Source organism: Clarias gariepinus, chromosome 21 (genome assembly GCF_024256425.1).
Source record: "Clarias gariepinus isolate MV-2021 ecotype Netherlands chromosome 21, CGAR_prim_01v2, whole genome shotgun sequence".
NCBI classification, from domain to species: Eukaryota; Metazoa; Chordata; class Actinopteri; order Siluriformes; family Clariidae; genus Clarias; species Clarias gariepinus.
In genome coordinates this window covers 11,926,100-11,990,787 of record NC_071120.1, presented here as the reverse complement: position 1 = coordinate 11,990,787, position 64,688 = coordinate 11,926,100, and the positions used below count along the sequence as shown (strand labels likewise).

General features: G+C 36.6%; 3 protein-coding genes and 1 pseudogene across 5 annotated transcripts in view; 2 read left to right on the top strand and 2 right to left on the bottom strand.

Moving 5' to 3' along the window:
- arl6ip4 (ADP-ribosylation factor-like 6 interacting protein 4) overlaps nt 1-6,896 on the bottom strand; it is a 10,260-nt gene extending 3,364 nt beyond the window's left edge. The window contains exons 1-3 of one of the 2 annotated variants that reach the window (XM_053481645.1): nt 6,787-6,896; nt 4,308-4,502; nt 1-320 (exon numbers count right to left, since the gene is read on the bottom strand). The exon at nt 1-320 is cut by the window's left edge and continues 16 nt beyond it. In XM_053481645.1, coding sequence (XP_053337620.1) covers nt 1-320; nt 4,308-4,485 — 498 coding nt within the window. In that variant the 5' untranslated portion in view covers nt 4,486-4,502; nt 6,787-6,896. The remainder of the gene's footprint in view (nt 321-4,307; nt 4,503-6,786) is intronic. The other variant, XM_053481643.1, reaches the window with a different exon arrangement.
- A 6,226-nt stretch (nt 6,897-13,122) lies between these two features.
- LOC128509761 (MAD2L1-binding protein-like) lies at nt 13,123-15,750 on the top strand (annotated as a pseudogene).
- A 15,563-nt stretch (nt 15,751-31,313) lies between these two features.
- Nucleotides 31,314-41,513, bottom strand: mthfd2 (methylenetetrahydrofolate dehydrogenase (NADP+ dependent) 2, methenyltetrahydrofolate cyclohydrolase). 2 transcript variants are annotated; one of them, XM_053481007.1, is made up of 9 exons: nt 41,277-41,512; nt 40,386-40,442; nt 39,155-39,339; nt 37,566-37,688; nt 35,951-36,103; nt 35,693-35,800; nt 34,899-34,991; nt 33,467-33,592; nt 31,314-31,940 (listed from the first exon to the last, which is right to left on the bottom strand). In XM_053481007.1, the coding sequence occupies exons 4-9, from the start codon at nt 37,669-37,671 to the stop codon at nt 31,792-31,794; spliced, it is 735 nt and encodes a 244-aa protein (XP_053336982.1). In that variant the 5' UTR covers nt 37,672-37,688; nt 39,155-39,339; nt 40,386-40,442; nt 41,277-41,512; the 3' UTR covers nt 31,314-31,791. The 2 variants fall into 2 exon arrangements, with proteins under 2 accessions (XP_053336982.1, XP_053336981.1); XM_053481006.1 differs by lacking the exon at nt 40,386-40,442 and having other exon boundaries at nt 41,277-41,513.
- Nucleotides 41,514-46,948: 5,435 nt separating this feature from the next.
- mob1a (MOB kinase activator 1A) lies at nt 46,949-63,591 on the top strand. The gene is made up of 6 exons (XM_053481011.1): nt 46,949-47,182; nt 50,822-50,988; nt 60,139-60,232; nt 60,313-60,446; nt 61,194-61,357; nt 61,563-63,591. The coding sequence occupies exons 1-6, from the start codon at nt 47,169-47,171 to the stop codon at nt 61,638-61,640; spliced, it is 651 nt and encodes a 216-aa protein (XP_053336986.1). The 5' UTR covers nt 46,949-47,168; the 3' UTR covers nt 61,641-63,591.
- The last annotated feature ends 1,097 nt before the right edge of the window (nt 63,592-64,688 follow it).

Here is a 64,688-nt window from a genome sequence, read left to right as displayed (position 1 = left end):
GGCATCATCACTTTGCCAGGTCTCTAAGTATGACTGGGGTTTTTCTATTTGAACGGGTACTGGAACAGAGATCATCAGTGGAGCTTTATTTGCTGATGTGTCAGCCTTAGCTTCTAACTTCTTTATCTTTTTAAGCCTTTTCTTCTCCTTTTTTAGCTTCTTTTTTTCTTTTGCTTTCATTTTCTTCAATTTCTTTTTGGCCTTTTTATGCTTCCTCTTCTTGGCCTCTTCATCACTGGATGAAGATGAGGATGAAGAGCTGCTTGATGAAGAGGAAGAATGGTGTTTTCTTTTCTGCTTTTTCTTCTCCGATATTCGCTCTAAATACAAGTGCATTTGTGTCTTAAGTTAAAACCATACAATTCATAGGCACAAATTAATGACAAATATGTATAAGTAATATAGATTTCTCATTCCTCATGTCATAAAATGTTTAGTCCATGAGAATGTAAAGCAGGTTAGTGAGAAGAAAATAGTCTTGCAGGTCCAGACATAATGTCTGGAACTGAAACCAACATGTCTATGGATTCATATGACAAAATTTGGATTAAAATCTTGTGAAGGTAGTAGTCATTGTCTGCTGGCCAAATAGAATACCATATCAAAGTCATGTTTGGTTTCATAGAAGAATTTTCATTTAATACAAAATTACACAAAAACCTACCTTTACACTGAGCAGCACGTATCTCAGTCATCCACTATAATGATTATTTCTAAACAAACACAGCAAATAATTCACTCCTACCACATGTCATGCCAATGTGTGAATCCCATGTCTACCAGCTGTAGGATTATAAAGAAACTGATGTTTTACCACCTAAAAAACCTTTAAAGTCTTGAATGAGTGTTGAACAATTGTGAGCACTTGGGCAGGCACAGCTTCTAGCACGGGAACATGCACCTTCTAACGTGTTTCTGAGAATAGTGCAAGCGTGTGTAATGAGTGGGTTTCAAGACCAATTTGCAGAAGATTGGAGACAAAGGCTTTTTAACTAACTTTTGATAATGTAACTCCATTAAAAAAGCAATTTCTGTAGCAACACTCAGGAGTTTGAACATACGGCACAGAATACTGTAGGTAACCAATGATAATGGCTAATCAAGTTGCAAAACATTTAATAAAAATAGATTTGAGTGGCAATACATGTCCAGTTACCCAATCTTAACCCCCTTGTGCAAGCCGTTTGTAGCTCAGAGACACATTTATGAATAAAATCAACATAGATCTAGATTATACTGTAAACCTGTGTCAAAGTGCTTGTCAACAACGATGGAGTCCAGACAAATGAATGTGCATGCATAACAGACAATCATAATCAAAGTAAATGTTTCAGCTTCTTGCATTGTTGATCTAAATAAATAGGTCCATAAAAACAATTAAAAGCATACTTATAAGTTTACACAATCATACTTAAAAATGCTTTTTGACATGTATTTACCAGAATACAAAACATTAACAAATATGTAAAGATTAAACTAACATTTTACAAGTAAACGGTTAAATGGTAACCGTTGATTTGGTGATAAGGTGCAAAATCAAGTATAAAGGCGGCATTTGTAAAAATCCTTCAAAAGCACAGAGGGAGAGAACAACTGCGTACTACAATAGGCAATTAGTTAAAAAATAACCTTGCTCAATCTGCAGTTGCAAGAAATTTTAGGCTAACAGCATCATAACATTATCAAAAGATTTAAAGAAATTATTTTGTAACGGACGAGGGCCAACAACATGGACATCAGAATAGGTAAAGAAACCTTTGCTGGTAAATACAGTACGTATATATTTTTTTACGTTTCTGGGCCCCAGCTCATCAGAGATGGACTGATGGAAAGTGGAAAAGTGTGCGGTGGTCATTTCAGGTCTGTTAAGAAATTTTTGCCTGTCCTGTTCTCAGGGCAAAAGACCCAAAATCACACTGTGCATTTTCATTTTCTGATATGTCATGTAGAACTAAAGTTATCATTACTATCATAACTAATTTTACTGTTACCGGAATATGGAAATCACATTGCAAACATGCAAAACTCACAAAATGTGCATATTATTATTAATAGTAGACCTATTATTATTATTAAGCATTTCATTGAGGGAAATAAGTATTTGATCCCCAAGCAAAACATGGCTTAGTACTTGGTAGAGAAACCCTTGCTGGAAAGCACAGTGGGAAGATGTTTCTTGCAGTTGTTTTCCAGACTTGCACACATCTTGGGATGCATTTTAATCCACTATTCTTTACAAATTTTCTTTAAATGTTTAAGGTTTCTTGCTTGTTGCTTGGCAACTCGAAGTAACAGCTCTCTCCATGAATTTTTTATTGGATTAAGGTCTGAAGACTGGCTAGACCCCAGGGGGTTCTCTTCCAAAATTTTACAACACATGGCCTCATCCATTGGCCCCTCAGTGCAGCAAAGTCAATCTGTACCTTTAGCAGAGAAACAGCCCCAAAGCATAATGTTTCCACCTCCTTGCTTGACTGTAGGGACAGTGGTGTTCTTAGTGTCATAGTCAGCATTTTTCTTCGCCCGAAAACAGCAAGTCAAATTGATGACAAAGAGCTCAATTTTGGTCTCATCTGACCACAGCAGTTTATCCCAATCTTTCTTTGTTCATTTGCAAACCTCAGAAAACCTATTTCCCCCACTGCATGCATGTCCAAGGATACCATTTTGCACAATCCTCACCTATATCTGTTTACTAAAACATAGTAAGGCAAAAAATGCTCTGTGCATACTCTTCACATATGGGTAGATGGAGGGAAAGATCTGTAGGTTGGATCTCTGAAAAGTGAAATTAATAGAAATATTAAATAATAAATAAAAAATTGGTATGTGTATTTACATGTGTATTTATTGTTTGCTGTATATAAGTGGGCAGCTTTTGTGCTGACAGATAGGACTGAAACGATTCCTTAAGTAACGCAAGTAATTTGATTACAAAAAATGATCGAGGCAAAATCTTCTGCCTCGAAGCTTCTTTTAATTACTTTTGCATTATGTTTTTGCGGAATTATTTGTTGACAGCGTGCTTTTAACAAAGTGCGCTTCCGGATGCAAACCGCCAGTAAACACCAACAAAGAAGTAATGCTTACGTCACCCAAAAAGCGTAAGGAGACACAAACAGTTAGCTGTGTATTAATTTGAGGGAGCGTTCTGGTGCGGGCTACAAAATGGAAAGGAGCGATAAAAATATCAGCGAGCCAAGAGATGAAGAAACCAGGAAGAGATAACAACAGAAATTGTCAGTAAAGGCTTATATGTTGTGGCTGAGCTGTAGATTTTGAAACTTTTAGTTAAAAGTTTAGTTGCACACCTTAGTGTTTTTGTATAATTAATTATTTTAATGTGTGCCTTAGTTTTTTTGATATTTAAAATCATATGAAATACCTTTTTTAGTTTTTGCATCTGAGAAAAGGCTTTAAAATAAGAACGTATGGCACTGTAATGCACTTAATTCATCTCAGTCAACTTTAATACCCCATCTCACCTACGCGGTTTCGCATGGTGGCCGGAAGTACGGTTCATCATGATTCACTGCAAGTTTTGTCGCTGCAATTACGTTTCCATCTTTCTGCACAAAAAATTTCAACGTGTTTAATTTTTGGCTGTCCTCAAGGAAGCTTGCGAACCTTGCAGAACTTCACGAGCAATCATGGCGGCTCACAGTGCTAAACATCGCATCTCACAGCGAGTCAACCTGCATAGGTAAGCTAGGGGTATTAAGCTATTCCTTGTATTGTGAATAATGACAATGTTTATTTTTTCGATAAAATGCTTTCGTATGCATTTAAAAATCACTGCAAGTATATTTTAGATCTGTGGGAACACTGGCCCCATTAAAATGTGAGGTGTTATAAAAGACAACATACAACAGCAGAGACCTAGAACTGTTAAACAGCTTAAGACATACATCAAGCAAGTATGGCAAAAGTTTAAACTTTCAAAACTGGTACCTTCTGTAATTAAAGGGTTAGTAAAAGAAGAGGTTGTTAAAAGAAGAGGGGATATTATATCACAGTATAAGTAAACTTGTGTAAAAGTAAACTTGCCCATGTTTTAACCTTTTTGAAAAGTGTTGCAGCAATCAAAATCATAAAAAGTATTTGCAAAAATCAACGTCTTTGTGTTGAAATCTATTAAATATATGTCAAAAAGCATTTGTAAATCATTTTTATTATTTACATTTTACAAAAAGTCTTAACCTTTCAGAAAAGGGGCTGTAAATCAATGTACTGAAAACAAAAATATAACCAACTGATTTTAGTGACTCAAAAATATTAGACAGAAAGACAGAAACACTTCAAAATACCTGAACTTTGGTTCTTGCTAGAACCATGTGCATGTTTCTTGCGAGGACTTGGACTTGCAGTTCTGGAGCTGGAGGATGAAGTGCTAGATCTTTGACGTTTCTTTGATGATCTTTGCTCTTTTCTACGCCTACTTACAGAGATCTCATGAGATCTGCTTCTGGACCGACATCTCCCCATTGCAATCTGCAATATTTCTGCAAATAAATCCAAAGTTCTTGTGTGGTAATTATTTATTATTAATAATAATAATTTATTAAATAAATAAAACAAATCAACTGCTTCTACTGTTTATTGCCAGATATTTTTGTTATTCATTTAATCCTTTGTTCTGCAAATGTAGTTTCTGGCAGTTACATTCCATATCATAAAAAAAAAAAGAAAAATATTTAAAAGTGAAAAAATACTGATAAAAGTTAGGCAGAACTAAAGCATATTAATATAAAAATAAATTCAGATGTGCATTAATATGAAGTTAGCTGTAAAAATTTTTTCACTATTTTAGACTAGTATGAATAAATATATAAATAAAAGTTTCTAGAAATTGATAAAGGTTAAAGCTAAAAATAAACTAAAGACCTTTAATGTAATCAGTAGTATTATTTTAGGTTGAAGCCCACGTACATGTCTGCCTGTCTTTCTGTATGTCAAGGCTCCCTGCCTAACATATAAATACAAGGGGCATTGACGGATAAGACTTTTTAATAGGCCAATTTTAAAATACCAAAAATATGGATATGTTTGGCCATTTTCTAAACATTTGGAATGTAGTGTACACATGCCTTTATAAAGAAAAGTAAAAAAAAAATTGTCATTTTAGTGTTTTTACACTTAAGTTAATAAAACATAGCCTTAAAAAAAGTCATCTGGGGCGACCGTAATATATCTCAGAATTCACATTTTTATGTATCATTAAGACTAGTTGAACTCATATCAGTAAGTAGATAAACTGATGAAGAAAGATAAACTTTAGTGCCCTTTCATTTTATGAAAACCATTATTTCACAAGTTTATTCTATAATATCAGAGTCTCCTTCATTATCCAGTTAAAATAAATGTTTATCCCTATAAAAGGAATGGAAAATGGCTGAATTTAGAAAATAAAAGATAAAATATACAAATAATTATACTTAAACAATTAACTCTATGTATATAATTGATGTATAGAATATAAAAACTACAAATATAGGACATATATCTATCATTTAAAACATTTAGCAGTGGTCGCCCCACATGATACTCGGTCGCCCCATATGATGTTTTCAGGTTTACTCAAGTATAACAGGCTAACGGTTAGCCTCAGAAACCAAACTAGCTTCTTCTAGTGACAAAGCACTATCAAATTTATCATCAAAATATAGATTTGTGGAAAAAAATTATAATTCACAGTTTTGGGGTGGTTGCCCCACATGATGACCAAAAGTGAGTACGACATCACAGCCGTTAAAAAACAGCTTTTTCTTACTATATGAGAGAGACTGATTTACTATACAGTTGTTTCCAGGGGGTCTTCACTTGTGTCTGGCTGATGCAGTATCCCATCCTTGAGAAGTTTTTTAAAATAAAGGTCCCAAAATTGTGGTTTGGTAATGGTCGCCCCGGATGAAATGGATAGAATCAACATAATTTGGACAACATTCGTTTGTATATCATGATAGAAATATATGAGCAAATGCTTTATAGTTTTGTCAATGGATGTAAAACATGTTTAAAATTATGCCAACTAGGAAAAGGGATATATTTAAGTTGATTTAAAGTGTTTTTAAACCAGTTTTCCTAACTAAAGTCAAGGCCGGACGGTCGCCCCATATGGTGTTTTGGCACTTCGGATAGCAAAATAAAATTAACCCGGACAGAAAAAGGGGGCGTCACGTCATTGACCCACAAAGAAATACAATTCTGTGAATTTTCTGTAAAATTTTGAGTGCCTTAAAGGCGTAAGGTACTCAAAATTTGACAGAAAATTCACAGAATTTTATTTCTTTAAAAAAATTATACTTTTTTTTCGTCATCAGCCAAATACACTCCCTGTTTGGTAATGAAAGAATGAATCATAAAAAAACGATAAAGTGGATCAGATTAAGATTTTGTCTTAGCGCATTTTTGACTGCAGGGCATTAAAATTCACTTATACTTCTTCAGCCCTATTATTTTAGCAGTGAATTAACTATAGTAAATATTAACTAATCCCAGTTAAAATATTCATTTAGCTTTTGATATTATTTTTTTTATTATTATTATTAAATCAGGCACATAATTGTTCATAACACCGCTTTTACTAACCATTTGATTTCAGTTATTGTGCAAGTTAAACTTTAGGCAGATATCTAAGTACTGCAAAAGTTTCAGTCTATTTCTGTCCAGCTAGATGCGTGATGCTGTGACAAAATCTGCTGGACAGACAAACAGACAGATTTTTTTTTCTGAGACTGAACACAGTGTTTCAGCAAACATCAGTATTCACACAGCACAGTCACTTACCGTATTTGAGCAGGAAACTCCTCTGGATGTTACAGAAACACACCAGATTAAAGTATTTTTATTCTTTGTGCGTCGACACAGCGAAGCTCTTCAAACAACTTCCGGTGCGTAAGGTTAATCACCACATTTCAAAATATAAGTTCAAATTAACGTACATTCTCCAATGAAATGCTTACGTATTTAAATTGCTATTTTCTAGTTATTTAAGTAGTTATGTATAGTATGTCATTTTTTTAATATTATATTAATATTTGACATGCTTATCCAACATGACCAACACAAGCCACTTTCAGTTTTTTTTTCTTTTCAAGCATGAGAAACATTTTGAAAAAAAAAAAAAAGCATAATTATTAAAAAAAATAATTATGCAAACCGACATCTTTTAGAATGATGATTTAAGTGTATATATGTTTGAACTTATAAAAAAAAAAAAGTTTTAGGTTTTTTGGTCATAAAAAAAAGTATCTGTCCCCATTTCTTGCTTTACCGCTTGTGAGAGTGTAGAATTATTATTGTTTTTTTTTAGGAAAGTAATAATTTCCCCAATTGTGCACACGTAAAATGACTTACAAATAAGTTAATATCAAAACATACATTATTACGTATAAATGTAGATATAAAAAATCTGTTGGCGTTATTGATGTAACAAACCTTTATTCTGAAGACATTTTTTTAAAGGCGTGGACGCACTGCCGAGTTCAAAGTTCATTTACCCCCCCCCCCCCATGCCATTTATATAGTGGAGCATGAGTGGTCTGGCAACTGTCAGCATCAACTCTAAATTAGAAAAGGCTTTATCATATGAAGAGCTCATGTACGACTTTGCCTCAAGAAAGAAGGCAAGAAGTGTGCCTTTGTAAATTTTAAACATTGGAAAGCTCCAGCAGATGACAGTGTTGATTTTACCTCAGTTTATTATTGTTTTTATTTTATTTATTATAAATGTTTTATTTAAAGTATAATTTTATTTTGTATTTTTTTTGCTGTAGAGCTACAATTGTAATTTTTAAATGATACAATTTATTTATGTATTTACTTTTATTTGAAGTAGTAAGTTATATTTTATACTGTCTTAAGTCTTACCTTAGGTTAAACGTTTTTGAGAATTAGACCATCCAGCTAAGATAAATGTTATGTTGTTGACTGATAAAATCTGGATTAAGGATATTTAATTTTATTTTGTTTCATTTATTTAATTTTTAGTTTTTAGTTTCCCTCTGAGGGATTGCCACCTTATTGTGGTCAGGGGGTTTGCGTGCCTCAGTGACCTTAAGAGCTATACCAGCAGGAGCTTAGTCTTCAAGTGGGACACCCAAGTTGGACAGGTCTGAAGGTAGAGGCCTGACAAAGTGCAGTCCACTTCTTCAGGCTTTGGACGCAGCTAACAACACAATTCAGCAAAGACAATACTGTTACTATAAGCACAGGAGGAAAAAAGTGTGCTCGATCATGACGTGTACACATGATGCCCCCTTCACATTTCTGACTGCTCCCGCAAATGGTCTGGTCTAGAACCGGCCCTGGTATGCTGAGCAAAATTGAAATAAAACTTGAACGTGCAATCAATGATTCAAAAAGGCTGCATAAAGACGTAAAAGGCTGGCACTAAAGAATAAATCCATACATCCATACATGTTCATATGACAAGAAAAATACAACACAGTAGGCTAATTAATTAAGCCTTGTGAGGCTTGGGGAATTGGGTTTATGAACGGGGTACAAAGGTTTGCTACACACACACACACACAAAAGTTGGGAGAAGTAGCAATAAGAAGCTGGAAAACGTAAATTTGAGCATAACGAGGAGCTGGAAGACCAACTAACACTAATTAGGTCAATTGGCAACATGATTGGGTATAAAAAGAGCTTCTCAGAGTGGCAGTGTCTCTCAGAAGCCAAGATGGGTACAAGATCACCAATTTCACTGACATTCAAGAATGTATGTAAAAATTGTTAAGTAATTATTTATTTTCATGTGTATGCATAAATTAAGTAAATGCCATTTATTTTTTATCATAGAAATGTAAATAGGGAACATTGTAGAGGTCTTATTAAAGGAAGTGATTGGTGTGATTATATATATATATATATATAGTGTTTCTTTTCACTTTATTTCTGTCACTTTAGGTTGCTGTTACTATATATTAAAAGCAATATAGTATTACAGTTTAGATTGAAACATATTGCTTAATTTTGCCTTGACAGTAGTCTTAATATTAATGACAATTTGAATTTTCTTGATCTCCTTTGGTTGTTTAATAGTAATTTGACAGAATGCTGTGACAGGTGCATACAGAGAATACCAGATCAAGTGACTAGTGTACAAATGAACGGTGTAGGAAATGGGGTCGCTATAGGCCTCTGAATTTGTAAAATTTTATCAAACACTGGTGCTTAAGGTATGAACAGACAAATCGGTGAGGGATAATTAAAAATAAAGGGGTATTCAGAAACAATTTAAACGTTATGCAGATTTGCAAATAGTTGGTGTAACTACATAAAACTATGTATTGAAATGTGACCAAAAACAAACAATACTCAAGGACATAAACAAATGTCAAAGATAACATGCGTGTGAATTCCCATCTCGACAAAAATACATAGAAAAACGGATGTTTTTATATAATCTCCGACAATATTGGGTAATTTACAAGTGCTCTGAAAGCGCATCCCTGCTAATTCTTTGCTAACCTCTAAAGTTAGTCATTTTCGCCGCGCGCACCTCTGCGAGTATAAACCAAGCTTTAAGTAGTGACAGTCGCACGTAGCGGTGACAGGTCGAATGACAGCCAATATGTGAAGACACCATGTCGAGTGACAGGTTCCTATGGCCGTGTCGGGTCGTGAGAAATGCGTGCATGGCTGTGCCGGGTTGGTTGCCATGCGCATATAACAATAAAAGATCGAGTGCCATGCTCATGTGGAGTGGCAGCTGCCAGTGCCATGCGCACACAGTGGTAACATGTGGAGTGGCATGCGCACGTAGCGCTGACATGTGGAGTGGCATGCGCACGTAGCGGTGACATGTCGAGTGCCATGCGCACACAGTGGTAACATGTCGAGTGGCATGCGCACGTAGCGGTGACATGTGGAGTGGCAGCTGCCAGTGGCATGCGCACGTAGAGGTGACATGTGGAGTGCCATGCGCACGGAACGGTGACATGTGGAGTGGCAGCTGCCAGTGCCATGCGCACGTAGCAGTGACATGTGGAGTGGCATATGCCCGTGGCACGGAAAGATTTTACTCTTACTGCATTCCCAGATATGGGCGAAAGAATTTTTTTCAAAAATCAGACCTCCAGGGGGCGCGTTCGAGAGTGGGTTGCCCAGTGTGGCCGAGAGCGGGTGCCTGGGGTTGGGCAGAATCCAGTTCCTCCAGGGGGATTCGGCCTGCGCACGAGCTGAGAGCCAGAAAAATGTTCATCCTTCAGGGGGGGCCGGAGGGGGGCATCCGCCCCGGGCATGTGGCATCGGGTCCGGGCCCTTCCCACAGACACCCCCGCGAAATCTAGCCCTTTTAAGAGCTAAAGAAGGTTCAAGTTTAGCCATTAGCAGTTAGCATAGCCTCTACATGCTAGTCTAACCTGACGTACTGTAGCTCTGCTGAACTGATGATGAGAAATGTTAATGACATCATCATGAATAAAGGATCGAACACATTTATTTTGTTTGTGAGAGGGCCAAGATGGCGGCGATGTAGGCGGTTGTGTGTTTGCTCTTCAGGGAAATATAGGTGAAATGGTGATATAACCAACTGTTTAGATTGGTGATAATACACACACAATAACTCTAAAAGTGATATAATTCCTTTTGACATACTTACGCATGGGAAAAAGAGAAAAGAAGAAAGTTAAACAAGCGCTTGACAGCATGGCTTCTAGTGCATCTGATGTGGTTGAACTCTTTGAAGAGTCAGCTTCGGCCTCTAATATCATTGGACTTATGTCACAGAGAGATATAGAATCACAATAGTTTGATACTTGTCTTTGACAGACACTCCTCAGAAACCAGCTGCGAAAAAATCGAAGCGTGCGGAATCTATCGTCGGTAAGGAAGATGTCTTGGCTGCAATACGCGAACTGGCTTTAAAACACGTTAAGAAAATTAAGTTACTACTGAAGCTACCTCGAATCAAATTATGAGTCTAACTGCGACGGTGCAACAGCTTATTGTGGATGGTGGTTTTCATAAAGAGGCAATTGATCATCTGCAATCAGAAGTCCAAGTGCTAAAAAAGGAAAACAAGTCAATGAAAGCAGGTGTACAGGAATGTAGCCGTTACAGTTGGAGATGGTGCCTAAAGTTGCACGGTGTTGCGGAAAAAGAAAGCGAAGATGTCAGAAAATATTTGGGAATTCATATCACAAGAAATTTAATTTGTAGACATAATTTATAAAATAATTAAAACTAAATATATTTTTAACAACTGGCTTCAAAGGGATCTTTCTTTATTTATCTTTTTCTCGTGTTATTTGGTTATCCAAGGTTGAAGGGCTTTCTCGTTTTGTATATTCTGCTCTTTCTTTATTTGTCAGCGATAAAACTATAAAGAACTATTTTTGGATTTTGTTTGGAAAAATAGACCTTACAAATTAAAAAGAGAAGGGCTTGCTAGCTCTAGCAGTGAAGGTGGATTTTGCTGATACATTGAATACTTTTAAAGTAAATTGGCTGAAGAGATGCCTTAAAAATCCAATGTCTGTATGTTTTTTTTTATTCCAAATAAGATCTTTGACCAACTTGGTGGCTTACCTTTTTTATTAAAATGCAATTTCCTCCCCAGTAAATTACCTATTTTCTTATCCAATTTTCATCAGCAATGCATTCTTTCATGGAAACTGTTTTATTCATGGCTTCTCCCCCCACAAAGTTATAATTTGGAATAATGCAAATATAACTGTCAGAAATAGGTCTCTTTTTTCCCCTAGATGGTTTAATAACAACTTTAATTGTATTCTATCTGTGTTTGATGATTCCGGTAACATCTTAACTTATGAACAATTTATGAATCTTCACAATTTTCCAGTCCCACCAAAAAAATTAAAATACCTTAATGAAAGCTTTACCAACTGGCTTGATTCAGTTGACTAAAAATTACCCTAAGTTTAATAAAGGCAACATTGCTTATCCATCTTTACGCTTGGATGGAATTAATATCTTAGATCGAAATGTAATAATAAACATATTCGTAAGATTTTTCAGTCAAAAAGAAAAATTATTTCAATAGGGAAATTTTACTGGGGTTCATTTATAACAAATGTAAATTGGAGAAAGGCCTGGCTGTTACCAAATAAGTTTTGTATTTCTAACAAAGTTAAGGAGATTCACTTAAAAATTCTTCATAAAATTTATCCAGTTAATTTGACTATTTCGAGATATTCTGATGTTGACGAGTCCTGCTCTTTTTGTGGAATTGTGGAGGAAACTGCTGCTCATCTGTTTATTGATTGTGGTATTACTAAAAAATTATGGATTGACTTAAGTGCTTATGTTTCTAACCTTACAAATGTACATACCTTTGACCTAAAGGATATTATATTTTATTATGAAAACCTAAAGCTACCATCTGCCGAATTTGTTGTTCATTTTATCATATTGAATGCAAGGTTTTTTATTCATAAACAAAAATGGCGTAAATCTCCTGTAACTTTCACCCACTTCCTTGCTGAATTTAACCATCTTGTTTCCTCTCTTAGACTTACAAATAACATAAAAAAAGTGTACAGTTTTTGGTGCATTTTGACAACTTTTCTGAAAGGATGTAACTTTCAGTCCTGACCTACAGCAGCTTGTTTGCCTCCTGACAGGAAAATAAAATAATAATAAAAAAAGTTTTGATTTCCTTGTAATTTACCAGCGAAATGATGGAATATGCTGATATTTTTATTTCTGTGGTGCATTAGTGATGATCAGATAGACATTTTCATTATTTATATAATTAGTCAAAGTGCAAAATGTCTTTTTATTAATAAAAAATATTATTGGTTAATATTAGTCATTAATATCTAATCAAAACTACAGAATACTGGCTCTTTATCGTTTGACACTGTAGGCCTGTAACTGTGGCGGCGGGTCACTAGAGGGCGCTCGGGAGCCTTCTAAGAGATTTTGAGTGTAGATTTTGTCTGCAGTTGTTGGGGCTTTAAACATTAGTTGCTTTCTTTCTTTCTTGAACATACCGGTGTTAAGTCAGTGTAGCACATCCCTACATACAACATTTTCCACCAGCCGCCACTGCTGTACACACAGTACTAAGATAATATTTACTATTTATATATTGTTAAAACATAAATATGCTACATACTGTGAATAAAAATATACAATAAAATATAAAAACCCAAAGGAAACATGTTTTTTTATGTTAATAACTGAATAGAAAATAATATGAAGGAACAGCGCGTGCCGCTTGTCAGGTTGCCATGGTGACGGCGTCAGTTTGCGTCATGTTTATTTTCTAACTGCCGTGACGCGCTATATCAAGCCGAGTTTGACTTTGTGAGCATTTCTGCAGAGACGTTACTACACCGTATACGAGATTTTCTGCGCCGACTACAATTTATCAGTGAAATTAATCTTTAGATTACTGAGATTTAACAGCAACCGAGATGAGCGTGTGGAGGTGGAGAGACTCCCCGCGACTCCGGCAGGAGGAGAAGAAACCTCAGACCTCAGGTGAGTTTATTACCGAGTTCTGTTTGCTCTCTCTCTCTCTCTCTCTGTAGCACAAACAGAGTTAAAACAGGAAACTAATCAGGAAAATGAAAAAGAGGGAAAATGTTGTGTAGAAATAAAGCACTCGGCTAATGGTGGTGATAATGATTATGGCTTGTTATCACTTGATTTTACTTTAGTTAAAACAAAGAGCTATTTTTAAATTATTTTTACTAAAGTCAGTTGGAAAAAAAATCAACAACAACAATAACAGAGTTAAAATCAGGACAAATGCTTACAATCATGTTAAATGTGTCTAACCTGTTATTTATTCATAAATCTATGAAGCTGTGACTGTAAACCTGTGAGTGTTTATGTGATCAGACTTTAAAGCAGGGTTTCTCAAAGTCCCCAAAGCACCCAAGTGCATCGTTTTTCCCCTCGTGTACCCTTTTGTTGTGGTCATTTATTTTTAAATGTTTAAGCTTAATACTATTTAAGCTTAATAAAGGTATTTTCTGTGCTGGAAATCCATTTAAATGATGCAGCTTCCTCGTTGCCATTGAGCGATTCCATGAAATCAGTTTGTTATTCAGGTGTCTTGTTTTGGTCCTTTAAGGCCAGTTGTTTAATCGATTTATTCAGGCATAAAATGAAATAGACTTTGCTAATTTAGTTTGTTTCAGTTGGAAAATTAAGATTTTTATCTTGTAGTTGAAATTTCTTTAAAAACACATGTGAACTTTGTGATGCTAAAAGCTGGAGCTGTTTACAGTAGGTTCACAAACGACAATTTGCAGGCAATGGATATTCCAATACTTGGAATGGATTTTATAATCTCTCTGACACTTTTCTCCACGAGGCTTGAAAGTATTTTGTTTTAGACTTTCTTAAACGTGAGCGTTCCATGATTGTAAGTAAGTTTTAAAAAAGTAATTTGCTCATCACTATCTGTTCATCACTGTTCTTGACCTTTGACTTTGAATAGAAATCAGATTTGGACATTTGAATATTAAGTTTGAGAACCTCTGTCCTAGATCGTGATATCAGTCTCATCTAAATGTGTTCTAGGTACAGTATCTCATTAGGCCTCAGCTATAACACATTAATTCCCCAAATTTTTTATTCTTCCCCATTATTCTTTATTTTCCCAATTTCTTCGATACATAGACATCTAGTCTCTCAGGCTCTGAGGAAAAGCAACACATCGAAATTCAAACAAAAAAAAAAACAACAATCAGAATAAAGAGGTTTAATTTTTTTCCTATTTAAAAAATTAATAGCCATTGAAAGCATAGAAATATCTTTAACTAAATGAAATACATTTTTGAAATGCAGGTTTTGACTTGACGGGACAGCACGAGTCTAACAACAGACAAGTGTCTCCACAGCAGTCTGTATTCGAGAGAGAGGATGAAGAGATCACAGGGCGAGCCAGGGAGGAAGGCCACGTAGATGTGATATTTCCAGGGCCAGTGACACATCATAGCTGTTGTATTTTCATCTGTGAACTCCTTAAGTCTGTCCTGTACCAGAGACAACAGCTGCCCGTGACCTATGACCAGATGGTCTCCTTCCGAATGCAGCAGCTTGCAACAACACAGGTAAGAGAAAAACACATAGATTTAAACACAGAGAATAGGCTGAACAGTGCTGTAAAATGAGTTCAGTTATGATGTACAAATATTAGGCTCATGACTACTATTTTCTGCCCACAGCTGGAGGAAGGAGCTGTTAGGAATACCATCAAGTCATCAGAAGACTTAACTTGGCAGTGGTGTAAGCGTACACTCCAAGTGATCACCTTGATCACCTGGAGGAGCTCTTCTCCCTGAGTTACATCCCCTGTGTGCTCTTCATGCTTGGAGGCTCTTTGATCCTTCCCACCGAAATATACGAGATCAACATGGAGGCTTTGGTGCGGGAAGGCAGTGTGAGGAGTTTGAGGACTTCCCTGTGTTTGCAGCAGATGTTTCACACCCTTTTCTTGGCAGATTTGCTCTCTGACGTTAAGCCGGTGCGTCTCATGGGCACCACAGTCATGGCGCTTGCTCATCGTAACTGTGGTGTGGAATGGTTTAAGCCTAAGGGTAACTTCAGGCTTCCCACTAATGTAAAGAGACAGATGATAGTTTTAGCCAGTGGTGGGTCTGGAAGTGGCCAAATGAAGGCTGACCCTAGAATCAGGGATGATTATATTTGGTTTCAAACACCTGTAGCGATTAAGGGTTTCTGTTAATAGTATAGATAATAGCATAGGTGAGATTCAGTCTGTGTACAGAGTTACGTTTTAAAATAAGAAAACCAAAATCAGTAAAAGAGGTTCTTTCAAAAAAAAAAAAATAATAATAATTTGTAGTATATTGTTATATTGTATATAGTTTTATTTTGTTTAAAATATATATGTATATGTTCTTTTGTACTGGTCTTGAAAATAAATTCAACAATGTAACAATGATATTACATACAGTAAGTGCACTGTACTTTTGTTATAATTTTAAACAACTTGCATTTGTTTTTTTTATAAATATAATTTTTGTAAGCATGCTGCTTCTTTATTTATTAAAAGAGAATAAGTAGTGAGATTTAATGGGTTGAAGTTTACAGGGTTTGTAATGACATCTGTCAGCTATTCTCTGCTACTTCACTATGCAGGTGGAAAAAATTACCGAAGGCACACTGTAAAAGCAACCCAAGAAGTGGACTGTTATACAATGACTAAGTCTATCACTTGACATGGATAAAAGATGCCAGTTTTAGGTACATCTGGCTAAAAGTGTAATCATTCGGTCCTGCAGCAAATTCTCCTATAAGAAAGTGATGTTCAGGATTAGGTAGAACTGTATGATCATTTAGGAGGCTGTAGTTTGTGCTGCTATTGAACTGAACTCTTATTACTCATTAGAAATACAGTTGATTGCAAGAAACCTATGCTTTTTTCTTGGATAAATCATGTCAAATAAAACTTAAACCAGCAGTCACCTCTGACCCGGTCCCACAGTCCATAGGAAAGCACAACAGGCCTGTGAATAAATCACAGATAAACATAACCTTTATAAAACCATTAAACACACAGTATTAGTACTACATCCCTAAAGTGACAACAAAACATTAATTGAGTAAAGTAATTGTAAAATACACCTTCATATCTTGTGGACTTCATAAGCATGACAAAAAAAAAAGCATTAAAAATGTTTGTTTGCCAAATAAATTCTGTAATGATTTCCCGCAAATGTTTTTATAAAGGTATTTTTAAGGGTTTGTATCCCAAGGACCCAACACTGGATTCCACCCTTAAAAGTCTGGCAACCACTAATATAAGTATTTCAAATCAGCACATTCTCATGAACAGTTTGGAAGTAATGTGGGAAAAGCCTCCAAGTGTCACTGCCACACAGCTCCAAAGCCTTTGCTTTGATCCTAAGCTCAGTTTATTGTTTGTGTGCACATTTACAAGTTCTTCCCCTTGCCTGTGATGTTTCCTCTGGGTTCTCTGGTTTCCTTAGACTTGTACACATGTAATGTGACTCTGATCCACCTCTCTGTATGAATTTGTGTGTGTGGTGCCCAGTGATTCACTGATTTCCCATTCAGGGTGTATTCCTACCTGTACCTCCCACCTGCTCTTTCTGGGATGGACATGTAATTCACCCCCACACTAGGATTGCTAACTGTCCCATAAAGTAAGGACTCGTCCCATGTTTGGAAACTGAAAGATCAGTAAAATAAAATAATCTAAAACTAAAATAATCAGTTCGGTGAAATCTGTGGAGAGAAATATTACAGGTTAGCCGACAATGTGATTTGTATGACATGAAACAGTCAGTGGATAAAATGAAAACCCTCCTTCTCTCCCTCAGCGTGTCTGTCACGTTTTCTACCAAAACTTATCATCTGGGGATGAACTTGGCAGCAACACACTACATGTTCAAGTTCAGGGGCGGACTGGGACCAAAAAGTGGCCCTGGACTTCCTGGCCCACAGCAGCCCACATCATAATACATTGGCTCATTGATGTAGAGATACATTTTTAACACCAGTTACTTGTATAAAAAAATTATACAATACAGAAATCAATGCTATTTAAACATATTATTTGAAGTAACACTGAATATATATATAGGGTCATATTAGTAAAACAAAGAAACAAGGGAAAGAACATCAAGACAAACAACATATAAATCTATAAAGACAATATTTTAAAAAGAATGGCAATAAAACTGAACAGGTAAGCTGAAATAAAATCAGTAGCTGCATTAGCTCACTCTAGTAAACTAGTTACTTATTTCAATTATTATGGTGGTCAATACATACATGTATTAATTCAAAATAATGCTGAGAAATGTTTTTTTGAATTAATATTGACAACCATAATAATTACTAGCACGAGCTGATGAGTGGTATATCTTACACTGCATCAAGATGATACCCCCTGCGAAATGTGCATGATATCTCACAAACAAAAAAGCCAATTTGTCTTTTCCTTATAAAGTGTTTAGGTGAAATTCCACCCATACAAGTGTGACAAATATGCAAAGAAAAAAAAAAAACCAAAAGGGGCAAATACCTTTTCATGGCACTGCACAGTAGTCAATTGTTCCACTGGAATGAAACTGTGCCAGGTGGATTTATAGCACTTTCAAAATCATACTAACTTTACACTGATATGAATAACTTTGAATGATGAATGCTTTTTAACACACTTGTGACTCAATAAGAGTCAATGCAGAGAATATTTTCTAACAGCCTGTAAATGATACATTATGGCAGTATTGTCTTGCATCTTTTGAAATGAATAAATAAATAAATAAATAAATAAATCACAATACTGCAAAAATGTCTCATTTTGCTGTCAAACTGTTTATAAGCCTCCTGGGTCTCTGTGAGACTGGTGCTACTGGACACTAAAAAAAATATTGTCTTTATATGTAGTTTTATATGTTGTTTGTCTTATTGTTCTTTCCTTTGTTTTACAAAAAATTCTGGGCGCATTGGTATGTCATATCCTAAAACTTTACTAATCTCCCTTTTAACTTCCCGCCAATACACTTGAATTTTGGGACATTCCACAAACTGTGGGCGAAAATGCCTTGTTGATGCTAGAGGTCAAAGGAGAATGGACCGACTGATTGAAGCTGATAGAAGAACAACTTTGACTGAAATAACCACTCATTACAACTGAGGTATGCAGCAAAGCATTTGTGAAGCCACAACACGCACAACCTTGAGCCGAATGGGCTACAACAGCAGAAGACCCCACCGGGTACCACTCATCCTTACTACAAATAATAAAAAGAGGCTACAATTTGTTTCTGACCATGTCCATCGCTTTATGACCACCATGTACCCATCCTCTGATGGCTACTTCCAGCAGGATAATGCACCATGTCACAAGGCTCGAATCATTTTAAATTGGTTTTTTGAACATGACAATGAGTTTAATGTACTAAAATGGCCCCAACAGTCACCAGATCTCAACCCAATAGAGCATCTTTGGGATGTGGAGCTGTTTAGTGTCACTATGCAGATGTTACACTCAGTGTGGTTACAGAAATCTTTGGTTTAGTTCTTATTGAGTGGCCACACATAACTTCCACATTTCCCTCACTTTTATTACATGATTCTTATGTGAGCATAAGCAGTGAAGCATTCTGCAGGTTTATAATACACCGCGGCCAAGTGAACCATGTTCCCATCAGAACCATGTTCTGCGAAGCGAGGCATAATCGTGGTGTTTGCTTCGGTTATGACATAGCATAGTTTATTATCTGCTGTGGTAGATCTGATTTATTCAAATTTAATATTGTTTTAGCGATAATTTTACGGAAGCCAGTTTATTTATTTAATTTTGAACACTTTGGAGTTCCATAAAAAAGTAGCACTTGTGAATTTTGTACATTCAGACAATTACAACTTCATCAGTGTGTCAGTTTATATTATTATTATTATTATTATTAATTTATAATAAATAAAATAAATAATATAAGGTAAATGTAACAGTGTTAGATAATTTGTTATTAAATGCATAATTTACAGTATAGAATTTATTGTTGGTAAAGGATTTATTGCTCAATCTAAACACACTTCCAGTATACATCTCTGCAGCTTTCGCTCTGTTCTCAGAGTCTCTGTGTAACAGCTCGCATCAATACGTCAGGTTTAAATATCTAATACTTTAAGTTATAGCCCAATTAGAACTGCACATGCCTGTCTTTGATTAGACAGTAATATGTATTTTAGTTATTAGCATGTGTGTGAGAGACATTTACCATATGCTGATAAAAAAATAAATAACTGATGCATAATCAACTTAATCCATGATAAACGCAACAACCGAAGAAAACACAACACCTGGAACTCATTTACGAACGTAAGTATGGTGCATCGCGATACACCACGAGTTTTGCCGTAGTGATTACGTTTCCAATCTTTCTTCGCGAAAAATTAAATGTTTGCAGAAGCTTGCAGGCCTGCTGGACCTTGCCATGTCTCACAGCGAGTCAAACCGCATAGGTAAGATATGGGTGTAACTGTTTGGCACATATGCATTAAGCAGAGAAATAAACATCAAAGGGAGTCAATCGGAACCAGGTTGTCAGAATGTAAATTTTTTTTTTTTTAAGTTTATGATTGGCTGATATTCAGTGAGCAGAATGTTGAAATATTGAGCATGTGCAGGAAATACAGTTTGAGCACTTTGAGTTTGAACGCGATTATGAGTTTGATGAAGTAAGTGAGCATTTAAGCAAACAAAAACAAAGTCAGGGTGCAAAACAGTTTACTACTCCAATAAGAACAGCATACTACTCTAACTCCTAATTACTGGTTAGCTTGTTTAGCTTCACCTCCTCGTTACACGCCATGTGAGTGACAGCAGAACGCCATAAATAAGGGAGGGGGATATGAAGTAATTAAGTTGCATAACTAAATCTTTGCTAATCTCTTTCCTGATTAGTAATTTAATAGTGTTTTGTGTTACACTGTTTGTGTTCAACCAGTAACCTCGACTGATACAGCAATCCGGGATTGTTGTCAAGTAAATAAGTGAACTTGTGCATGCTGCGTGACCTGAATGTACGGATACAAGTGAATTGTCACCATTCAGATATTGCATGTATGAATAAATCAAGATTGTGATTTTTTTTTTCAATTAATTATGCAGCTCTAGTGTCTGGGCTCTGGCACTGTTTAGGCACGGAGCATGTCGCGACAGAACAGGATGTGCGTCCAGAAGCAGTAACACTTCAGAGAGTACCCTGCTGAAAATCCAGTATTAGATTTGTTTGCTGGTTAATACTGGTTAGTGCTAGTCTGATGCTGGTTTAGCTGGTGAACCAGCATAACTGATGGAAGACCAGCATATCTACGCTGATGAAACCTTCAAATTAAAATTTTATTTGTCACAAACACAGTCATACACAGTACGATGTGCAGTGAAATGCTTTGACAACTGCTCATGACCTTATGATAAAAAACCTTAAAATAAAAGACTAAAGAATAGGAAATAAATATAAAAAATGAAAGAAGGGAAATTTAACTAAGAAGATTGGAATTAAATATAAAATAAAACAATAACTATAAAATATAACAATAAAACAATAACTATAAAATATAACAATAAAACAATAACTATAAAATATAACAATAACATAACTGTATAGAACAAATATACAATATAAGAAAAATATAGGGAAAATTAAAAATATGAGACAGCTATACAGAATATACAATATAAATAAAAATAAGAACAGTTGTACAATATAAATATATGGAATTTTATAAACTTTTGTGTGGGAATGAAGTTGAGTATAGATTAAAAATAAATGGAAACATCACATATGTAAAGTGTTTAAAGTGTCTTGTGCATCTGGGTAACAGAACGTCCAGGGGGTGTGCAAATATGCTTGAAAGTGACAACCATATTACCACCAGCATATTACCTTACCACCAGCATTAGTCTTGCTGATTAATGTTGGTCTGATGCTGGTCTGCTCTCTCTCCCCCTCTCTCTCTTCCCTCTCTCCCCCTCTCTCTCTCTTCCCTCTCTCTGTCGAGCTACACATGTCATTCCTGAGCTGCCAGTGATCCAGACTCCCTTTGCCCTCCAGACCTGTCTGATCCATCTGACTCATGGATGTCCCATATGTCTCTTTGGGATGCGTTTGGTGTCTGGGGATAGTTCTGGCCTCGACTGGTGTTGACAGCTGTTTCAATCTTTACAATCTGCTCATTTTGATTCATGCACACTTACATTCTATACAGAACAGACTTAAATAATTATTTTGATTGTGTAAAGCTGCCTTGCGACAATGACAATTGTTAAAAGCGCTATACAAATAAAATGTAATTAATTAATAAAAAAAATAGTCCAGCTACACTCTGCTCATGATTCTAAATTAGTAGCACCTATTTGAGGTCATTAGGTGTCATAAAGACACCTGTGCACCCCACAATCAGCCAAGGTCTAAGCAACATGGGCAAAACCAAAAATCTGTCAAAAGACACAAGAGACAAACTTGTAGACCTTCACAAAGCTGAAAAGGGCTACGGGGCAATTGCCAAGCAGCTTGGTAAAAAAAGAACTGTTGGAGCAATTGTCAGAAAATGGAAGAGGCTAATGATGACTGCCTCTGGATGCTTTAGAGGAATCATGGGAGAAAGTCCTGTGGTTAGATGAAACCAAAGTAGAAATTTTTGGTCTTAAATCCATTCGCCAGGTTTGGAGGAAATAGAATGATGAGTATTATCCCAATAATACCATACTGTAACGCTTGTGTTTTATTTTTAAGCTAATTATACTATTACGGGGTCATGAATTTAAATACGGGTAACTGCGGGTGTTTTTTTGCACAGGGGACAGGACGACTGCACTGTATTAAGGTTGAACAGGGCCATGTATTGTGACATATTGGGCAAAAACCTCCTTCCCTCAGTCCTGGCTGGGTCTTCCAACATGACAATGACCCAAAGCACACAGCCAAGAAAACCCAGGAGTGTAATTGTTAACAAAGGCTTCTGTACGAAATATAAAAAAATTTTGACTCAAGTGATCAAATACTTATTTGACACAGTAATTCACAAATAAATTGTTTTAAAAAATCATACAATGTGATTTCTGGATTTTTCTTTTTAAATTCTGTCTCTCACAGTGGAAATGCACCTATGCTAAAAATTTTAGACCTCTCCATGATTTCTAAGTAAAAGAACTTGCAAAATCACAGGGAGATCAAATACTTATTGACCTCACTGTATATACAAGGTGACAGAAAAATGGGAATTTTTGGAATGCGTATTGGTAGCCATTAGCAGGTGGTAGCACTGCGGGTTAGTGACATTTAGCAAGTGAACACTCCGCCATTTTAGTAATCATGGATCAGTGGAATGGGCAACAGTGTGCGTTAGCCATAAAAATGTTTTATAGAAACAATGATAGTTTGAAAGCTAAAAGTTCCCGTTTTTTTTGTGTCAACTTGTATATACAATGGAACCTCGAACTACAAGCATAATTTATTCCGGAAGCGGGCTTTTATTCCAAAACACTCGTAAACCAAATTAAATTTTCCTATTAGAAATAATGGAAACTAAAACTATTCATTCTACAGCCCAAAAAAATAAATACATAAAAATAATTAACACAAAATATAAAGTAAAAATAAAACAAATTAACCTGCACTTTACCTTTAAAAAAAAGTAAAAATAAATCCCGACAGATAAGTGTTTCCGTTTGTGCGCGCAGGCGCTGTGTGTGTGTGTGTGTGTAATGTGCGTGCACACACACACACACACACACACACACCACTTTAACGGAGAGACTGTTGTAAGGGCCATATTTCATTTTTGTGATTTGTTGTTGTGTTTATCTTTATTTTATTAGTTAAGCATTAAGCATAAAGTTTATTAAGCTTATTAGATAAGCATTTAGTATTATACTCATAAGTTGTATTGTGCCATCATTTCATAAGTTGTTCTGTGACATCATTCCACAGTTGTGTGGCTGCATGTCTATCACGCACGTTCGTTGTTAGTTGTTGTTAAGATTCGGAAGTGTGGAGAACACAAGCTTTTGACCGTAATCTGCTATAGTTCCGTAAGCTGAAAGATATAGCAAATAAGTTGTTGTAACGATAATTCAAGACCGTAAGCTACAGGATTTATGCAAGAAACTGTAAGAACTGTTGAACTTGGATGTTGAAAATAAAACAAGAGGCAAAGAAATCAACGGACGTCTGAGTCGTGAGTAACCATGTGTAACAAGAAAGATACGCGTCAGAACTTGTGAATAACATGCCCATACATGTAAAGTCAAAAGCTTTCTCCGTTGTTTAAGTGAAGACAAGTAACTTAAAGGCGCACCTTACCTGAATGTGAATGCGATCACAGAAGAACCAGCAGTGAGTGTTAATAAGTAATTGAAACCAAAAGCGAAAAGAGGATTTGCCTGCTTTAAAATGTACTATGGCGGACGGCGAAGACAATGCTGCCGTCACCGAATCTGAGCGTGTAATGGCGCTTGACAACAAAGACTCCGCAGACGAGATTCACAAAATTAAGAGCGCCAAAGAAGGCAAGTGGAGTCAACTGACTGCATTATCCAACGAAATAGAGTTGCTTATGGACAATGCCTGTAATTTGAATCATGTTAAAACTAAGTATCATAAGGACTACAAAAGGCTGTTAGAAGAGTTAATTGAAAGCAATGTGAATGTGCTAAAGTACTTAAACGGAGAAGAACACGAACACGATCAGGACCTCTGGTATCAGCCTAAAGTGTCGTGCTGCACAGAATTCATGGCAGCAAAAATGGAGTGGTAAATTGCAGAAACTAAGAGGTCTCAAACATTCGACGATGGAGTTTCGCCAAATGACAGCGTGTCAATGGTAGAATCGAAGACGCTCACTTCTAACAAGCACCGAAGTGTAGTAATGGCAGCATCCAAAAGGTCCTCAACATCTACAGCATCCTCAGCTCGCTTTAAAGAAGAAGCGAACAGAGCAGCCTTGGTGGCCAAAGAGCAACCTTAGAACAACGGCAGGCGTTAGAAATGGAGGAAGCATAATTAAAGGCATAACTAAAGGCTACCAAAGCACAACTAAAGGCTAATGAAGCTCAACTAAAGACTAAAGAAGTACAACTGAAGGCTAAAAAAAGAAAGGCTGAAAATCGAAACGGAGATAGCAATGTCTGACGCTAAAATAAACGTGTATCAGGATAGTGAAGAACGACCACATTATGCAAGACAGAGTATGGCCAACGAAACGAGTGGTGCACACGCTCTCGAACCAGAAATATGATGAACTTTACGAGCACAGTGCGTCAACGGAATATCTCGGACTGCCATCACATCTTCAGGCAACCCACTTAAGCGTTCCTGCAAGTGCCAAACCCATAAGGACAAGCACTTTAAGGGAATGGCCTACCCAAGGTAACGAACACTCACTTTACAATACTGATACAGTAGAGTTTCAGGATATGATGCAACGTCAGGCAGATATTACAAAAATGCTTGTGAAGAGCCAAAGGCAATTTTCCTTGCATCAGCGCAATGTTTCTCCGTTTGATGGAGACCGGCTTCAGTTCACGTCCTTTATGAGGGCTTTTGAACATGTCATCGAATCCAGAACTAATAGTGATGCTGATAAGTTATACTATCTTGAACTGTATACCAGAGAAGAACCTAGAGACCTTGTACAGAGCTGCCAGCATATGCAAAATCATCTTGGTTATGCAGAAGCAAAGAAGCTGTTACATGACAGGTTTGGAAATAAGCCCAAAACTTAAGTCGGGCTAGATATTCATACAAACATGATGACTATCATCTCAAAACTGCCCTACAAACTGCGTGACAGATGGAGGTTTCATGCACACAAGTATCAGGAGAGCCAAGTTTGTGCAGCTGTTGGAATTCATCGACCAGCAAGCCAGAGTATATTCAGACCCACTCTTTGGAGACCTGGACCCTATGACCAGTGGTAAAAAACACTTTTACAAATCCCTTCAAGGACCCCAGTCAAAAAGGGAAGGAAAAAGAGGGGTTAGCTTCACAACGAGGATAAAACAGTTTGGTGAAAATCATAAAGACTCAACTACAGTAAAGAGTACTGGTGCATTAGTGATCAGTGCTTTCACTAAACCTTGTGCATTCTGTGTGAAAGGTCATACCTTAGATGAATGCCACCAGTTTACATCCTCGCATGCTAGGACAAGACACAGCTCAGATAATCGTAAAAGCTGATGAGACTGAACCAGTTAAAACACTGCCTGTTACAGTGAGTCATGAAACAAGCGCCTGCACTGGGGCGGGAGATAATTGTATTCTCTCCATTGTACCTGTTAAAATAAAGTCCAAGAAAAGTAATAAGACAGTAGAAGTGTATGCCTTTATGGATCCAGGCAGTTCTGCTACTTTCTGTACAGAGTCATTAGCAAGGCGGTTAAACGTACAAGGTAGAAAAATTGACATTATGTTAAGCACCATGAACTCGAAGAAACAAGTAGAAAGTTATGTGCTCACTGACTTGGAGGTTAGTGGTCTGGAAGAAAACACCTTTGTTAAACTTCCCAAAGTGTTTACGTTACGTTGTAACTTCCCAAAAGTGTTACGTTTCCTATGGTGGCCGAATGAAGATGAGTCAGGACTTGGTCGAGTATAAGATGGTCGTTCATTTGTTTGGCGCAAAATCATCTCCAAGTGTAGCTAACTTTACCCTTAGGAAAACAGCAGAAGAAAACCAGAGCAATGCATCTTCTGAGGCAGTCAACACAGTACTTAAAAACTTTTATGTAGACGACTGCTTGAAGTCTGTCTCTAGTCATAATCAAGCAGTTGCGTTATATAACAATCTCACCAACCTTTGCGCAAGTGGAGGGTTTCACCTCACCAAGTGGGCAAGTAATAGTCGTGCCTTACTAACTTCCATTCCTGAGAGTGAAAGAATCAAAGACATGAGGGACTTAGATTTGAGTAAAGACGCACTCCCTGTCGAGAGAGCTCTAAGGGTGTTGTGGTGTATTAATTCAGACACGCTCAAGTTTAAGATTAGTTTAAAAGAGCGGCCTATAACTAGAAGAGGAAGAAATCTTGTCAATCACTAGTTCAATTTACGACCCCTTAGGCTTCCTTGCACCAGTCATACTGCCAGCTAAGATCTTAATGCAGCAGTTGTGTAAAGAAAAACTCGCTTGGGATGATGACATCCCCGAATAATTTACAAAAAGATGGAAGGCCTGGCTACAAGAGTTGCATCAATCGTCTGAGTTTAGTGTAGCAAGATGCGTAAAACCAGTTGACTTTGGAGTCACAACTACAGCACTATGACTTTTCAGATGCAAGTGAGATGGGATATGGAGTTGTCTCATACCTTAAGTTGGTAAATGCTGATGGACTCACACACTGTGCATTTATGATGGGGAATTCTCGCGTAGCGCCCATGAAACAAACTACTATTCTTCGAATGGAATTGACAGGGGCAGTGGTTGCTGTGAACAATGACAAAATGTTGAAAGGTCAACTGGAAATAGAACTGCTGGACTCTATAAGACTCTTAATTGCCATTATAACAGAGTCAACCAAGCCACAGCAGTGGAGGTATGTTAATACTTCAAAAAACCCAGCCGATTCTGCATCCAGGGGAGTTTCTTGTGAAAAATTCATGAAAAACGCCAATTGGGTCCATGGCCCCTCCTTTCTCAAAGAACCAGAGTGTAAATGGCCTGAGAACATTCATGATCTGTCAATAAAAGAGAATGACATTGAGATTAAACATTCATTGTGATTAAACATTCACATTGAGATTAAACATTCAGCTTCAGTGAATCTCGTAAAGATTACAGAGAGCACAGATGCTGTGAGCAAACTGATTAACTATCACTCTGACTGGTACAAGTTTAAGGACATGCTTAGACAGAGAATGAAAAAGGTCAAAAAACGTGTAGACGACTCAATAACAGAAACCCACAAGTCTCTGACAATTCAGGACTTTCCAAGAGCAGAAAACAAAATCATTAAGTTCATCCAAAATCAAAAATTTAAAGAAGAAACTTCCAGGTTACAAAAGAGTAATGCATCTGTAAAAAGAAACAGTTGTCTCTCCAAACTAGACCCAGTACTGCACGATGGAGTGCTAAGAGTTGGGGGACGTCTCGGTAAGTCTGCAGTGCCCGAGCACATAAAACATTCAGTCATTATACCTAAAGACTCACACATCACAACTTTAATCTTAAGAGACATTCACAAAAAGGTTGGACATTGTGGAAGGAATTATATGCTTTCAAAATTGCGGCAGGAATATTGGATTCCGACTGCTAATTCCCTTGTGAGAAAGTTTCTTTCCAGTTGTGTGACATGTAAAAAGATTAGAGCAAAGACTGGTGAACAAAAAATGTCAGATCTGCCACGTGATAGAATAACACCAGATCACCCACCGTTCACTAACGTAGGAGTAGACTATTTCGGACCCTTCGAGGTCAAACGAGGTAGAAGTAATGTTAAAAAATATGGTGTATTGTTTACTTGTCTGACAACAAGAACTGTGCACACTGAAGTTGCGCAGTCACTAGATACAGACTCCTGCTTAAATGCTATTTGATGATTTGTGTGCAGAAGAGGCCAGGTGTCAGTCATGAGAAGTGACAATGGAACAAACTTTATAGGTGCTGAGATTGAATTGCGTAAAGCTATCCAACAGTGGAATCAATCAAAAATTTAAGGCGTCCTCATGCAAAAGGGGATACAATGGATATTCAATACTCCTTCTGGGTCTCATTTCGGTGGAATATGGGAAAGGCAGATAAGATCAGTCAGAAAGATCCTAAGATCCGTACTAAAAGAACAAGCACTAAATGATAAGAGCTTGCATACATTTTTGTGTGAAGTGGAAGCAATAATGAACGACTGACCCCTTACCACTGTTACGGATGATCCCACAGATCTGGAACCCCTGACACCCAACCACCTGCTGTTGATGAAAAGACAGCCAAACTTGCCTCCTGGACTTCAAAAAAGAGGACATTTACGCATGTCGCAAGTGGAAGCAAATACAATACCTCGCTGACTTTTTCTGGAAGCGATGGGTGCGTGAATATTTTCCCTTGCTTCAGGAGCGTAAAACATGGTTTCAAGTGAGAAAAAATCTTTCGATTGAAGATGTAGTTCTAATAATCGATGAGTCTTCTCCAAGAAACTCATGGGTCGTCGGACGAATGTGTCTTCAATAACTACCTGGACTTCATGGCCTGCCACCTAACACACTATATAAATGCAGATCATTTACTGCTTGCTGTTTTACCCAAATGAGGATGGGTTCCCTGTTGAGTCTGGTTCCTCTCAAGATTTCTTCCTATTACCATCTCAGGGAGTTTTTCCTTGCCACTGTCACCCTCGGCTTGCTCACCAGGGACAAACTGACCATTTTGATTTATACAAATTCACATTTCATACAAACTTAAATAATTCTTTTGATTGTGTAAAGCTGCTTTGTGGCAATGACAATTGCTAAAAGTGCTATACAAATAAAATTGAATTGAATTGAATTACACCACCAGCCTGCCTAGTGGTAACAAAGCATGATGGATCCATGTTCTCATTCTGTTTACGCCAAATTCTGACTCTACCATTTGAATGTCTCAACAGAAATCGAGACTTATCAGACCAGGCAACATTTTTCCAGTCTTCAACTGTCCAATTTTGGTGGACTCGTGTAAATTGTAGCCTCTTTTTCCTATTTGTAGTGGAGATGAGTGGTACCCAGCGGGGTCTTCTGCTGTTGTAGCTCATCCGCCTCAAGGTTGTGCGTGTTGTGGCTTCACAAATGCTTTGCTGCATACCTCGGTTGTAACGAGTGGTTATTTCAGTCAAAGTTGCTCTTCTATCAGCTTGAATCATCTCGGCCCATTCTCCTTTGACCTCTAGCATCAACAAGGCTTTCTCGCCCACAGGACTGCAGCATACTGGATGTTTTTCCCTTTTTACACCATTCTTTGTAAACCCTAGAAATTTGTGCGTGAAAATCCCAGTAACTGAGCAGATTGTGAAATACTCAGACCGGCCCGTCTGGCACCAACAACCATGCCACGCTCAAAATTGCTCTAATCACCTTTCTTTCCCATTCTAACATTAAGTTAGGAGTTCAGGGGATTTACTTGACCAGGACCACACCCCTAAATGCATTGAAGCAACTGCTATGTGATTATCTTATCAACCAATTGCATTAATGAGAAATTGAACAGGTGTTCCTAATAATCCTTTAGGTGAGTGTATATTGCCCTGAATTGAAATATTCCTCAAGAAAAGGGTAACTATATATAAAAAATGTAAGTAAATGCAACATATTAATTTTGTGATAGAGCAGTATGAATTAAATGCAGTTAAAATTTTTAGGAAATGTAGCACATTTTTTGTTAAATAGTAGTGTAGTTTTCAGTTTGTTCTACCTTGCATTTCAATTATATCTACTCAATTATTTTACTCATTTTCACTTAAGGTACCTTTTTAAGGCATTTTCTGGTAATTATTACATTTACACAATTTTGTACATTATTGTACTAAATGTAGTTACTCAGGTCTACTAATTTTTTTTTTAATCTTTTACTCAATTCATGAAGTATATTCATGAGATTTTGCAACTTTTTTATTTACTCAATATTTTAAGTGTAAAAAAGTTTCCCCAAAAAATGTACAGCACAGTTTAGTTTTAAGAGTGAGGATAAATCTGGATACATCAGACCACATGACATTTTTCTAATGCTCCTCAGTCAATTCTTCATGATCTCTAGTATATAACCCCTTTTTACCCCCAATTATTCTGACTGATGAGTGTTTTTTTTAAGGCTACACAGGGGTTTAATCCCAATTCATTGTTCATGCACTAAGAAAATGCAATTACTATTACTAATAAATATAGCTGCAAGTTCTGCTGTTTTATTTTACAATCTTATTTCAAAAAAACATTCAAGTTATTTCCGATCACTTTATTTTATTTTTCCTGTTCACCTTGCTTCCTCAAAAATGGATGTCTTCTGACATGGTTGTTTAGGAAATAAAAAGGTTCTCTCTGCATCAATTGGGGTTAAATAACTTGTTGCCAGATAAAACATTTATTACCACAGTAATTATTCAATGATTTAACCTATTTGCTTAGTTAAATCTTGGTAGTGACTTTTTGGACAGGGCAGTGTAGATACGAATGCTGCAAAAACACTTGAATATTTAAAAAGACATTAGCAACTTTCTTGCAAAGTGAAATTCCTTGGTCTTATTAAATGAACTTTGTTATTACATTACGTACACAGAAATAATCCAGAAAAACATTATGCTGCTTAACTCAAGCTTTATTTGATTTGCACAAAACAGTACAAATGCACCTGCAGTACTTTCTCTCTCATATACTGTACAAGTCTTACATGAGGTTCCTTTAATGATGCTGATAGTGGAGAAAGTAAAAAAGAGACTTGACTTTTTTGCTCTATGAGTGGGGATAAATATCATTCTCTTTTTCACTTTCTCCACTATCAGCACCATTAAGGAAACCTTTTTAGGTCACAGGGAATTAAAAGAGGCCTTCATGACATGGGACTGGTATTTATAAATCAGATTTTTGACTAGCCCAATTAATATTAAAAAACAAGCATTTACATTACTAGGGAAAACAATAAATCATAATTCTGCACTGCAATCATAAACGCACACATAGAAAATAAATATTTTTTTGCATTGCAGTTGGCATTGTTTACAAAGTATGTGTGTGTGTGTGTGTGTGTCTGCATGTGGGGAGGTACGGGGGACTACTGTGCAAAAGTATTGAGCCACTCCTCATTTCTTCATATTAAGTGATGTAGATTAAATTAAAGAAATAGGAACAAAAGAAAGGGAAGCCTGAAGAACTTTTCCTCAAGACTTTATTAAAAATACAAAATAAGTCTGTCTCTTTGAAAACAAAATATGCAAAACTTTGCGCAGTACTCCGTGTCTATATATAACTGTAAAGACAACAGCAAAACATTTCAGCTGTTCTGGGCAAGTACTATAATGGAACATTGTCTAAAGACCTAAACTTCTGGAAAAACAATGTTTAGTGTTTAACCAGATTTAAGACCTCCCGTTCAGGCGATTTATCAACCCTCTCGTAAGCGTGTTTTAAATTGTGTGTCTGAAGGAGACATAATGGTAATACTCTTACTCCACTAGGTCTTCAGCACGTTTAAATAGTTTATGCCATATAACTGACTTGACTTGGGTTGTAATTTATGAACTGAGTAAAGTACCTGAAAATAGGCCTTGGAGCTATTGCATTGCCATCTGCTGCTTCCAAAAGTGGGATGTGGAATGTGAACCACAAGAAGCATGGTAAACAGGGGAATTAGGAGGATGCGACCATACGCATTCGCTCTGGAGGAGTTAAAAGGAGATTTTTTGCTGCTTTAATGGTATTCTTCATTAACATAGCAACAGTCATGGGTCCAACACCTCCTGGGACCGGAGTGATGTAGCTGGCCTTTTTTCGTACCCCTAAATAAAAGAAAGATTCAGTATCAGCATTATAGCCTTTAAATGAAGAAAGTGGGAGATTCCACAAAGCGGGCTTAACAGACTTCTGAATAGATACTCTTTTAAAATATATACTTTTTGCACCACATAAATCTGCTCAAAGGTCTAAAACCCTCACCAACAGGCTTTTGGTGCTCTTTAGGCAATAACCTAGTTAACCTGTATAAGGATGTGTTTACTGACAGAGACCTTAAAGCACAATGTAAATGTAAGGTGAATGACCTCAGCTAACTATTAATTTCTTGTTTGTCTTGTAGTAAATAAAGGAACTATTTAAAACTACCTGATTTCATGCAAATATTTTGAGAATGATGTTTTGAGATGACTGTGTGCTCAGGGTCCCTAGGCATAATGAGGTCTACAATCATCCCATATTTGAACCTACAGTAGTCCTGCAGTGAGTACAATTCAGGCTTTGGGCAATCATGAAGTGGTGTGAAGTTATTCAATGACTGAGGGCTTGCAATTGCTTGTACAATTGTTGTAATTGAAGACTATCACATGTTTCCTCCGCATCTTTTCAAACTGTTCATTCACACACCGTTGAGGGCAGCGTAACACACTCGGAGGACAGCGCTATCCGCTCTTTCCGCTTGCGTGAGCTTACAGGCGTCCCTGATTGGCTGTAGAGCCATGATTAAATGTGGGAACACTAAGTACATCTCTCATCCCTCTGAAAGAGCTTGGCCAATCAGCTCTCCCTAGACCTCCGGCTGCAGGAGGTTACAGCATCACCCGGGAATCAAACTCGCCATCCCAGGATAATACAAAAAATAAAATAAAAAATAAATCTCTGGATGATAGGACGAGTGTTTTACCACAGCGTCACTCAGAGGCCTACGTTCTATTTAATTTGTGTGTCTTTTTCTTCATCACCATAGAAGATGATTCTCTATTCCTTAGCCTAATGTTACTGCTGTGGTGGTAGAAGCTCTGAATAAATATATAAATATACAAAATTAATAAAATTCAGAAATTAGTTAAGCTAAATTTCATTATATGTGATCACAGTGATTGCAATGCATATTACTATACAAGAGAAAGAAGGGGAGTATGCTTGGTCTCCAGTGAAGGTGCTATAGCAATCATCATATATCAAGCTAATTTTAGCCATCATGCCCTGGTCTCTATTACCTTGGCTGATCTCCAATTTATTTGACGTGCCAAATTTGCTTAATCATAAAACTTAAAAATATATATATATTTTAAATAAATAAAATACATTTAAAAAAAATTAAATGAACAAAAAATAAATTAGACTAATTTGGTGCATCGAATAAACTGGAGATTTAGGTAAGGTGCCAAGGTAATAGAGACCAGGGCATGATGGCTAAAAATAGCTTTATATACTGTATGATGAAAGAAAAACTAATTTGGTCATTAAATATGAGTAAGTGTTTCACTAAACTGTAAACGTTAAATAAAAATCGAAAATAGCTCTAGAGCTACCAGACTGATTTCTTTCAATCCCATTCTTCCAACTTTACCTTCAAAGTCCACATCACCAACAAGTCTGTGTTTTCCAGTCAGAGGGTCCTGTATTCTGTTGATGCCAACATCAATGACCGCAGCTCCTTCTTTTATCATATCTGCAGTGATGAGGTTGGGAATACCTTCAAGGAGCATTAGAGACAGCAAAATCTAAGTAATTTGTGTTTCAGAAACATTTTAACAACCGTGTGTGAAACAACCAGCTGTATTATATATGAAATAATATTTCAAAAATATCAATAAGAAACTTTTATTTCTCACAAGAATACCCTGCAATGTTATAGCTATGAATTAACTGTAATGCATAATATGAATTTAGAACACATTTAGAGTCGAAAATGACAGTAATTATTAGGGATGGTGGGGGGAAAAGATTGCTTCACTTATGAATCACGATTCTTTTGTGTAATGATTCATGTATTGCCTCCAAATTTATAATTTTTTGAATATTAAAAAAATTATAATTTATCACAGAGATGCACCAGAGATGCACTTTAATTGTACGTTTGTCTTAAAACCCACTCATGGGGCCTCACCCCATCATTCGGAGATCGCTGGTTCGGTTCCTGGGTGAGGCTGTAATTTCTCACAGCCGGAGGTCTAGAGAGAGCTGATTGGCTGAGCTCGCTCAGAGAGGAGGGATGAGAGGTACTTAGTGCTTCCACATTAATCACGGCTCTACAGCCAATCATAGGCGTCTGTGAGCTTGCGGAAGGAGCGGAATAGTGCTGTCTCCGAGTGTGTTACCCCAACCCCAACGGTGCGTGAGCAAGCAGTAGGAAAAGATGCCATCGGCTGGCGTCACGTGGTTTGGAAGAAACACGTGATAGTCTTCGGCCCTCCCAACTGAGTGGTAGTAGTAGCCTTAATGTGGAGCCCCCTAGTGACGGGGAGGAATTGGATACGACTAAATTAGGGAGAAAATCGGGGTGGGGGAACACTCATTACGCCCGCTTACACCAGCCTCAAAACACTGTAAGCGTGAATTTGTTTTGAAAATCGCACATGTTAGAAGCCATATGTGCCTGTGTGCTCAGTGTCAAGTGAGCATTTAAGAAGGGGAAAGATTTGACCATTTCTTTATAATCCTACAGGTGGCACTCATATAATTTGAAAAAGTGTAGTTTTATTGTTCAATTTAATTTAAATGTTAATCTCTTGTATTTAAAGTTTGTTTGCATCATTTAAAAGTTGTCCTTTAATTACATTTAATAACTTCTTAATTCAGCTGTGAAGCTGTTAAATAAAGCTAATGTATAAAACGTACAACAATCTTTTATTATTTTTTTTTAGATTGTAACAAAATTGAAAAATTTTTAAATCACATTAGGAAACTGATGAAATTATAATACTTACAGAATGGCAGTAAAAATTAAACTGATGATTCCCATCCCAAGTAAATTCTGTGAAAGCAGAGAAAGTTGGTACCTGCTGCTGCAACAATGATGTCAGCAATTTTTGTGTGTTGGCGAAGTTGTTCCTTGGGTGTGTAACGGTGAGAGATAGTAACTGTAGCATCACCTAAAGAATCACAAAAGCATCAATGCAAACTGTAAAAACAGTTAATTTACCAAATTACAGAAAAAAAATTTAACAATCAACTGCCTAAATAAAAACATATCTGTGAAAATATCTTTAAAATAAATCTCTTTTAAAGATAATAAATTACCTTCTGTTTAAATCTGTATGTTAAAAATTTTTCAAAAAAAGAAAATTCATTTAAGTAATTTAATGAATGCACTGTGAAAGCTACTCTCCTCTCCCCACAGACTCGCACGAATCCCTGTCTGAGTTCACGCCTATAAGAAGGCACTCTAAGATCTGCGCACCAGCAGCTCTACTCCCGTAACTTAACACGCATCCGCCCCGACCAAGCCGCCGAACCCCAGCGACCCGAATGAACACGGAACCACTCTTCCATGTCTACTTCAGGATCTGGCACTTAACACCACTATGTCGCATTATTAATTGTTTGTTTTGCCACCGTGAACCTGCATCGCAATAAAAGCACCCTACTGTTTGCACTGCAGTTTTGCCTCTCTGTGTTCGTGATTATCTTGCCCACTACCTGCTTTACACAAGGAAAAAAAAAAATAAATAAATAAATAAATCAACTCTCCCCCTCGTGCCACATATCACAGTGTAAATCCATTTATACAAATAAATATAGAATTGGTGCTGTTCTATAAAATACTACAATAAAGCTCTAATGACTAAATTACCTCCTGGTCTTTCGTGTCTTCCATCTGTGTGTAAAAGCATAGCGATTGGCATTCCCACATTTTTAGAACGACCAGCTACAACTACATTTTTCCCCAGAGTAGGGATGCCTTTGAAAAAAAAAAAATCATCAGAAATACAAAAAGTACTAAAACAACTTTTTCCTTAAGCATTTAAACATTTTATGCACACAGTATGTTTGTGTGTGGGGGACTGATTTTAAATGATTTAATATTTAGTGATTATTAAATACTCCTTACCTGTGCGCTTAATGATTTCCCATACTCCCCATGGTGTGGCTGGCAACATGGAAGACTGGTCTAAGCACAAACGACCAACATTGACCACATGGAATCCATCAACATCTTTATCTGGACTGACAGCATTACATATACGGCGCTCATCAATGTGTTCTGCAGGTCAGAGAGTCAAAGATATTTAAAGGTTTTGATCAACTTTTAAACTTTCCAAATGTTGTTTTCCTTTTAATTTTAAAATAAAAGGGATAGCATTTATAATATAAATACAAAACACATTGTATTGCACCGCTGCAGCCAAATGACAAAGGCCAAAATAAACTAGTCGTGTTTCAAAGTCATTTGGGAAATAAAGGCTAGGTGGCGCAAAGGGACATTTTGCAAAACAGCTGCAATTGCAGTAGTTTTTAATTGTAAACACAGCAGCCATATAAAAGCTTAATTAGTAAAAAAGTCCTAATATGCTGTATTGAACAAATACTACCCTAACGTTAGTTTTCTACATCCTAGTACTTTATACAACAAACATAAAATATCAAAACCAGAGCCACTGACATTTACTGTACAATAATGAGTTAATTGGTTAAATGTTGTTTAGACAGACAATCAAGTTCACTAGCTAATAATTTTATTTGTATAAAGAATGAACTGTTATATAGCCCATTTATGTTCGTATCAGTGCATTGTTACTATTTTTTTAAAAGGTGTCACATGTAAAGACATCAAACTTTGAATATAGAAATGACTAGAAAAATAGACTTTCAGAATAGAAAATTAGAATAATTCAGAAAAAAGTGGCAACTCCCAAAATCACTCTCCCAAACAGCGCAGCAATTAGCATTTACTTACATTCAAACAGAGTCGTTTATATAAATCAGTGGAGGCCCCTATATTCACGTTTCATACGAATTACATAATCTGATATTTGTTAATTTTCCATTAGTTTATGTAAAACCAGACATTTTGCTTTTAATAAGTTTGCTATTATTATTTTACAAAATCATAACGTTTTGTCATCATTGTGAGGTCATTTAAGTAAGTAGAGTCTTATAAATGTTATGTAGCCTATACAGTTTAATTATATAGATTTTGCACATCAATCTGACAATAAATGTGGCACAATCACTTTTTTGCAGTGATAGTGTTTTCAAGATAAAATCTTAAGGCTCACTGTGTTAATGTTTATTTTGATTAAATTTGATGCAAATAAGAAACACATACATTTAATTAAAATTCTAAATTTGTACTGTGATTTTAGTCATGTGATTATGAATTTGTTTAACTACAATGTGTTACTTGAATTTATCCAGCTCATTAATCCTTGAAAGAATGAACTAAGTCTATAGCCAACAAACACACACCCCTAATGCCATCCGCGGTAAAACTATTATTCTGGTTGACTACCGTCTGTATCTATACATATAATAAAACTGTAAAGTACCATTTTTGTGATACAACTATTATAACGGCTCCCTGTGTCGATAATTCTGAAGTTGACATTATACAAAATGGTTACATGATGAAATGGGAACTCAGTGTATTCTATACAGTCACAATTTAATACCCAAAGAGATAATTTAAAAAGGTACAATGGTATTTAAAAAAATTATAATCCTACCAGGCAGAGGCAACTGTACCAGAAGACCATGCACTCTGTGGTCAGAATTGAGTTTGTCGATTAGCTCCATCAGCTCTTCCTCAGAGATAGAGGAGGGTTTTAACATGGTTTCACTTGTGATACCTATAGATAAACCCAATAGAGACAGCACAAACAAATACTTCCATAACACTCACATCCATGAGAAAATCGGAACACAACTTCAGAACATGCACACCAAAAATCCTCATGGTTCATAGCTACACATTTACAGTTGTTTCTCTAGCATTTTTTTTCTGAATCGCTCATGCCATGCAGTAAATTCAGTACAATATGAAAGAGTGTGCGATGCCATAGTTTTATACCTTTATTAACACATTAATTAACTTAGCTAATTAGTTTTTTTTTTTTTTAGTTTTTGTTAATTTATGTTGTAATTTATGTTAGGTCTCTCTGTCCTGTTTCTGCTAGCCAGCTAACTAAGCCTCTTGGTTAGCTAGTTTAGTGTCTGTTAATTTTTGTTGTAAATTTATGTTGCATGTAGCACCTTGGTCCTGGAGGAACGTTCTTTCGTTTCACTGTGTACTAACTGTATATGGTTGTAATGACAATAAAGCCTACTTGAACTTGAACTTAATTGATTGTGAACAGAACATAATTTGTGATCTGGTCTAAGTGCATGTTAGCAGGTCATAACTAATCCAAATATTCCTCCATCACCAGTTTACACCATCTTAAGCTTGCTAAATAGAATCTGTAATCTGAGGCCAAAGGAGCAACTCTGGCTCCTTTGGCTGCATACTTGCTGTAAATCCCAGCAACACTAGGCTATCAAGGGCAAGTAAGTTCTCATGTAGATCTCAGATAGAACTTTCCTCAGTGTGTGCTATGCAGCATGAGTAATGGTCGGCTGGCTTTAAATATCTCAAAGTAAGCTGGTGTTAGCTTTCACGCTTACCATTTATTAGCATTTACATAAACTTGCTGGCAAATCAAAATAAGCAGGACCAAACTGGGGAGAAAAGGGGGTATTAAAGTATGAAAGTATTAATTAATAGCATTTGCTATTGTCATCATGGCATCCGGCAACTTTTTCAGGTAGAATTTTCATTGTTAATTTTTTGCAACTTTTTATGGCACTATGGTTGATAGGGTTGTAACAGGTTTTAAATATATATGAGCCGCAGTTTGTTTAACTCTGCAGGGCATTGCTTAGTGCTGCTGTATGAGCGTGTGTGTAAATATCAGTTTTTATGTGTAGTGTCCGACTGTCTTTGGATGTTTTTGGCAGCCTAACTTTCAAGCAAACATTTTACTGTACATAACACTGTACATACTGTAACCTCACAAAGATTCTTTAGCAGCCACGTTTGTTTGTGTATGGAGTCAAACAGTAATCACACCAGTTCCTCTTTTTAGCACGAAACAGGACACATGAATCATTCCTGAGACCACCTCTGTAATTGGTCCAGGGATTGGTTTCCAATCTCAGAACGATGCATGCTCACAGACAAAAATCAACTGGTTCCGGCGCCAAGTGTGTTCAAGTGCGTGAAAACAGTTCCCCGACCTCAGTGAGAAAAAGCCCATAGTGTACCACTGGTCCTTACCTACATCAGCAGCAGCACGGGTCTTGTTGAGAACATAAGAATGGCTGGCAGCATTATCGCCAACTAGCACCACACTAAGATGAGGTCGTCTGTTGCCAGCTGAAACCCATTTTTCCACATCTACACGTGCCTCATCACGGATCTGTCGAGCCAACTTCCTACCCGAGATAACCACAGCTTCTGGCCTGAGGCAGAGGAGTCAATGTTCAAAGCAGAGAATACATAATGGTTAATATAATTACATGTGACTTCTAATTTACTATGCTTACTTAAGAAACATGTACTCAAATATCACTACTAGTCTTTTTCTGTCTGAGTTATCACCACTATAAATTTTTATGTCTGAAGTATGGTATGGTGGGGGTATGATAAACAAATTTAAGCTCATATACTTAAGTTTGTCTGTCACTTTTGAGCGAAAAACTTTTCAGGCAAGCAAAATTGTAGTTTTTGCTTACTTAAACTCTGTCGCATTTTTACACACACGTGCACCCAAAATGCATTCAGTTTAACTTAAACCCTTGCATGTTCTAATCTGAAGAAGAAATGCTGGATGACAGTTAATTCTGATTGGCCGTTTCATTGCCAATTAGAATCAGTCAATTAGAAGTGGCCTTCTTCCACTCTCTGATTGGTCTGATTTTACAGTGCCCTGTCTGGCTGTGCAAGCTTTGTGACTTGATGGAAGGAGAAAAAGTTTGAGTAAGCAAAAAGCTATTTTTATTTTAAAGTGTAACTAGTATAATGGCACATGATTCACTGAACAGCAGTGTCACTACGTAGGGCTGTAGGACAAAAAAAAATTATAGCAGTGACAGGTGCCTGTGTGTAATACTGTATTGTGGAAAAATTGCCGTGTGTTTGTTTCATGTCACCAAGTGGACTTGATTGAAAATTATGGGATTTATGGTGATGTAAACTCATATTGAAAACTTGAAAACGTATTGCCTTGTTTAATATTTCCTAGCACCAGTATCCTATATGTCATACTACCTGTATATTTTTATTTGATTGCATTAAGCTAACATAACATAAAATTAATCTGTCAAAAATTCCTGTCAGTGTAAAATCTAGGTATTATATTTTGTTGTCAAAAATCATGTGTCACAAAGTGATACCAGTATGTAAGAAAATGCTACATCCAATAAACCTGTATTATATTTTTGTTACCACCAGCCGAATCTACAACTAGAAAATTTCGGTAAAGTAGCATGGACTAATACTGTCTTACCATATTTCTTTGTTACCAGTGGGTAGATCTGACCACAACTCCTATGCTTATGTGAACCTGAGCAAACATAAACATGTCCTATTTTACTTTAATAAGCATGGTTATTGTGTGATTTTGTAACATCAACACATGCTGGCTGTTAGATAAGCAGGTGACTACTTTAAAGTTCACTGGAGACAGATATACAGTACACAGTTATCTGCTTACATAGCAGTCGCAAATAGATTATGAGTTTACTATCTGCAACTGGTGTGGTTGCAGAAGGGAAACCCTGCCTTGTGGTCTGCATAACTATAAGACTGAAGACGGAAGGATGACACAATACGTTTTTGTAATCATAAGCAAAATGCAAACCTCCACAAAGTGTGTCTGAGGCTTCCACGTGTCACCTGCACATCTGCTCGTTTCCGTCAGATTTTATATTCTTCATGATTTAATTTAAGCGTCATGTGAAAAAACTGAATCCATAAAATCAGATTTAATACAGACAGAGTTGCGGTAGCCTCTCACTTGGCTCAACGCAAGCTTTCTGCGGGATTTCATCATCCTTAAGTGGTGCGTGATCCACCGGCAAGCCGCACGAGGGCGCGCGCTAACATACACTATTAGGAATCTCGCGTTCGGGTTTAAAATCTTTCTAAACTTTAAATAGACTTCCATCGGAAAAACATATAACTTGTCTTTGTCCCCTGAAGCAGGTTTCGCGGTGACTGTGGTCTGAAATGAGACTGAAACCCCGCAGATCCGCACTCATACAGTAGAACAGACAGATGAACGCAGTTAAGCTGTCAAGTCTCACTTTTAATAAAATGACAGCTTATTTTACTCAAACTACATCATACAGAAACATTAAGGTTAAAAAGCTACGCTGTGCTCAAAACGGACTCTTACCTCGACACCGATAAGTGAAGGTTGCACGCTTGATGCTGAGCCCGCTGGCACAGTTTCCGCAGGGTTCTTAAACTGGCCATATTCAGTCTCCAGAGTGTTCAATAAAAAGTATAAACAAAAAAAATTTAAACACGGAAAGGATATAACAAGAAAGTGCTGAGCGCAGAGAAACCAGAGAGGAAGCGGCTGTTTTAGCTTCTCGCTCTTAGCGTGCGTAACCGCGCGCGTCACGGAGGGTCGAACGCTGAGACCCCGCCCACCAAACGCACTGCGCTAAACCACACCCGCGGAAAGGTGTGACCTATGACCAACCGAGTTTTGTTGATACCGGTGTAGCAAGTGATAATGTCGTATATCATGGAGGTATACTGTCAGGAGCCAACAACAGGGCATTTTGCATACAGGGGGCGGAGTCTAGCGCCATATTAGTATATACTTATATCAGTTGCTTTTAAAGTTCCCCTGTACAACACGCACTTGGGGTTAATCATTCAATTCAGCAGCAGTGCTGTTATGAATCTCTTGAAAAATTAAGCAGAAAGGCGTAATTTCATATTTTTCTGATCGGTGTAGAGCAATTTTTACTGTAGAAGCTCATGATACGCCGTAATGTTTTGGGTAAACTAATATGGCCGCTTCACTGACATGACTTCAGCGAAATTACGTCACGTCGGCTTCCACAGGGGCCACACGCTGATAAGTTCTAGCTATTGCGCCACGTCAGTACGTCCCCCATATTGGAAAGAGCAAGACATTATGGAGTCTACGGAGGGCTGCATGATAAAATATGACTTTATATTTAGCCAGTTTCGTGCATACTACAGTTAAAGTAAATGTAAAAAAAAATGTATGCACTAAACAGTGTTATTCAACAGTGTAATTGCTAAAACATTCATCCTAGTTGTATGTAGACCGAATGGATAAAAAACGGGCAGCCTTTAGCATTTCACTCCCCTTTATACGTTTAAAAAAAAAAACTGAAATAAATTAGAACACCAAATACAGTAAGAACATATTTCTAACACACAATTGCAAGCCACTTTTTACTGTTGTAAGTAATATAATAATAATAATAATAATAATAATATGTGCTAGAGAAACTAAACAACAGTCATAAATCCCTAACTGAATCTGACTAAAACTGTCAATAAATCTGTTGGCTGCATCATCCTTTAAAAAAGTCGGTAAAGGACCAATTTATGACTGATGACAATGTGACAAGTAGACATTACAGGTGCTGTTAAACAGGTGAACCAATTATGTTATAGTAGAGTATACAGTATAAGATTTTCTAAGAAGTGCTAGTCCTTCTAGTGCAAGGATGGGAAGAGGATTGCTGATTTGCTAACAGATGTGCCAGCGAATTATTCACAACTGTTCACTAATGGACACTTAGGATCACTTAAAGATCAATCTGTTTGGAGTGTGTAGTGTGTGTACTGTATATGTATCTAGTCTAACACCAGTCACGATTCTTTTCGAAGGTAAAGCAGGCCTGTAGCCAGGGGGGTTCGGGTGGTTCGAACGACCCACCCCCCACTGCCAATGGTCCAGAATTTTTTGTTATTATTATTATATATTTTTTTTGAGACAGATTAAAATTGTTGGCCATTATTTAAAATAACACTTTATCACAAAACAATTTACAAAAAAACCCGCGACATGTTACAAGTCTGCGCAGCAACTGAAGTTTTTTAAATCTGTGAGGCGGGATCCAGCGGTGTATAATATGGGTCAAAAAGAGCAGGAGAGACGGAAGAGAAAGCAGGCAGCAGCGTCATTATCGCAGAGTATTGAACATATGTTCAAAAAGACTGCCAAACAGAGTAAGTCTGTTACTACCTCAAGATCAAATTGCTAACGCTAGTTAAGTGGTAGCTAATCGTCAACACCACATCACACACAGAATAGTTCTCTTGTGCCTTTTCTTGAGCAGTCTGAATGACTATGACAAGTCTATAACATCTTAAATAAACATTAACAGACAGTAGCCTATCTGATGGATCTGTGAATTTATTATGTTAAAAATGTTAATCCATCAAAAAAAGAAAAGAAAGAACGACGAGTTCAATGCGTAAACAAACCTGCTTGACCATGCATAGTATTAGGATTTATTAACATTTTATTTTGAATTAATACATTATTATATTAAATTAGTAAATTTATTAAATTATTCTATTAACCATAGGCGATGCTGTCTGGTGTCTATACGCGGTGTAGACAGCATTCGAATGAAGTTTATCATGAATAATTGTTAAATAAAGCATAAAATAAAATAAGCCCACAAAAAAAATATTTTTATCCATCCCACAGTCTTGTAAGTACATTAACTGATCGTCTTTTCCCCGTAATATTTGTATATTATTATGAGATAATTATTGGTAATATTTTTCAAAAGCATGCACATTATGATACCAGCAGACAAGCTAATCCAGCACATGTCACTAAAATGCAGTATTTAAACCTCAAAATGAAATACAAAATGAGTAAATACTCAAATACAAAATACTGAGAAAAAAGGTCCACTTTTTAAAAAAAAGAACCCCCCCTTGCACTAGGCAGGCTACGGGCCTGTAAAGTGTAGATTAATTAGTTTTATTTTTACCTTATATTTTGTATTAATTATTTTGATATAAATATTTTTAGGTTGTGAAATCAATCAACCATTTTTTTTATGGGGAAAATTTACTTTGATATACGAGTGCTTTGATATACAGGCATGCTTCTCTGACGAATTATACTCACAATCCAAGGTTTACCTGTACAATGGAACCTTAAAATGCGAGTAACCCGGTTTGCGAGTGTTCCGCAAGACAAGCAAAAATTTTTAGTAAATTTTGTCTTGAAAAAATGTGCCTTGATTTACGAGTATCAAATAGAGTAGAGTATCCTGAACCAGACTCAACAGGGAACCCATCCTCATTTGGGTAAAAAACAGATAGCAGGGATTGATTATACATTGTGAGACTGAAAGTTCAGTATAGCAGGAGATGTGTTTAAGTTAATATAGATTCCAGTTGGTTAATGGAGGCTTAGTTAGACTATAGGAAACTTCAGTCCTGAACTTTTAAGCAACTGCACTCATGACTTTTCAGCGAACAGCTGTCAGCATCAGCCAAGGCCAGGACTGTCTTCATGGAAAAGTGAGAGAGACAGGGAGAAGAAAAGAGAGAGAGAAGAAGAGAAGGAGAGATAACAGTGAGGTATGGTCACAGTTACACAATGTATAAGGTGAATGTATATTTTGTACAGAGTGCAAGCAGGGACTCCAGCAGCATAAGAGCATAACTAAAAGGGAGTGCCAGAATGAAACACAGACATGAGGGCTTCCTGAGATGTAAGGAGACCAATCACTTTACCATCAATAAATCACTGACGTGATCACATCTGAGCCAACTGAGTTTATTATAACACGTTTGCAAACGCGTAAAGCAAAAGCAACGCATCATTGCCTCTTCCCTTCTCCTCTCATTTTACTTTAGCTTCACACACACGCACACACATGCACAGAGCGTGCGCGCACAAACACACACACACACACATACACAGCACATGCGCACACAAAATACGCCACACACACACATACACAGCACGTGCGTGCACAAAACTAATCTGTCGAATTTATTTTTACTTTTTACAAAGGTTAAGATTGCAGGTTAATTTGTTTTATATTTATTTTATATTTTCTATTAATTCTTTTTATATATATTTATTTTTTAGGGTTGTGAAAGGAAAAATCTGAGTTTTCATTATTTTTCATGGGCGAAATTCGTATCTTGATATATGAGTGTTTTGATTTACAGTATCTTCTTCTTCTTCTTTCGGCTGTTTCCTTTCAGGGGTCGCCACAGCGAATCATCTGCCTCCATCTAACCCTATCCTCTGCATCCTCTTCTCTCACACCAACTAACTTCATGTCCTCTCTCACGGCATCCATAAATCTCCTCTTTGGTCTTCCTCTAGACGTCCTGCCAGGCAGTTCAAACCTTAGCATCCTTCTAACGATATAATCCTTCTACCGATATATGATATACAGTATAAGCATGCTTTTGGAACGAATTATGCTCGTAATCCAAGGTTTCACTGTATTTTAAAATCAGTGCAAAATTTCACTGGGATCCAATTTAGTGTGAACATGATAGTCTTAATGTGATAAAAAGTGTAATGAATGTGTAAAAAAATTGAATCACTTTAAGCTGGTAATGTGACCATAGCCTAAGGCATCGCAATAATCCGACCTAGAGGTAAAAAAGCATAAACTAGTTTTGCTACATCATGTAGTGACATTATATTTTTGATTTTGTAAATATTTCTGAGATGAAAGAAGTCTGGCCAAATTATATCTACATGAGCTTCAATTTGATGCCATTCAAATTGATGCCATTAATGTTCTAGTTTTCGAATGGTCTGTTTTAAAGTGTGTGTGATTGTAATACTAGGATGCTACTTTTCTCTTGAATTATACTTCTATATAGCTATATTGTCTGGAGAATAATAGGCTGATAGAGTTCTGTGAGGTTAAACAGTGATAAAATCATAGCTGATAACGCTAAGAGATTACTGACTAAGCTCTGTTCAGTAGCTGACATGAATGTACATTTAATGCGATAATGTGGTAAGATACATACATTAAGAATAAGACGCACCTTAATTAGATTTGAATGATCTGAGATTTTAGTATGGAGATTTAAATGAAGAATCTGCTACTTTTGCAGATTAACCTTTAACTAATGGTGTGCAATAACTGAGTCCAAAATGGACAAATGCTATTCTCTGAGGTTCTTTCAGGTTCTCAAAATTAATGTTATAGTCAGCAGCAATTAATTTTTTGTCCAAAGAAAGTACAGTGGGTTCTATGCATGATGGGTGGATCGCTTTTTGTGTTTTTTTTCTTACCCTTATTCCCCGTAGGCTTAATGTAGACTCATTGTTTAAAAGTTCAATCTTTATATCCTATTAAATTTAGTCCTTTTCCTATGACTAGGCATCTATTTGTCCCAATCCTGTGGGTTTCTAGGACACTTTGCCTGTGAAAATGATCTTTCACAAAACATACCTTTTTCTAGTATCTAGTATTTCTAGTATCTGAGCCAGTGAAGGTTGGGACATGACATCAGTTCATTTCTCCTAAGCATGCCTGAAGGCTAGAGTGGTTTTGCCTCTGTACACCACAATCAGCTTCAATTAAACGAGTTTAAAAATATTGAATTATTAATTAAATTATGGCTAAGTAAACAATCCCACAATTTTGCCACGTTTAAAAAAATATATATTTGACAAGAATCCCTTGTATCTGCATCTCTCTGGGCTGCATGTTTGAGGTTCCCAGGAACAACTAACAAATGCAAAACCTGGGAAAATGCGTACCTGGAATGAACCTCTAGACCTTTTATCTCCTTAATTTGTCATGAAATAACCTAGAAGCAGGCCACAGTTGACTGTCACAAAGCCTATCAGAATGTTGTATACATTTTTTTTGAGTTATTTATTCAGAAAATTGAGGGACTTTAAAAAGACTGATTTCTAAATAAAACATATGTATTAACGCTAATAGTCTAATCTTTAATTACACAGGGATTGCTTTATTTAAAATGCATCTCTCTGTTGAGAAAAAGAGAGAGCGCGCGCACACACACACACACTTTGCAGCTGTAACTAGAGTTGCCTCTTTCGTCTTAGCTGTTTCCTTTTTCTCTGCGGCGGTGTAAACACTTCCTGTTCCAGTGCGGTTTCATCTTCGCTTTATGTAAAGTGTTAAAACTTAAGCCAGTTCGTTATTTACATTTGGTTAATTGCTCAATCAAGACTTTTATTAAGACTTATTTTTTTTTTCTTTGAGTAATTTGGACTTCACGGTGTCTCGAAGCTTCGTTGGAAGCAAAGTTAACGGAAATGAGCTTCTTATTGTAAGTAACGGCGACTAGCTAACTAGTTAGTCTGCAGTAGTAATTGTTTGGACATAACTAGATATATTCATGTTTAATAATCTCCGCTGAAACAAGTAGTGATATACTACCTAGTCAGTAAACAGTTAGCTTAAAACCAGTGTAACTTTCTGTTTACTGAAGTAGCTCAGGCCAGGTTTATGACTATCCGTACTTAGCCATCACATTTACAACCACGATAAGTTTTAAGCACATTTAGTAAATATGGCTTCTTGTATTTTATGAAATTGTTGTTAGTCTAAAAAATAATCATCAGTTCTCTGTATGCCTTTATTAGGCCATGTTTTCTCTTCCTTGAAAGATCTCTATGAAGCTTCCGCTTAAGCACCAAACCGACATGGTGTAACGATAGCGTTAGTTATTAAGCAGCTATCCTTTTGGCGAAAGTAAACCCACACTGACAATAAACTGCGCCTCGGCTAACTCGCAAGAAACCATGGAAATGTGTTAATACAGCAATCAAGACTGTCTTGTTTAACTTTACAACTCAGGCTAACCTCTGAACCCTTTGAAAGCTAAAAAATAGATTCTTATATCAATGTTTTCCTTCCTTCCTTCCTTTCTTTCTTTTTTAAATCGTGCTTCTCTTCAGATTATACACACATGGGTAGGGAGAAGAACATGCAAACTATGAAATACTACATTTCTGCTGTTAAAAATAGTAAATAATAACAGGATGGTTAGAAAAATAACAGGGTAGTTTGATGCTGTAATGATCGTTTTGCTATACAAGCACATCCTGAAGATTCTTAATCATCTTATACCAAAGCAATGTGGCAATAATCGTGTTTAAGCAATTTGTGAGTTTTTGTGTTTAAAGCAATATCACACAAGCTAGAGTGCTGCTGTAGTAAATGTATGGCTGTAATTCAGCAAGCTTGAGGCTGCAGGTACTGTCATAACAGCTTAGCTGACAATCATACAACAGCATGATTATGAATGAGATATTGCTTTTATACAACAGTATAATATAAATAAAAACTGTAATATAAATTATACTAAAGTAAAATGAATTCATATTGTGTAAATTATCTGACATATTTTTGTAAAATACCAACAGCCCATAATAAGCATTTTTGTGTTTTGGTCTTTTTAAATCTATTTAATGCATTTTTCTGTCTTTTCCATTCGAGATTACGTTTTAAAATCTGGTTTACATGAAGGTACACAAACTTATAAACACAGTTCACTTTAGGTAATGGATTCTCAAGCTCCCACACAAATGGGAATAAAACAGTTAAAGCTAAATATTCAAATTTTTAAGTATGTGTCCTGTAACATTTAGGGCCAGGGCCAATCGAAATTTGATTTAATTATTGCTGCAGTAATGAGTATGTTTCAGCTTGAAACAACTCTTTTAACTTTAAGTGCATTTAAAAAAATTTTCTTCAACAACCTTGACGGAAGCCATATCTACTGGTTGTGCAGGTTAGTGTTTCATAATGGTCAAATTATTATTGACCTGCATCAAGATGAAAATGCAAAATGAGGTGGTTACTGGAATTGTCCAACCAATGAAAGAAATTGACACCAACATGCTGAACCCATCTTCCACCAACAATATATTAAATGTTTTTGGTCTTTCGGCTGCTCCCGGCAAGGGGTCGCCACAGCGGAATATCTAGTCCGCACTACAACTTAATATAAAATCATTGCCAATAATGTGTGCAACTTTGGAATCTGGTGCATGAGGTTGTCAGAAATATGCCATAGCAAATGAACATCATCAGACCTAAAACTGGTTCTATTAAATATTAAATATTCAGCTTAGCATTGTTACATACTACTTTTTCTATATAGCCCATCAGGTTCTAATTCATTTATTCCCCAGAAATTGTGGTACATGCAAAAATTCTAACTTTCTTTTTAGACACCATTGGAAAAAAAATATTGAAAAGATATGTAAAGTAGGGCTGCAACTAATGATTATTTTAATATAATATAATAATAATAATAATATAATTATATAATCAGATACAAAAAAAAAACACAAGAAAAAACAATTATTTTCAACCCTTTATTCAAAAACGGAACTAAAATCTTTAGGAAGTGCACAAACTTGTTGCTCCTTGAGCTGTTATAATAATAATAAAATAAAATAAGAATAGACTAACACAAAAAAACATAGACAGTGAAACTTTGGATTACGAGCATAATTTGTTCCAGAAGCGGCTCGTATTCCAAAACACTCGTAAACCTAATAAAAATTTTAAAAACGCACTAACGGAATCTGCTGTAAAGTAAAAATAAAACAAATTAACCTGCACTTTAACTTTGAAAAGACAGAGCAGTGTTTCTGTGTAAAGCAGAGAAAAAGCGTGTGTGTGTGTGTGTGTCTGTGAAGGCGAAAGTAGGAGGGGTCTGTGTGTGTGAGGCACGGTGTCTAATTACGCACCTTGAGCAGAGAGAGAAAATGAATTTTTAACGTCTCTAATAAGACTTGCTTTTGCTTTACACGCACGCTGTACACACACGCATACAGACACAAAATAATGTTTTGCGCACACACATGTGGTCACCGTGTTATAGTACACGCGTGTACAGATGTTGATTATACCAGTTAGAGACGCGCACTAAGACCCAGCAGCCTCCGCCATGTATTTTTTAAAAACTTTTGCTCCGCCCTGTCTATGAGGCGCCGCACTCGGCTAGCATCAGTGCGCGAGACAGAGTGTGTTCACTCCGCTCCGTGCTCAACTAAAGTTTTTTTTAAATATTCAAATGTCTCCGCGTCGCGTGACACAACGAATTGATTATGAAATTTGTTGCCAATGCTTTTAGTAATCAATTTTTATCGATTTTATCAATTCGTTGTTGCAGCCCTAATGTAAAGGTGGTTCAGGGCTCAGAAATATTATCAGCATAAAACGGAACTACAATGCCTTACAAAAGTTTTCCAGAATGAACATTTGCACTTTTTTATAGTGTTACAACTTGAAATTCAACTAAATTTAGGTACAGCTGTTCTTGAAATGCCCCAGAGTTAATTAGAGAATAATTCAAAAACAGACAGCATTATGCAGGTCAAGGACAAAAGGCCAGGGCAAAGTAAAAAAAAAAAAAAAAAAAATAAATATAGTTTTTAATAAACAATAACCTAAGCTTTGAATATTTTGTGAAGTACCATTTAATCCATAATGATGAAATGAAAACGAAACATTTTGGACTTTGCAGAACCCAACACCTCTTGTCCACTCGAAAACATGGTGAAACATCATTGTGAATTTGCTTTTCATGATTAGGGACTCTGATTCAATGAATTGGTCAGATACAAGGCAATCCTATAAGAAATCCTGTTCCTATCTGTAAGACTGGGGCAAAGATGTTCCTTCCAACAGCACAATGACACTAAGCATTCTGCCAAGGTTAAACTACAGTGGTTCAAACTCCAAGTACTGTATGTGTTAAAGGGACCCAGTCAAAGCCAAGCAACAAAGCAACATTTTTCCAAGAGTAATGGGCACAAATAAGATAATATACATGTGCAAATCAGGTATTCCAGCTGAATTAGCAGCTATATATACAAGTATATATATTCTATTTGAGATAGGCAAATGAGATAAGAAAAGGTGAGAAAAGATGATTTTGTTTTTGCTTTAGTGGCAGTCGGTCCTCGAAGACGTTCAAACCAAAGAAAAACATTCCAGAGGGTTCTCACCAGTATGAGCTCTTGAAACATGCTGAAGCAACACTTGGAAGTGGTAACCTTCGAGCTGCTGTGATGTTACCGGAAGGAGAAGACCTTAATGAATGGATCGCTGTTAATAGTAAGTGTGCACATCCGCATGCTTGTCTGTTAAACACACACAAACACACAACCCCGTCCGAGCAAGCACGCACACACCTGCATAGAAGGAAAATGGGGACATATGACATAATTACTATTTTTAGGGACACTGCTTTCCGGGGGAGTATTAAAATAAAAAAATTACAACACTACCATTTAGGATTTTTGATACAACCCTTTTTTAAACACCCAAAACTTTTACTTCACTTTGGGGACAGGTATTATTTAGGTCACACATGGGGACAAAGTGGAACACACACACACACACACACACACACACACACACACACAAAAAAAAAGTATAAAAAAAACTAAGGCACACTGTTGTACGCTAAAATGCCTCTCTGCCATGGATTGCCCCCCAACATAATTTCTATCAAATATTATATTAAAACATAAATTCATAGGTTTATGATTTACAAATTACAAACTGTACCAAATGAATTTGATTATAAAGTAAGCAATATAAAAGTTGTATAGGGAAAAAAAGTATATAAATTATATATACTTTTCATATACATGTATATTTTTATATTGCTTATTTTATAATAAAACAGTTTTGTGTAATTTTTCTTCATAAACAATATTTATTTAGTGTAAACATTTTTGTATTACATGAATAACCCATGCAAAATAAATGTGCCGAAGAATTTGTACTACGTGTCTTAATGTTCATGTATTAATTTGTCACGTGCCTAGGGTTAATTATAATAGTAATAATATATTTGATAATAATAATATGAATTTTTGATTGTGGCGTCCTAATATATTTGACAGAGATTATGTGAGTGGGGGGCAAACAGTGGCAGGGGGTATTTAGCGCATAATACACACATACGTAATTATATAAAAACCTTAAGTTGTGCAACTTAGCTTTCAAAACCAAAAGTTTTAAAAATTAACAGCTCAGGCATAACATAAGCCTTTATTGACAATTTCTATTGTTTTCTCTTGCTGCTTTCTTCGTTCTATTGCTCCTTTCCATTTTGCAGCCCGCAAAAAAATGCTCCATCAAATCACTATATAGCGAGCTGTTTGCGTCTCCTTCCCCTTTTTTTTGGGGTGATGTAAGCGCTTCTTCTTTGTCTGTGTTTACTGGCGGCTTGTGTCCTTTTGACGTAGAGTGTAAAGGGATCACTTCATCAATTATCTTGAAATGGGTTTATTTAACTTTTGGGAAAACAGGCCACTTAACAAATTTAAAAAACGCCTTTTTCATGAATGACTTTTCACCACCCATGAAAAGCCTGCAAATGCCTACCTGAGTCAAACTTGTGGAAAAGAATTAATTTAAAGTTCACACTAATAACATTTATTGTTATATTTGCTATCGTTTAGATTACAATTTTCAATTTTAAAATTTGGCAACACTAGTTTGACTCCTGTAAATAATATTATGTTGCATATTAGCTGCCTTAAAGCCAATGGGATAGCACGACAAACCGTCTTGTATTCTTTCTGCGGACAACCTAAATTAAATTTCTTAAAAAAAAAAACATAATCCAACAGAATACCATTTGAGTCCAACAAGTCAGTCACAAAAAAAAAATACCACTCTCAAACCAATTTCTATTAAACAATGACTTTCTGTTAACAGTTATTCAATTCAATTTTATTTATATAGCACTTTTAACAATGGTCATTGTCTCAAAGCAGCTTCACAAAAATGAAAGAATTGTCTAAAAAATAATAATTAAAAGAAGAAAAAAAATAAAAATTGTGTATGTGTGAGAAAATGTGTCTAGATAATAATGAGATGAATGAATGAAATTTCTCTGATGAGCAAGCCAAGGGTGACGGCGACAGTGGCAAGGAAAAACTCCCTGAGATGGCAATAGGAAGAAACCTTGAGAGGAACCAGACTCAACAGGGAACCCATCCTCATTTGGGTGATAACAGATAGAGATCATATAACATCATGTGTGTTATGCAGCTGATCGATAACGTGGGGAGACACAGCTAATCTGTTCTACGAGTAGAGTATATATCAGGAGGTGATGACCTGTGATATCACTTTGAGGTAAAATCTCTATATTAGAGACATCTATACCATGGGATATAATTAAATCTAGCGTATGATTACAGCGGTGAGTTGCTCCATTTATATTTTGTTTAACCCCAAAGGAATTTAGTAAGTCCATAAATGCGAGGGCTAAAGTGGCATTAGCATCATCTACGTGAATGTTAAAGTCTCCTACTATCAACACTTTGTCAGAGTTAACCAATAGGTCTGATAGCAGATGTCCAAGTTCTTTAAGAAAATCGACATATGGCCCTGGGGGTCTGTACACGGTGGCCATTGTAAAATATAGCGCGGGTTTATTATGTATATCATTATGTGCAACATTAATGATGAGCACTTCAAATAAGTTAAACCTGGGCCTTATTTTCTAAATAACAGTGAGTACATCATTGTAGATAGTGGCGACACCACCATCGCGACCAGTTAGACGGGGCTCCTGCTTATAAAAATATCCTGACGGAGTAGACTCATTTAGACCAATATATTCATTTGGTTTAAGCCAGGTTCCGGTGAGGCAGAGTGCGTCAAGGCAATAATCTGATATAATGTCATTCACAATAAGTGCTTTAGGTGCAAGGGATCTAATGTTGAGAAGTCCAAACTTTAGAGGTAGATTTCGATTACTTATTTGGCGTTTTTCTGGTTTAATGGTTACCAGATTGTTTCGGCTGAATTTAACGAATTTATTCTTTTTTCTCACTATTCGGGGAACAGACACAATTTCTATAGGACAAGCTATGTGTGTGCGTCTATTAGTATGGCGAGTTGTATTGTGGATAATATCTAAAGAATCTAAGGTATGATTTACCGCCAGTCAGATAGTTCGTAGTGTCCTGAAGATGTTGTCATAGAGGACCAGCTCTGCAAGGGTGCAGGCCATCAGTGTGGTAGAGCCTAGGACGCTCCCAGAAAACATTCCAGTTATCAACAAAGGGTAATCTCTGTTGTTGACACCAAGATTGTAACCATTTATTAAAGGCAAATAATCTATTAAGCCTCTCGATTCCTGGCTGAAATGTTGGAATTGGTCCAGATACGACGATTTTTGTCATGGGTGATGTACTGCGGACCTTCTCAACCAGGCTCCTGAAATCCTTCTTTAGGATCTCCGTCTGCCTCAGCCTGGTGTCGTTCGTGCCAGCATGAAGAACCACAGCTCGAATGTTCTTCCTCTGGGCCGCAGGCACCTGTGCAGCAACATTACGAACACGTGCACCAGGTAAACAGCGAGTGTACGCCTTACCTTTACCCGTGGTAGCAGGCACGTGCTGGACGATGGAGTCTCCGATGACGAGCGCGTCGTGTACCGTCTCACGGAGAGGAGCGAAGCAGTTTTGGGTCGAGATTTCGGAGACTGGTGGTGGCGGAGGAGGTGAGGTCCTCTTCCGGGGCTTGGCATGCGTCTTCCGCTGCTGCAGTATCCAGGCCTCGTGGTATCCCGGGGCCGGGGTGAAGAAAACCTGGGCGGGCTGCGTCCTCGGTGCGTTGGACCTGGGCAGAGAAACACAGGTTGAGGTTGTAGGAGAATTCTTACACCGAGAATTTACCTGAGACAGGTAAGCGTCGGTCCGCGATGATTCCAGCGTGGCTTTCCGCTGCTGTAGCCGGGCCAGCTTCACCTGTAGGTCGCGGATCAGCTTCTCCACGGCCTCCAGCTCCAAATCCACCGAGTGCAGCTCCAATGTCTCCTCACCTGCACACAGAGGCAGAGACACAACAAGAGTTATCACTCTATTGTTCCATAGTGTTGACATGTGGGGAGAGAAGAAGTGTGTAAATATAATTTTCCAGAAAGAAAGGATCTTTGCTGATCTCAAAGTCACATTTTAATAAAAAATAAATTTCTCCTAAGTCCTTAAATATTGATCAGGTATAAAACCACATGGAATTAGATTAAAATAAACAAGCTCTAAGCCAGTTAATCTTAAAAGTTCCTACCAATTATTCAAAGTCCAAAGCTCTAGCACCACCCTTAACATAATCTTTCACCAATTGTGATCTTTTAATATAGTGAGTTTTATTTTTCCACAGGAATTGAAAAATAACTGAGTTGGCTTTCTTAATGTTTTGGGGAGAAACATAGTGAGTGTGACAAGGATAAATTAATTTAGAAAGACCTTCAGCCTCGGAAAGGATGACTCTACCGAATAAAGTGATATTCCTAGTCAGCCAACGACCAAGAGATCTCTTCATGTTAACAATACGACTGCAGATGTTGGTGTCTTCTCTTTTAATCATGTTTTTAGATATCACTATACCTAAATACTTCACTTTTGGTTCTACTCTTATTGAAGCTATATTTAAATCAGAACATATGTGAATAGGTTACAGTTCACATTTTTTTAAATTCAGACACAGTCCTGAAGCCTGGAAGAGGATGAGATAGTGTTGAGAGCCTTAACTACTAGGAGTGTGACGACGAGTCGTTACTAAAAGCTGCGCCTGTGAAGAAAACCGAAAGAAATTCAGTTCGCATGAAAGGGCAAACAAGCATAACAAATGCCTTTGCAGCTAAACTTTCACCATACAATGCAAAAGCCACGGCAATAACAAGAGACATCGGCGTTTTCATTGCAGCCAAAATTAGACCATTTTCTGTGTTGGAACATCCTTATTCTTAAAAAAGAACATGACCATCTCTTAGGCTGTTCTGTATAGGTCATTACCTCATTACCTAGGTCTTAGCTTTTTCCATGCTTAAGAAAATTTTGTTTATTGTTTTGCACTCTGAGTTTTAAGACAGCACTACTTTGATAGTTACACTAATTATGGTTAATTGGACGTAAAAAAGGATATTTGTGTTGTTTATTATTTCTTTTTATTTATAGTATTTAATTTTATTGTGCAATTAATTGCCTGTCAGTTTGTGGCAACATATTTTGCAGTGTTTACTGTACATGTTATTACTGCATATCATTCATCAAAATAGAAGGTTTATTTCATAAAGTTAATTTTAAAATGGACATGCATTTTTTTGCATTTTGTGTTTTTCAGTTAAATAAAATGCTATATTTGCTATATATTTAAACATTGAGGATTTCTTTAAGTCTCGTGTCTCGTCTCGGAGGGAAAGCGTCTCGGCGCACCCCTATTAACTACCATGGATTTGTCTGTTAAAAACAGAGCTGTATCATCGGCAAATTGACTTAGTTTGAATTCTTTAGCAAAAATGTTTATACCTTGCAGATCAGGGTCATTCTGGATGATCAGCGCCAGCAATTGAGTGGTCAGGATGAACAGTTTAGGAGAAATAGGGCATCCCTGGCGAATACCTCGCTGCACCTCAAACCTAGGCGTCATTCCAGGGTTAAGAGAAACGTAGCTATAGATGTTGCTATAAAACATTTTGATCACATTACAAAATGTTACACCAAAACCCAGGTAATGTAAGGCTTTAAGCAAAAAGGAATGTTCAACAGGCCTTATAAAAGTCCAAAAACAACACCAAACTTTCAGTCTTGATTAAGTGACGATAATCAATCATATCAAGAATCAATCTGATTATGATTGATTATCAATATGATTATGTATATTTCTTCCTTTCATAAAAGCTGACTAAAAGTAAAATAACTTTCATTCATAGCATTCAGCCACCAGAAATCCGTGCAAGTTCTTAAGCTACCGTCTTTTTTCCATGCCAGGACTTAGAGCTGCTCGATTATGGAAAAAAATCATAATTATGATTATCTTGGTCATGATTGAAATCATGATTATTTTACACGATTACTTAATGACTTTGGAAATATGTTGCATTTATTGAACAGAACAGTGAATTCTCCTTAAACAGATTAAGACAGATAAAACAGATAAAGGCAAACAAGATCAACAATGTAGTGCACTTTCACAATCTTTTGAAAACAAGTAATAAATAAAATATAAATATTAAATAAAATAATTAATAAATTATAAAAAAAAAAGTAATTATTATTAATAGTGTCGAGATGGCAAAGCATAACGCTTGTTCAAAGTATTTATCATTTTCCTGAATCCTTCGTTCTCAACCGTGCTAATGGGGCACATGTCTTTGGCTAAAAAGTATGCAACAGCATCTGTCATTTTTTTTGTGCCTTACTGAGCTGGATGGATATGGAGTTGCACTGAAGAGCGTGTCTTTAATGGATGACTGAGTTGCCGAGAATGTTGTGGGGGTTGTTCGTCGTTCTTTCTGTTTCTTTATTAGTTGGTCATATGTCGGTCTGTGTTTAAATTTTAGACTTCTGTGGCTGCTCTTTTTCTACCATGTTCACTTGCGCTGATTTTTAATTGCGATCAGATACCACATATGCAACTTCTTCGCTGACAGTATAGAGTGAGAGAGTTCGGGCTTCTGGAAGGGCAGGTCAAAAAAACTTTAAAAAAAGTGAATAATCGTTTATCGATTACATAATTTTTGTGATCGTTGAGACCCGAAATCAAAATTCGATTAATTGCACAGTCCTACCAGATGGTGGGATGAGGCGAGCAGTGCTGGAGGATCGGAGGGAACGTGATGCAGTGCATGGTGTAATTGGCGCAGAGAGGTAAGTGGGTGCTGGGCCATTTTTAGCTTTGTAGGCAAGCATCAGTGTTTTGAATTTGATGCGGGCAGCTACAGGAAGCCAGTGTAGGGAGCGGAGGAGTGGGGTGGTGTGGGGGAACTTGGGAAGGTTAAAAACGAGACGTGCTGCTGCATTTTGGATCATTTGCAGAGGACGAATCGTGGACAGAGGCAGGCCTGCCAGGAGTGAGTTGCAGTAGTCCAGTCTTGAAATAACAAGGGACTGAACAAGCACCTGAGTAGCCTGTGAAGAAAGAAATGGGCGAATTCTTCTGATATTGTAAAGAAGAAATCGACAGGAGCGAGTAAGGTTAGCGATGTGTGGGGAAAATGACAAATGATTGTCCACGGTTACCCCAAGATTGCGGGCGGTGGCTGAAAGAGTGATTTGTTTGTTGTCCAGGGATATCACAAGGGCTTGACCTGGGGATGAGTCACAAGGGATAAACAACAGTTCGGTTTTACTGAGATTGAGCTTCAGCTGATGAGCAGCCATCCAGAATGAGATGTCTGCCAGACATGCTGAGGACCGGGTGAAAACCTGAGTGTCAGAGGGAGGAAAGGAGAGAACAAGTTGGGTGTCGTCTGCATAACAGTGGTATGAGAATCCATGCAATGATATGACCTTACCAAGAGACCGGGTATAGAGGGAGAACAGAAGAGGACCAAGTACTGAGCCCTGCGGGACACCAGTAGAGAGTCTACGTGGGGCAGATGTAGATCCCTTCCATGTTACCTCATATGACCTATCTTCTAGGTAAGAAGCAAACCATTGCCACGCTGTTCCACAAATTCCAAGGCTTGTAAGAATAGATAATAGAATCTTGTGGTTCACTGTGTCAAATGCAGCTGACAGGTCCAGGAGGATGAGGACAGATGACAGTTTGGCAGATCTAGCAGCATGGAGCTTCTCAGTGACTGACAGAAGGGCAGTCTCTGTGGAATGTGCCACTTTGAATCCAGATTCGTTTGGATCATTAACCCTCTGAGGTCCGGGGTGATTTTGGGGCCCTTGAGATGTTTGGACATGCTCTGACATTTGTGCTTTTTTCAGCTACTTATAATATTTTATTGACCAACCTGTATTTTTCTTGTATTCAGCACAAACTGTTCTACAATAATACGTGACCAAAATGAATGTATGTGTTTGCATTTATTAGGAAAAAAATATTATGCATGGTTAGTAAGTTTTGTGAAAATAAAAGTAGCTTTTATTCACATTTGTTCACAAGACTTTTTGAGAACTGGGCTGGTGGACTAGTCTTTTTGCTTCAAAATGATGTGAAAATGATCTTTTTTACTTGCTTACAAAAAAAAAACAATATAGTGATTAACATTTTTTAAGTCACTTTTTGAGTGTAAAGGCTCTATGCGAGAAGGCGTGTAACTATCATTACTAATGCAGTGATTCACACCTGAGCAGACAAAGATAAAATATCAGAAAGCCAAGAGAAGAAGAAACTAGCAAGAGAAAATGACAAAAATTGTCAGTAAAGGCTTGTTATACCTGAGCTGTAAATTTAGAAACTTTTGGTTCTGAAAGTTAAATTGCACAACATGGTGTTTTTTTTAATTTATAATTATTTTAGTGCTGTCAAAATTAGTGCGTTAACGCATGCGATTAATTTTGAAATATTTAACGCATTAAAAAAATTAACGCAATTAACGCGGTTGCAGTTTTTTTTATTTCCTGTTGTGGCCGACGTGTGTTCAACGTGCAAAGAAGTATGGATAAGACCAAGGAAGGACTTTTAGACGGAAAGTTTCAGTATAAAACTCGGCCGGATGGTTCTGTGGATAAAACAAAAGTAATCTGTACATTTTGCAAAGCCGAATTTAAATACCAGAGAAGTAATTCGTCTTTGACATATCACTTAAAAGCAAAACACCCCACCGAAACAATCTCTACAGGGCCTCGCCAATGTAAATTGCATTGATTGTTTTGAAATTCAAATGACACAAATGGCACATACCTGTGTTTTTATTTCTGTAATAAATATGGCTTTCAAGCCAACAGTTAATTTGGAAAATATTGATGGTTTATTGCAGGTATGTTGTTTACATGAGAAAATCTGTGTTACAAGTTAAACAAAAATTCCAATAAACAGTCATATTTGAATTTAAATAGTTTCATTTTCTTGAGTTTACATTAATTATTTACATTTACATATCCAAAAAGTTTCAGTCTTTTAATTGTGATTAATCACGATTAATTGCAAAAAAATGTGCGATTAATTAGTTAATTTTTTTAATCGATTGACAGCACTAAATTATTTATTTTAATGTGCCTTAGTTTTTTTGATACTTTATTATTTGAAATACCTTTTTGTTTTTGCATTTGAGAAAAGGCTTTAAAAATGTATGAGACTGTGATGCACTTAATTCATCTCAGTCAACTTTAAGCTATCCCTTGTATTGTGAATAATGACGATGTTTATTTTATGTTTTCAGGTCTGACATAGTAAGGGTGATGGAAGGGCTTTTATTGAAATCAGTTTTTCAGATTTTCAGAGAGTTTGATTTGTGTCTTGTCCTTGCTAATAATTACTTATATTTCGGTTATATTTTAGCTGTCGACTTCTTCAATCAGATCAACATGCTATATGGGACCATCACTGAATTCTGCACTGAAACCAACTGCCCTGTCATGTCTGCAGGGCCCAAGTAGGCAGACATCTTACATTTTATTACTTTCTTTACAAATACAACTTAATGACTTACAAAATCTCTTTGTTATTCTGCAGGTATGAATATCACTGGGCTGATGGTACCAACATAAAGAAACCAATCAAATGCTCAGCTCCCAAATACATTGACTACTTGATGACTTGGGTCCAAGATCAGCTGGATGATGAAACATTGTTTCCTTCCAAAATTGGTTAGCATTATGTTAGATAAGTAGAGAATATACAGTATATAGTGTGTAAATGGATAGGTTAATGTAATAGTGTGAGCTTATAAGGAAAATAATCAATGCTAGGGGGCGGGGTGTTTACGTTACCAACTGATTGATTATGACTACTGACCTTCTTGTTCTGCTTATAAAATAATTAAGCAATTAAAATATATATTTTAAAATAATTTACCACCTACCATTCTGGAAAGCTGCATGTAAGAAGCATGACTTATGACTTAGCACTAACTACTAGGTAGGCATATTTTGAGCATATTTGGGGTTGCTTCAGTTGGCTAGGTATACGTTCAGCAACATTATGGGCAATAAAATGAAATCAGCTGACTGTACGATTGTACTGAATAATTGTATTATTGCGACTATGGAGTTCATATATCATATTGTGAAAGAGAGCATGAGGGATCATTTTACACATGAATTGGCCACCACATTTCACACCACAATAAAAGCTGAGGATGATTGAACGAAATATTATTGTGCGGCACCTTTTTCGGCCAGACAATATATGTAGTTCTCTGTAGTTTGCCTCAGAGAGGATATTTAATGTGTGACCTTCATGGACAGCTGTTTGTTATGGTGGTGGTCTTTATAGTTCGTTTTTGGAACTTAACAGTGCTCTACAGTTACCTACAATGTAGACAATGTATATACACCTAGAATTAAATAACATTGTATCATTTAATTACAAATGATTTTTCCCCTTCTTTCCAGGTGTGCCTTTCCCAAAAAACTTCATGTCAGTGGCTAAAACTATTCTGAAGCGTTTATTTAGAGTCTATGCTCATATTTACCACCAGCACTTTGACTCTGTTATGCAGCTACAGGAAGAGGCCCATCTCAATACTTCCTTCAAACATTTCATTTTCTTTGTGCAGGTAATAGGGCTTGGCTGAGGATTTCTAATCAGCATACTTTTTAAAATCATACTTTATGAACACAATCATACTTTGCTGAACACCAACATCTGGCAATTTCTCATATTAGATAATGATCCATAAGTGATGTATCTGACAGTAAATCTTTTCACTGTATTAATTTCATTTGTTTCCTCTTCCTTTTTGTTTGCATGCATTTGGACAGGAATTCAACCTGATTGACCGCAGAGAACTGGTTCCTCTGCAGGAACTTATCGAGAAACTAGGCACCAAGGACAGATAAAAACATACAAACATATATCACTGAGATTTTTCTTCTTTTGTTCAGAGAATTTTTAAACCACAGTCATTATAGTTTAGGAATAGAAGTATATGTGCTAACTGTAGAATTACAGTGTTTATTTACCTGTGCATTTTAGGATGAGCTGGTTTTTGGCTTTGTTTTTTGTCAGGCTTTTTTTATTTGGGTTGTATGAACAGTACAGATGTTGGACAAGTAGATAAGAAATAGAAACCAGATAGAACCTGCAGGCAGATTTATGTTTTAAATGTTTCTTATAGGGTTATATTCAAGCATTTTATTTTAATTCTTTTGTATAATAGGGAAAATAATACAACATGTCTTTTACTTTTTTATTGAAGATAGCTGAAGTAAAATGTTATTGGTATCATATTTGTCTACTTGCTAGGGTCTAACATTCTTTTAAAAGCCAAAATGGACATACTGTCAGTCAGCAATTTTTGTCTTAAACTTTAGACTAAAACAGTAATGTTACTGTCTACAAGATTTGATTTGTGTACAAAATGGAGATTCCTTCTTATTTTAACTATGACCAAATATATTTTTTCATGTAATATGAAGCATTTTTCATGTATATGAAGCATTGAAAACCTAAATTTCTTTTTTTTTTTTTTTTTTGTATGTTATGCAGATCTTTTCAGGACAATTTTTTTAAAAGATAATTAAAACTGTATTTGCAACAGTATTAGACTTTGATTTATAAGTATAACAATTGAAATGATCTTGACAGGACTTGCAGTATAAATGAAAACTTTAAAAAGTAAAAGAAAAAACAACATAAAATTCTTGAATTTAAAAGTGATTACAGTGGAACCTTGGATGTCGATTGCAAGAGTGTGTGTGTAAAGGGGCACGATGTCAAATTACGGCACGCGCACACAACGAGAGAGTGGGAGAAAATTGATATTTAACCTCTCTAATGAGACTTTCTTTTGCTTTACACGCGTGCACACGTGTTATAAGAAACAGTACACGCGTGCTGTACACACGAGCTTACAAACACAAAATAAAATATGTTTTACATGCGCACACACGTGGTCACAGTGTTATAGTAAACAGTACAAGCGTGCACTGATGTTAATTATACCAGTGAGAGACGTGCACTAAGACCCAGCAGGGGAGACGATTACCCACAATTCCGCAGCACAAGAGAGAAAAACCATTGGCTCAGTTGTGATGACGTGACGCTTGGCATCAAAACAAGAAGCACATGCGTGATACATAATACTCGTAAACCAAGACTTACTCTTTTCAAGTCAAAATTTATTTAAAAAATCTTTGCTCGTCTTGCGGAACACTCGGAAACTGCGTTACTCTCAATCCAAGGTTCCACTGTACTAGTTTAGTATTTCTTATCTTTTAACCTCTGTTTTGAGCTGTTTTCTTATAAATTATGACTATTTTTTCGATCAAGAAGGGACACAATCTCAAAAATTCATAGTTTACATTCTTTGTTGTCTGTTTAGAGTCCTTATTATCAGAGGATGTTTCTATTGTAAATGATAGTCTTAACAGCATTTTTATTGATAATAGCATTAAAAGCATTAAAGGAAAATACACTCCTTTAAAAAATACATGTAGATACCTTCTGGGTTTACCTGCTGTTTCTCTATGGATAAGAGAATGTTTTCACAGTGTCAAAATGTGATACTAGTAAAAGAAAAGATATAGAATTTTTTTTTTCTAATTATAAAGGGGAACTGGTTGCTCAGTGGTGGGTGTTTGACCTGCCATGCAGAATCCCTGGGTTCAATTACCAGCCAGTGCCCAAACCCCAGCCACTGGATGTAGTGCTGGTCTCAAGCGCGGGTAAAATGGGAGGGTTGCATGAGGAAGGGCATCCAGCGTAATAATTGGGTTAAGCTTGTGTATGCGGACTGGATGGTCTGCTGTGGCGACCCCTTGCTGGGAGCACCCGAAAAGACCACCAAGAACAGTTTTTTTTTTTTTTTTTTTTTTTAATTAAACCATATTTTTAGACATATTACTAATGTTACATTTTGTATTTTCTTATTGGTACATTATTTTGAGTCTATAAACTTTAAACTCTGTGTATGAACATTAAACCCCTACGGTTAAGTCCACAAATTTCATTTTATTTTCACTGGAAACGATAAGCTTTTGGGCATTTGCCCTCTGTATACCACTACATTGAATTTGAAATGATCAACACTAGTGTCACATTAACCATTCACTATTTACAGCAATTAAATTTAGGGGGCTCATAAATTATAGGAGAAACTAAGAAAGTTACAAACTTTAGTCTTATCTTTAATACTACAATGAAAATCATTTGCAGACCATGACTTCAGACCAGAAACCCATGGACATGACCCAAGTTCCTCCCTTGAGATGCTTTGCTGGGCCTTTACTGTCTTCAGTTCTGTCTTTAATAAGTACAAAGCATGCTCTATTGGCAGACTGATCTGGACATGTCTTTGCCTTGTGTGCCTTTCATTGTATGTTTTGGATCATGATTTGTCTGCAATATGAAGCAGATTATTAGCAGTTTTGCAGCATTTGTTTGAATCTCACCAAAGTGTATTACCCTTTAAATCATCCTGCTCCTTTTATCAGCAGTCAGGTCAGCAGTAAACACTGGTGACTGATTCTATTGACATCTTTATAGGCTTATGACATAACACTGCCTCCCCCATTTTTGAAAGTGATGTGGTATGCTTTGGATCATAAATTGGTCTTTTCTTTCTCTCTATGCTGTACTTTTCTCTTCCCCTAATTATAGGACAAATATTTTTTTAAATCAGTTAAAAGAATCTGGCACTTTTTTTCTAGTATAGTCTAACCCAGTTTTTCTGTTCTTGAGTGTTACCTGTGAAGCATCTTGTGAAGCATCTGTATTTACTTTAAAAATAAGGATAAGTTTCCTATCGAGTCTGGTTCTTCTCAAGGTTTATTCCTTTAGTCATTTCACTGAGTTTTTTTTTCCTCCTCACTGTGACCTTCAAGGACGAACTGATAGTTCTAGTCTAAATCTATATAAAAGAGAGGTTTTGTTTGGACATTGGTTAG

Bases quoted from the DNA above. Each gene is read 5' to 3' on its own strand.
- mthfd2 (XM_053481006.1), bottom strand. From the start codon at position 41,356: ATGGCCAGTTTAAGAACCCTGCGGAAACTGTGCCAGCGGGCTCAGCAT. The intron at 39,340-41,276 runs GTAAGAGTCCGT...CCTCTGCCTCAG, and splicing joins CTTCACTTATCGGTGTCGAG to GCCAGAAGCTGTGGTTATCT. The intron at 34,992-35,692 runs GTAATTTAGTCA...GTGATTCTTTAG, and splicing joins AAGACACGAAAGACCAGGAG to GTGATGCTACAGTTACTATC.
- mob1a (XM_053481011.1), top strand. The intron at 50,989-60,138 runs GTAAGTGTGCAC...GTTATATTTTAG, and splicing joins TGAATGGATCGCTGTTAATA to CTGTCGACTTCTTCAATCAG. The intron at 60,447-61,193 runs GTTAGCATTATG...CCTTCTTTCCAG, and splicing joins ATTGTTTCCTTCCAAAATTG to GTGTGCCTTTCCCAAAAAAC.